Genomic DNA, 72089 nt, shown 5'->3' on the forward strand with positions numbered 1-72089 from the left:
AAAGTTTTTTTTTTAATTTCATCTTGAATCCTTATCACTGACGACTGCCGCACATCTCCGTACTAACATCAAAGTCCATCGAAAAACTGTCTGTATCGCCTGCATGTGTATCTAGTTAAACTGAGATTTTAAGACCCTTAAAATAAATTAGGATCAAACTCCATTTACAACAAGGTTAAATCGTCCACCTTATCAATTAAGACTGACTTCAAGTCTGTTATATCTACCCCATTGTCAAAACTAATCTGACTAGATCTTACGTTGTCCGTGGAAATATATATACTGCGGATGTATACTCCCCGTCGAGGCCTCATCTACAGAGAGAACAAACGAACTCTGTGCTAATCCCGGGCAAAGATTTTGATTGGCTAAAAATCTGTTTCTAAAATTACATCAGAAAAATATTGTAGTTTTTTATGGAAAATGAGAGGTAAAAAAATTTTATTTATTCACTGCAATATTTAAACACTGGGATTGAATTTTCAAACCCACTCATTTTTTAATTTTGCTCTCTGGCCGGGATTAGCACATACCATTTCATGGTTGAGTTCGACTTTTCCACTCGCCGAGCACAGTTTTGACGTTGTTTGCGGAGATAAAAGAAGATAAAGACAAGCATGCCATATATGGTTGTGTAAATAAATTATCGTAGAAGACATAGGTATAAACATTTTGCCAGTGCATGTCCTCTGAAATTGTAAATGAGTGCGATTCTGAGGGAAGGGGGCACTCCGTGTAATTCGGATTTGGATACCTTGTGTTATTATTATACTATGGGTTAAAAAATTTATTACAGAAACAAGTGCCTGTGTCGTATATGCTGTTATACATTGCATTCGAGAATCTTTCATTCATATAGACCGGAATAACTAATGAAAGCTACACAAATTCCTGTCCCCGAGCCGATGAAGTCATGTATAATCGTGATGATACAAGAGATCAGTATATGAATATTCTGTCTTTGTGCATTGTTTTGATTAGTTAGTGGATGACAATCTTTTTGACACCCCCAGAATTAAACAAATATACAAGCAGGCCAAATGTCCACATTGATCAATACACAGTGTATACACCGTCGACAACCTGCATGCCCTCAACATCAACACGTTGTGCCCTCCTTAACGGGAAAAGTTGCATGCTGGGTTGACCGCAATCGTGCTACAAACACATAAATTTATTAATATCTGTAATTATATAATTTGCATAATTTTGCTTTACATTAACTCCAAAACAAATTTTCAAAGTCAATAATTACATCACATATATCAACATCAACCAGAGCAAGTCAATAACATAAACAATTCAATGGTTAAATTGAAGATGCCTGTTTTGCCACCTAGCTGAGGTGGGCAGCTTCAATTTTACCACCAGCTCTGGACCTTTAGCCAACTCAAAACCTGTAGCACCTTATCCACTGGGAAGACAACCCTCTCATTGTTTCTAATATCACCTGTAGATTATAAATAAATTAATGTTATTCTTAATGTTATTCTGGCAAGATGCAATACATCTTGACTGTACAATTGATTTGGTTTCAGCTTTCAGTTGTCCAAAAAGCCCCCCCCCCCCTTAGTAAATTTATCAAATGCAATTTTTTGCTGCATGCGTTTTTTTTTTTTGTTTGTTTGTTTTTTTTTTGTTTGCTGATTTTGGCCTAACCTGCATCATGACTCTATTTTTTTAAAAAAAAATTCTTTCTTTATTCTCTAATATTTTTATTTTATTATATTTTTTTATTTTTTGGTAAAACCAAGTTGTATTTAATTACTAAGAAAAAAAAAAAAGAAAGCTCTCATGTAATTTAAAATGTATGTCCTCTTCACAATAGTTTTATTCACAATTAAAAAAATAATAAATTGAGATGTGTCCCTTTGAGGGGTAAACCTAAATGTCAAAAGGGTAGCGATTTTGTCAATTTTTCCCAAGTAAAATTCTAGTGATGGAAAGTAAATACCTATATTTCAGTTTATTTTGTTCACAAGGGTTTCTACTAATGTCCTTCCATTGCTTTTAAATGAAAATAGAATAAATAACATATATCTGTAATTATCAAAGACACGCTGCTGCTTTATCTCATTGTACAGTATACATACACTGTATAACATGTCAAGCATGAATTATAAAATTACATATAAAGTTTGATTAAATATGTGTATAGCAGGAATTTTTAGCGAGGTTGTAACTTTGGCTTATTGTAACAGTTTTGTAGATGCCCGCTAAAATTTTAATCGCTAAATGTGCAGCCTTGTTTATAAGCATGGAAGACAAGAAAAGTAAGTTAAATAACTCTGATAAGTCTGTTTTAAACGTTGAATCTTTCTTTTGGTATAGGTTTTTACTCAAACTCCTGTGTAAATCGGTATTCATCTGAAGCTCATCTAAAAGATGAAGTTTATCTCCTTTACAACGTCATGGAACTATATGACCGCCACAAAAGTACCACCAACATTATTGGTATACTTTTGATACTTATTGTGCTCTACGTATCGTACTAAATTGGTGTTTAAACAACTATTTCTCTCTTATATAGCCTCCTATGAGACCGGTTTTAAACACCCACGTGATAAAAGCGAGGCATTCGAATGAAAATCGTGTAATTCCCACCCAGTTATTTATTATAACACGAAGTAGAAAATGATTTCTGCCTTTTTCGAATTTGAATAATGGTCCTCATTATTAAACTCTGGTAAGACGGTTCATTGGATTGCTTGAAATAATTTCTTTGGAAAGTTATCGCCCTTATCAGTGGGATGTAAAGTTACACCTTAAGAAACAATGGAACAAACACCAAACGAATTCTGAATATAGCTATCCTTAGAAGATTCTGAACACCAATTTTCAACGTCAGGTCTTTTGAGAATCCTGAACGAAATTCCGTGCATGGCAGATGCAGATGCTTATCCCGAAGGCTTTACTCTTTTATTCTATTCAAAAATTATGTACACACTTGATTCTTGTATTTTAGTACAAGAAAGGTTCTTGACACAATTACATAAACTGTAGCATCCATTTTCCATCTTGGAAATTGCTCAAAATACAAAACCTTGTGAATTACCCTGAATCCCAGGTAAAGATAGGTACGAATCAAAATTAGAAAGGCAGTAATTATCTTCAGATGACAATCTATCATCTCCATAAATATTTAATATGAATATTTTTATATGACAAGGAAAAAATCTTTTTTTCCCAAAATCACAATAGGTTTTTGGCTATAGAAAAGAAAACTTGCGGTTGCCAACAATACCATACAAACAATTTTCTTGATAAATATTAATACATGTAGTTTCGAAAACATATCACGTAAATTTTCAACAGTCATTCTAAACATGCAGGCTTTGCCACCATGCGTTTAGTTTTTGGCGCAGGAGATGATTTTTAACCGAGTTTGAGAAATGGAAATATTTTACAGGAAACATGCTGGTTATATAAATAATTTTAGTGCTTTCTTTCTAATTAAGAACCATTTTTTTCCTTCCTTGATGAGATCGTGTTGATTTTATTTTAAAGAATTATCCTATTTCATGAATATGAATGTTTATAAGAGTCAATTGACAATTTCCTTTTTCTTAGAAACCTTCATAAATTAATAAGGGGAAACAAGAGAAAATTTCCGCACTAATTAAGTGATAACAGCAAATTTTCTTAATAGAATCTTCCGGTCCTCTATATGTTTTTTGAAAATAAATATTTTTGGTATTTTAATTTCCAAGCACTCTCGAGAAAAAAACTGGTATGTTATAGATAGCTTTCATTGGGAAAAAAATTTAAAAAATTAGTCTGGAAAAATGGATTTGAAATACAAAGAAGGTTGATTACCTTTAAATTATTTTAAATTTAAAGTTTTGATAAATGTTAAAAACATCAAACATATAATGATGTGTAGATCTTTAAGTTGACATTTTTCCAGTTTCCCATTTCGTTAACCTGTACAATGCTTAGTTAATCAATCTTTGCATAAAGAAACATACTTGTTGAATCTTAAAGTTTTTCACTCTAGAACAATATTTTCTTGAAAACCGTATTCCCTCCAAACGGTTGTACTTAATAAATAATCTAGAAGATAATTCTTTTGAACTCTTAATTCCCTTAAAGATGTAACATGAAATAAATATACAAAAGATGAATAAAGAAATTAGCAACAAATATCAAAGTCTATAGTATATAAGAAACAATTTTTTCTTGTACCCTTGTGTATAACCTTCAGAGTTTGCCTTGATGTATGATGATCATGACCAATTTATGATCTTTAGAGGACGTTGATTTTGAAAAGCCCCCATTAAATGCCGAATCAAATCAGTTTAATAATATTGACAATTACTATTTTGAAATGATTTCTTTGAAGAGCATTACTATCAATTGTTAATATTAATTAACAAAATGCCTTTTATACTAAGTACTTTATTACTATATCTCTTAGGAAAATCCTTTACCATCAGAACGTTTACAGTTTTGACGACTTTATCACTAGTTTCATTCTTCAAATAAGGCGTGGTGAAGATATATTTTAAAAATGAAAATTGACACAGAATTTTTGCAAAAATTCAATGTTTTCGAATGTGTATTATTATCTGTCTAATGAAGAAATCTGTAGGTATTTTTTGTTCATAAAAAAAATTGCATATAATATTTTGTTCGATGGTTAGCTGTGCCACATACAATATCATGACGGTAAAAAGAACCTTTTGCTACATATTAATTATATATGCAGTTTATAGTTAGTATTTTCATTTATTACAGGAAGCGTGGAAGTACAATTCTGCATTTATTTAAACTATTACTTTCAAGCGTTATTTACTTCAAGTTGTTTGTTTGTTTGTTTATTTATTTCTTAAGCCACAAGGCTTATCAGATTACATACTCATAATTACAAAATACAAAATGTACATACATGGAATATTTACATACACCTGTTTTAACATAATATTAATTGTGTACAATATTTCCAACCAAATATATGTAAAAAAAAAATCTTTAGTTTACAGTTATGAATCTCTAACTGCTTCTGCTTTCTGTAGGAATTCTCCTTTATTACTTAGTTCACTCACATTTTCAGTTGATAATAATTGTAAAAGTTTATAATTACATACTAGGTCTGTACCAATAATAATTTTTAATATATAATTTCCTGTATTCATGATAAAGTGGACATTTCAAAATAAAATGGTACTCATCTTCAACCTCTAATTGACAGAAAAAACATAATCTATTCTCTCTAGAAATACGAGTAAATCTTCCCTTCTCAATCATTAATAAATGTGTAAATGTAATATATTTTGCAATCAGTTGAATATACTTGGTTGGAATCGGTTTCATTGAGTAGGATTACATGCACAGCTTATTTGTTAGATATCTCTACACAGAACACTTTGGTGACGAAGAAAAAAAGCCCCACATTCTTGTTGAAAACAGTCAGTTAATCTTTGTTTAAAAATTTTGAAAAAACATATTTTTGTTTGTAATATTTTGACAATACCAAGCTTCTCCAAACCCTAATGAAAATAGTAAAAATTTTACATTAAGTAATCAATTATATTTTGTACAAGGACTTGTCTCAATTCTTTCAAGCATATCTTGGTAAATACTTTTCAATATACAATTTTCTGACTCCAATAATTTTAACCAAAATTTTATAATGCGAAATTTCCTTTGAATAAAAAGAGGTAAAGTTCATTATAGATCATTAACGATGAGGTATTTTTTCCTCACTTTCAATATAATTTTGAGATATTCTAAATGCATTTTCTCTATAGTATCACCTTTGTGGAATCCCCATATTTCACTTGCATAATTCAATATACTACTTACATAAGTATCAAACAAAGATAAACGAGTAACATAATTAAAATGCGCATTTTTCATTGACTTCAAAGGTTTAAACATACATTTCCTCCCTTGAGTAGCCAATTTTACCTGACATTTATAAAAATTACCTGTGTATGTCAGAGTGAAACCAAGATAAGTAAACTGATTGACAGCTTCAACTTCTTCATCATTATAATACCATTTAAAATTTTGATTCAATCGACCAGATTTCCTAAATATTATTATTTAAATTTACTTACATTTACAGATAATTTCCAATCATTACAATATGAGTAAAGCACATCAAGCATTTTTTGTAATCCCTCGGGAGAATCGGAAAATAATACCATGTCATCTGCATATAACATTAAAAACAATGACACTTCTTGGAGGTTGATATCTTGACAATTAGACATGATAAAAGCATTCTCAAAATCATTTAAATATAAAGAAAAAAGTAGAGGAGACATTGCTTCTCTCTGAAGGACTCCTTGTTCTACTCTTAAAAAAAATCACTAAAATTGTTTTTGTATATGTATTTCACACAACTCCTAACATTCTTATACAGAGACCATATACATGTACTTTTAAAATTTTCCCCTTGATCCCTAATGTTATGAGCTTTTTGAAAAGATAACTTCTATTAATACTGTCGAATGCCTTACGGTAGTCCACAAAACAATAGTAGAGTTTTTTCCCATTCGAAAGATGTTTATCAATTATACTTTGCAGTGCACAAATTGCGTCTATGGTGCCAACCCCTGGTCTGAATCCAAACTGTGCATCAGTTAAAACAGAGTTACTTTCGGACCATTTCATCAGTCTATTATTAAGTATTGTTGTAAATATTTTTTACATTCAACTCATGAGGGTAATGCCCCTATAGTTATCTGTTACATCTGGGTCTGCCTTTTTAAGGATAGGTACTGTTTCACCTTCACACCATGTATGTGAGAGGAATATTACCTGTATCAAAAATAACATTAAATATTCTTGTTAAAAATGGGCTTAGGTCTTCACACATGCATTTAAAATACTCATTTATCAAATTATCTTTTCCTGGCGATTTTCTGCTTTTTAAACAGTTTATAACATATACAACCTCTTCAACAGTTATGTTAAGATCTAGTTCATCAAATACAGCACTCATATCATATTCTGTACTCGAAAAATCAGTATATGTAACATCTTAACAGACGCCTAGGTTTCTGAAATGTTCATTAAATTCTTCTACTCTAAGATTACAATTGTTTTCTGGCCTACCTTCTTAAAAAAATTTAAAAATTCTCTTGGCGACGTGCGCCTCAGATATTCTTACTGGCTACCTTGACATCGCATAAACTCACATGTTGCCCTAAACATACATTTTTTTGTAATTGTTTTTACATTCAATCAATAATTGTCTATTAAAATGACTTCTGTATCTTTTGAATATAAAAAGTTTCTCTTTGTAAATTCTATACAAATCTCTGCATCTCTCATTAAACTGTAACGTATTTACATTAAACACAAAGGGATCGTACCTGGACAATTCCAGGGTTTGGGGTGTTCAACATTAAATGATTAATAAAGTGCCCCGCCACAGCATGATACGCCCGTCAAATATTGTTCAATTGTCATAAACAGTTTAGAGTGCAAGAAAATCATATCAACTTTGATACAAGGATTTCAATGATTTTTCCATTCCTTTTAATATTTGTTTATACATTTCCTGTGGTGTAGGCATTAATTATAACAAATATTACATTATAGATCCTCAACTGGTTGTGTTAGAGCTTGACAAATGTCCATCTGCATCCCCCCCCCCTTTTCAGATTTGTGAGACATAATGCTCTGAATTAGTTGATATTTTCAAAATATTAAATAAAAATATCATATTAAACAATATCAATTTAGTCTTAACAACTTAATCTATATCAAATTAATATTAAAAATAAAATGCTGGCCATCAAATGACATATGCTATAAACTGACCAGCAGTTCTTCTGTCTAATTCCCAAAGGATACAGATAACAGCTGCTTGATCAGAGTCATCTAACAGAAATGATTGAGACAGCTATCCTCCCTTCACTGAACTCATTAATTAATCTTTAACTGCATGGATGCATGTCCACTCATTAATCCCAATGGATGAATGGATCTATACATACTATCTGCTTTGTAGTGCAATAAAAATGCATATTTATGTCATTCTGAAATTAAATTTGGAAACAAAGATTTTTTTTTAAAAATTGTTACAAAGATTTATAAAAAGAAACAAAAAACTTGTGTAATCTTGATGCAACATTTTTAATAAGGTTCCTGCAATTTACTCCTAGATTTGTAGGGACTATCTACCATCATTAAAAACATTTTTTTAAATACTTGATTTTTTTTTAGATTTAATGTCAGACTGGTTTTAAGCTGCAATACCGAGTATAATTAGTTTAATTATATTATATAATAATTATATTAATTATATTATTTAAATTATAATTTGTTATACAATATCAAACAAGTTTTAATTACTTTTCACCAAATTCATTTTAAAAATTCGGCTAGCCAACTATTTAATCCAACACAGCTGATTCTTTTTGCCCAGTTCCCAAGAGATATAGATAACACCTGCTTGATCAGAGATGCTCTACCAGTTAGCTCCTCACACTAAACTCATTAATTTCTCTCTAATCTGACACGCAGTTTTCTGTTATCAAATTCTTCTTGACCAGTGCTTGATATTTACACCCATGGGAGAGGTGGAATTTTTCCTTGTAACATTACATTTGTTATAGATTGCTGTAAAGTATATTATGAAAAAATAGGTATTTTCTTGATTTAACATTTTTTAAATAAGGATACTGCAACACTCTTGCATTTTTTGGGATTGTGTAATCTAATAGTAAAAAACATTTTTTTTTAAATTTAATTTAAATTAAAGGTCACAGTGACCTTGAAATAGGTCGCGACACACCTTCTACCTAAGATGCATAAATTGACCAAGTTTGATGATTCTAAGTCTTATAGTTTTCTAGTTATGAGCCGGACAGGATTTTTCCATATTTGGCCATAGCATCTTAATTAAAGGTCAGAGCGACCTACATGTACTTTCAATGTGCGACACACCTTCTACCCAAGAAGTATCAGCTGACAAAATTTGATAATCCTAGTCCTAATAGTTTTAAAGTTATGAGCCGGACACGATAAAAGCTAACAGACGGACGGACGGACATGAACGCCATAACATAATACGTCCCGTCTAAAGACGGGCGTATAAAAACTGATTGGTATGATTTAAGTGGACTACCGAAATATATAAATATGTCTTAACCTTATCTAGGTAAACAATAATCAAATGGTAAATCATTATAACAATCGGAGGCAAGCAACAATAAATTAACTGGTAGTCCTAACCTAACACTAAATTAGAGCCCAGTCGTCCTCAGACTATCGCATATACTGAATAGAAGGATGCTTTATTCAGGACGGACAGTATATGTGATAGCCCTTCAACCACTACACTCACTGTAGGATGCCTTGATGCCTTATTCAGGACGGACAGCGAGAATAGCAGCCTGGACGGACTGGTCAGCCAATGCAGACGAGATCAAACAAACTATGGCTAGCCTCCAAATTGGAGGTCAACTTCGTTTGTGGCAGGCCTTAACTGGTTTGGCCTTCCAAATTCTCTCTCTAACTGTAAAACAGGCGAGGAATATTACACGTGAATACTTCATTCACCACACTCGTCTTCTAACCTTGCAGAGTCTCGGTATTTAAACACACTTGGTGTCACGTGATGTCATCAGTGACTTATTGAGAACTCTGCATGGTCGTATCTGAAAATTCCGGAATCATTACAAAACCAGTGTTTATTTCTAACAATATCCTTACGTTTTTGTTTATTACATATATTATGTTTACAATATGGCTCAAACACCTCATTCAGACAATGTGTAAAATTAGAAATTGATTCCGAGATATCTACACCATCCTCCATAGAGGATACTATACCATCAAAATCGTGTAGTACATTTTGTAAATTCTCTCTCATTTCAGATATATTATCTTGATTCCACCTATAAAAATAACCAGTACCAGTCATATACCATTGAAATCCTGAGAAATTTGGTCCAGTGGTTCTTCCATACATTTATTAAAACTAAGATATATTGGGGAGTGATCAGACCATTCATTGAAATCAAGAACTTTAAAATTGACTACATGTCCAAGCAATTCATAATCAAGTACTGCATAGTCTAATACACTACTCCCCAGGTGATCATGGTGATTGTAAAAAGTCAGTTTACCGTTAATATCCTCGGGTTTTCGACCATATCGTATTCTCAAACCAAATCATTTACACATTTCAATCATACGTTTACCAAAATTATTAGTATTACTATCTTCTGTTAAACGCACTGACATATCACTATCTGAATCATAATTAAAAATATCATCCATTGTTCTATGTAGCACATTCGAAATTTCATAAGATTCTATATAATCTAACTGAGTACCCACCCGACTATTTCAATCCCAAATAAGACCAATCGAACCCAATTCACTATAGTTTAACATATCATATTCCAGCTCCTCGAATATATTCTTATCATACTGATTATAATTTAAACATTATTTTCATGTGGAATGTACAAAAAACACTTATATACATCATTAGGGCATACAACAAGGCTTTTATCTATTTTAATCCAAACGGCAGTATCATACATGCATTTCAAAATATATACTCTTAGCTAAATGCTTTTTGGTCAGTAATTAAGATGAGACCCCCACCTTTTCCTTTACTCCTGTGAAATATTCTTATGTCAAATACTGTACTTAAAATATGCTCTTAAAAATTATAGTTTTTATCAATCCAGCATTCTGAAAGAAATACAGTATCATATTTTCGAATAACTTCAACAAAATTTTACATCATCTAACTTATTTACAACTGACCTGTTTACATTCCATGAGAAAATATTTAGACAATATGGGCACTCTTGGCCGCTTCCATATTGTTCCGTATTTGTCCTGGACTTTGCGGCCGCGCGTCCCTATCAGATCGGATCAGATGCATCTCTGGTGTTTGTGCCATCCTGCACAGCTCGGGCATAGTTCATAGGTTCTGTTTATGGCCGTAGGAACCGGGGGCACGGTTTTGCCGATATATAGAGTACTATAGAAAACATAGATACTATCTGCTTGTGCCCCCTCAATAAAAACATCTGATGACCTTTTTTTTTTTTTTTTTTTTTTGCTTGTCAAGAAATTTTTGTAGTTGATAGTGCACCCTCAACTGAAAATGTATGGCTGTGCCCCCCCCCCCCCCAACTGAAATTGCTTCATACGGGTCTGCTGTTGGGTCGCAATCAGCAGATTCATAACTGTCTGGGTCGTATAATTGACCATTCACAAACAAGCTTAACATTTGCACCATCTTCTCTAAACTGTTGTACATTGTAGAACGCACAATGGAGGGAGAATGCTGAGTTTTACCCTACAAGGATGATTGTGGTAATCAAAGCTGGTTATGGGATTGTAGTCGGCTTACATATGTAACTTACAAAAGATACCTCGTGAATTCCCAAACCAATTAAAAAACAAAAAGCTGATTGTTGACCTCTCTTACAATAATTTCACTCCGATATCTCCAAAGACATTAAATATTAAAAGGCATCCATTTAATTCTAAGCAAGGTAACAGCCCTGACTTTTAACCATAACGAGCTGATATCCGTTCGAAAAGTTTCTTTTAAGGACCCTATCTACAATGAACGAAAATGTTTTTGGACATTGAGAAAATCATATTGTATAAAGGTGTAAATATTGAGCTTATTTATATCATTTTCAACATAGGGTGCCTTGCTTTTAACCCCAGGAAAAATGTTCAAAGTCAACTAAGTTTTGATGAACAGAAATGCTGTTGTTTACCTAAGTGGGGAAAAGGCATGCAGATGAAGTGTTCAATTAATTTATCTTAGTCCATCAAAATATTTAGAAAGCTTGAATTGATTATAGATTGATCGATAAACTGTAGATGTCAATTTATCTTATTTTAGATCTAAGGGCAGATTTCTCTGACTACATTAATATACCACAGAATTAGAACTTTTAAGTGTGCAGTGTATAGAGGGATGGATCATTTATCCATATACATGAAGATATTTAAAAAATCTGAGTACTATTTTAAAATCTATGATTTTTTTAAAGCCTGGTTTCAATGGATAACATCTTCAAGCCCTCTTATAAAAAGAGTTGTAATTAAGAGCAATTAACAATTTGACACTGGTATTAATATCTATAATTCAATCACTATTGAACTCTTGTTTGCGTTAAAAAAAATTTAAAAAAAAATGTTAATGGCAAAATTGTCAAATTGAATTTAACTTGAACTAATGGTGTGTAAAATGTAGGTTGGAATCGAGAGTTAGCTTGCGTAGTTCTTTGCCACACTCTCCCCTTGGCCGTCTTTTAAAACTTTATGATGAACTAGAGATATGGTATGTTCGAATACATAACAGGGTGTTGTGAATTCTCAGATTCAGATCGCTGGAACCAAGCAATTTTATTCAATGATAATAAAACTCTACTGAGAGTAAATGGGGGCCCTATCGATGTCAAAAAAACGAATGGGCAATATTTCTTCTAAGATACGTGAGTTTTTCCAAAAAGAAAAAAAAAAGTGTACATGTATTTAAGGCGAGTTATTTTCTCGCATGATTCTGGGGACATCAAATGAACATTTAACAAACGAATTACAGACAAAGTTCAGCAATGTCCCTTCTCATCTCTCCCTTCGACCAACTTTTTATAGATCTGAAGTCATTTTTTTACGCTGATATTTTTAATTTTAATGTGTATCATGGTCTTGAATATAGAATATCCGTGTTTTGTTGAAATCGTAACAACCCTTCTCAAAATTGCTATTTTTGCAACCATGGCAACATTGTTTATTGAAATAAATACTAAAATATAGAACTGTGTGTCTTAATGTACTCTACACGTGTACCAAATTTTATTGAAATCAGGCAAAACATGTAGGACAGTCATTCTATACAGTAAAATGGACCAATTCAGAGTATAAAACATGAAAAAAATAATTGTTTCAAATAGCAAAATGAACATCATAATTCTCTAAAGGACATATCAGTGAACTTGAAAACAAAGAGTTGTCCACAAATCTGGCATCGTTAACATTTTACAACAATTTCAAGATACCATTGATCATGTTGATTTTAAGGTAATGTAACGGAAGTTAATGCTTGAAATTTTTTAAATAAAGCTGAATTTGACCAATTTTTCGTTTCTGATGTTCAATATAGAACGCTAAAGTATGATTCATGAAATATCGCATGAATCCGAATTTAAATTAAATTATCGTTACGGAAGATAATTCCCAGCAATTAAAGTTAAAATTCTCTTCAATAGTTAAAATCAAAGTGTGTTTTAGGATATTAAACAAACGTATGAAGCATTTCGCTCCCAAAATAATAAAAAAAAAATATACCAAAAATGCAAAAACTTTCCTGAATTACCGTTACGGAAGTTAAATTTTTAAGAGAGACAACTGTTTTTGTCTAATTCATTTTGTTATGTCGAAAATGTAATCGTCTAAAATAGCTGACTCGCAATAAGAATCGATGATATAAGGTTCCGTGGTCACTTTCAAATAAGTTTCAGTTCTTTTTGAAATCTGCATTCTATGCGTGAAAGTTAAAACAAAATTGTTACGGAAGTTAAGCGACATGCTTATGATTTCGCATAAAAGGAGATCCATGCATTTCTTTGCGAGAAGTGGTTTGATTTCTTTTTATGTAGGATAAAAGACATTTTTTAACATTCATTGCAATCTATTCGGAACGATTTTACGGCTGAAAATTTCATCTTGAAATTTGTAAATAAATGAAGCGACATTAAGATTTGTAGTGGAATACGTTTTTCAACATTACATTATGTTCATATCAAAACTTTAACTGCATATATATCGGTAAATATATACAAAACCATGTGTGTATGTTCAGTCTTAGAGTTGAAATCGACCTTTAAATTCATAGTTAAGATATTACAACGGTAAATTTGTAAGCGACATAGAAAATTCTTAATTGGTCATGTTTTTTGTAGAATGACTGAGGAGTGAAAGCGATTTAAGTATAAACTCTTTCTACATGTATCAAATAAAATTGACCAGTATAACTAAAAACTGATTGACTACATGCTTTGTTTTAATAGTATCACTAAATCCTCTTTTATAGAAGTGTTATTTGTAAATTTGTTTGTATTTCTGGAAAGAAAAAAAAAGAGAGGAAAAAACACATATTTTGGCAATTATGGGTCTCATTCGTTGCCATGGCAACCGCGACGTCATTTTACTCTGCATAATTAAATACCTTAAGATTTTACGTTTCAGAAAATATATAGGTTGCTTTAGTAAAAGTGACTAGAAAATGTCTAAATATCTATTTGAAATCTTTTAGTCAGATTTGCAGAAAAAATGCAGTCTCTAGTAGTTAAAGGGTTAAACAAGTGGACGATTTGTGTGTATTCCAAATTTCATTTTGCAATCTTTAAGATTTTTCTTTCGAAGTAAATTCATTGTCTACCCTTAGAAAACTGAGAATTTAATTATGACCGTTAATGGATAATGCATTTACAAATTATCCTGATAGCGAATTATTATCAACCCTTTTATCTCTAGAAATATTGTTTGACGCCTTTAGATTCAAAGAATCTTTCAAACATTTGAAAGAATTAATGGAATTGAAATTATTCTAGACTTCCCATTTCCATATTCACAACTGTTACAATAGTTTTAGTGGATTATCAGAATCTCAAATTCAATATTTGACAATGTATTACAAAAGACACGTGCTTTGCGACATTAGTGAGGATATTTTCTGTTTCCATACTTACATGTACAAGGTGTAGAAATGTACTTTGTGGAGTTGTTTGACATGAAGGTATTCATGAGAAGCTTAAAATCGAACAATGGATAAAATTTTGGCGAGTGATTTTTTTTCCGGGCTTCCATTTAAATTCTTTCTATATATTTGAACCAAACTCGACATACATTTTCATCTGTGTCAAGAATGTGTTTCTTATTAATAACCGCATTTCAAGCTTTAGTAAATCCGCATAGAATTAATATGGGAAGTTTAATGTCGCCAGAAATAAAAAAAAAATGTTGCCCATGTACATGTATAGGTACATGTATAAACTTGCAAAAGTTCCCAAAACTGGAATTTCTCGATGTTAGTTTCAACAAAAACATTTACATAGGAGTAATAGGTTTATATAACACGTCACTTCAAATGCAATATCTTTCCATACAATATAGATTAAAAATAAGTGTTACGTTAACACTTTCTGTTTCGAATGAGTTGCAAGTTATACATTATAACAATAACTATATCCACAATATTAAAATTAAAGAGGGCTTTATCATTCTCAAACAATTTTCCTATAAGTCAAGATGCACTTTACATTTTGGGGTTTGATACATCCAATTTAGGAGTTCTTAATTGGTATCACCGACAACATATATCCCCTCATGTATTCGAAAGAGCAACAAAACTAAAGAGAAATATTCAGGAAATATAAGATTAAATTTCGATTGGTTAAAAAGCATATTCTATACTCTTGAAAAACTTGAGGAATTAGACCTGCAAAGGAGTTATTTACACTATACCTTTCACTAACTTTATTAAAATATCAAACATCTGTATTGTCTCTAAACGTATAGGTGGTAACTTTTTTCATCCTTCCCTGAGTTACCCTGAAATATGTACAAGTACAAAATTAAAAATTGCTGAACATCAGTTATAACAAAATTGCATCTCTAACAGAGGCAAATTTAATCATCCTTAAACGTCAAAAAAGTGTAGAGATTCTATTTCAGGAAAATCGTCTAACTTTTTATTGTCTAAATGTTCATTCACTCAGAAGGATGGAGGAGATCTAAATGAAACTAATACTAGATGCAGTAAAAAGAAAGTATCAATGTTAGGACTACTACAGGAAATTGATTTGTAGAATTTGAAACAAAGTTGTCAGTCAGAAACATTATCGGGTTAGCCCTTTCTTTTTCTGTGTAAGTAATTTTACATAGCATTTTACATGCTGAATATATCAATCCAAAGAAAAACAAGATGTGTTTGTGAAACACTGATGCCCCCGTATGGCAGCTTATGGCGAATTTTAAAGTTTCTTAAATGCAAGTCAAACTCCAGGTCAAGAAATCAAAAATGTTGGTACCCAAAGAAAGGTCTTGTCTCTAGAAATATACCTGTGAAATATGAAAGACCTAGTACCAACCGTTGAAAAGTTATGGCGGAGGTTAAAGTTTTCTTAAAGTAAGTAAAACGGCAAGGTCAAGGTCAAATGGTACCCAAGGGAAGATCTTGTCAAAGTGATACACATGATCATGAAACGTGAAAGCCCTAGAAATAACGTTCAAATATTATGGCCAATGTTAAAAATTTTTAAAAGTAGGTAAAACTCCAAGGTCAAGGTCAATGCCAAAATTGTTGGTATCCAAAGGAAGGTCTTGTCACAAGGAATATACATGTGAAGTATGAAAGCCCTAACATCAACTGTTCAAAAGTTATGCCCAAGGTTAAAGTTTTTCAAAAGTAGGTCAAACTTTAAGGTCAAGGTCAAAGGGTGAGAGTTGTTGTTATTTAAAGGAAGGTCTTGCCACAAGGAATGCATATGTGAAGTACAGGGTGTTTCATAATATGTGTGACATTTTGAATCTTTAATTTCACAAACACAAGAAAAAGATATAGACAAGTGTTTTTATCTACTTGATGCATGTATCTATAAGATTCATTGTGTACAATTACCAACTAAAATATTCCACACTGGACAAAATCTCAAACATTAATGAAAATTAGTGAAATTTCTAAATTACGTCATTTTTGTTACGTTGAATTTCACAGCGTCAAAAGCCCACGTACATTACGTTCTTAATGATCTCCACTATTTCAACTACAAATGAAAGTTGCTTCTCAAAATTTGTATAACTCTGTCACATATTTTTTGCTTAGACACTTTTCATTTCTTTAGAGCTCATTCAGTATCTGTGGTCTAGGATTGTAGACCCTGTTCCTAAACAACCCCTACAGAAAAAAAAAACCGCAAAGATTGAGATTGGCGAAAGCAGAGGCCAAACTCTTTTCTTGGGGAATTGCATTATTGAAAAATTGTACTCTGATAACTTCATATCATATTTCAAAATTCAATATGATAGCCCTAACACCAACTGTTCAAAAGTTATAGCCAATGTTAAAGTTTTTCAAAAGTAGGTCAAACTTCAAGGTCAAAGGGTCAGAGTTGTTGGTATTTAAAGGAAGGTCTTGTCACAAGGGATGCATATATGTGAAGTATGAAAGCCCTAACACCAACTGTTCAAAAGTTATGGCCAAGGTTAAAGTTTTTCAAAAGTAAGTCAAACTTCAAGGTCAGGGTCAAAGGGTCAGAGTTGTTGGTATTTAAAGGAAGGTCTTGTCACAAGGAATACATATGTCAAGTATGAAAGCCCTAACTCCAACTGTTAAAAAAATATGGCCAAGTTTTTCAAAAGTAAGTCAAACTTCAAGGTCAAGGTCAAAGGGTCAAAGTTGTTGGTATCGAAAGGAAGGTCTTCTCACAAGAAATACATATGCGAAGTATAAAAACCCTAGCACTAACTCTTCAAAAGTTATGGCCAAATTTTTTTTCAAAATTGAAGTAGGTCAAACTCCAAGTTCAAGGTCAAAGCTGTTGGTATCCCAAGGAAGGCCTTGTCACAAAGAATACACATGTGAATTTGAAACCCCAAGCACCAACAGTTCAGAAGTTATGGCCAAGGTTAAAGTCTCATGAAATTTTGTAAAAGTGGGTCAAACTCCAAGGTCAAGGTCAGAAGGTCAAATATGATGGTACCCAAAGAAAGGTCTTGTCACAAGGAATACACATGTGAAATATGAAAGTCATAGCTCCAAGCAATCAAAAGTTATGGGCAAGGTTAGTGTTGACAACAGACAGACAGGACAAAAACAATATATCCCCGGGATCTTTCGATCCGGGTGCATAAAAAACAAAACAAAACAAAACAAAAAAAAAAAACTCACTGAACAATGCAGCCTCCCACCAGCAATTCGGAAATTTAATCGATACCGGTCCGTAATTTGTAGTTTTCAAACATCGAGTTGACGCAGATTGAATGCCTTGTTTGGCTTCGGACTTCGAAAACGGAAAATTTACGTACATGTAAGTTTTTCTTACTTAAGCAGTGTAGCAGTATATCATTTCTCTACCGGTTATAAGCTTCCAGTTTCAAAGGTGCAGTTGATGAAACTATAGATGAAATTCATCCGTGACATTAATATGACAGAATATTTGGAGGTAATTCGAGATGGTTTACGTGAAACATGATTAAACAAAATGCTTTTAAGAATGAAATGTTTAAATGGTGTATTACTGCTACGTTGAAAACAAAGAACGTTCTGAAATTAACTTCTGTACAACTTTTTTCCAGAGTTAGATTGCAGAGGAGACAAGCAAAATTACTGTACAAGTTTTATATGTGTTGGTGAATCCAGGAAGGATCTATAATTGATGTATTTTCAATAATAATATAAAAAAGAATAGAAACCAGTATGTTACCAGAAAGGAAAACAAAAGTAGATCAGCTGATCCGAATCATGGACCATGAGGGACCTGGAGGGGCATATGAGCAGGAGTACTGTATCTGTCGTTCCAAAGACTGTAGTCGATTTATGATGTATGTATAGGGATATTGGGTTAAATGATTAATAGCTTAGTTTTTAAATTGCAGTATAGATTTATGATAGCCGGACCTCTAAAATTGGTAGACCCGGGCGTCGGGCGATGGTAATTGCACACCCCTGCTTTTAATAATCATTAAAACAATCTTATTTCTTTTGCTTCCTTCACCAACAGTGGTTGTGATAACTGTGAGGAATGGTACCATGGAGATTGCATTGGAGTCACCCAGAAAGATGCAGAGCTTATTAAACACTTCTATTGTACTTCTTGCAGAGGTGAGAGGTCACTTTTGATTTTCATATAAATCTGGAAAGATTGCTGGCTTGTTCCCCCTTGTAAACCCTTTAATTGAGCCACTGGAAATTCATCAATCTGAACTCAAAATTTAAATTTATATGTTCAGGTACATGTATTATTGTATGTATTTGATTTTTCTGAAGTGAAACATGTTTCAGTTATCACACTCATGAAGAAAGGGATAAAGAACACATCCATCATTTGTCAGCTTGTTTTTTGTGCATTATGTAGTCCTTTAACCTATAATTCAAAGGTTCTTACATGTAATTCAAAGTATCTAATAAATGAAATTGTATGCATGACCATACATGTACAGGCCTTTCAAAATGTGCTGGTACCCGGTACTTTTATCCAACTGAAATAATGTTTGTACTGGCCAAAATATTTGTTAGTCGAGAAAAAATTGATAAAAATAAACATATTTAATTAAAATCGTTTCCACAAGGTACCTCCCATTTTTATAAAAGTACCACCTGTTTCCAATCTCTTTGAAAACCCTGTATGTACATTGAAAATAGTATTGATGTTTACATGTTATAATTTAAGAACAAGATCCAAGCTTGGAAATCAAATACAAACACAAGAAAAGTTCCAAGGAGAAACACTCCTCCCACAAACATTCATCTCATTCTGACAGAGAATTCCGAAGCAGAGATGTAAGCTTTTTTTATATTAATTTTTGAAGAAGCAAGGTTTTTATTAATTAAAGTTACTTTTAGGTAGCACAATATGATACACGTGTACTTTAAAATAATGCTGAATTTTAGGAATAGGATGAATGACCCTCTTGAAAGGACAGTAATTCTAAAATTGATAAATTGATTACTGTATGTGTGTTTTCCTCTAATCCTTTTCCTTCAACAATATTATAAATTATACTTGTTTGTTAAATTATACTTTTTTTGTATATACTAAATTTTCTTCAATTTCAATTATTTTATATTTACAGATTTTTATTTTTACAGACTTTTTTTCTGTGGATAGGGTTCTTTTTCCTAAATGTACAATATCTCCTTCAAAGTTTGGCACATAATTATTAAAGATACTGTTAACAATTAGAATGTATTTATTGTTGCTGTTTTTTTTTTTTTGGATATTTATCCAAAAAATATGAATGCACAGGAGAGAAAAAAAAAATCATTTTTCTTTCATTTTTTACTAGGATTCTAGTAGTAAGAAGAAGTCGTCGCGACGTTGTGGGGAGTGTACAGCCTGCCACAGAACAGAGGACTGTGCGCGATGTGACTATTGTAAGGTATGTGTATAACCAGTTTGTAATGGTAGTTGTAAAGTGTCCTATATTAAGGTAAACATATGTTGTATTTTATAATTTACATGAATTTGATAGGAAACTTTCTACAAATAAGATTCTGTGTTCTAAGATTGGATATAATTTAAAAAAATATATATATTATATATATATTGGCGAAACGATTTCAATGCACCTGTACATAAAAATTATGTATGTACATACAAAATTTTGTGTTCAAAATCAGAGTCACTCAATGGGAATCCATGTAGATCTAAAGTGATCGAGATCCATATATCTATCAAAGTACAAGAAAGAAAGTACATTATTAGTCCCCTACCGGTGAAACCGGAGGGGACTATAGGTTTCCTCTGAGTCTGTCCGTCCGTCTGTCTGTCTGTCTGTCTGTCCGTCTGTCCCTCTGTCTGTCTGTCAGTCTGTCCCACTTGGTTTTCCGCACTTTTCTTCTAAACGCTTACAGATATTGAGCTGATTTTTGGTATGTAAGTGTATCTTGATGAGTTGCAGATCAAGTTTGCATTTCGTTCCGCTTCATTGATGTTTGACGGGATTACGGCCTTTTCAATTTTTAAGGGTTTTCCGCAATTTTCTTCTAAACGCTTTCAGATATTGAGCTGATTTTTAGTATGTGACTTTACCTTGATTAGTTACAGATCAAGTTTGCATTTCGTCCCGCTTCATTGATTTTTGATGGAATTATGGCATTTTCAATTTTTAACGGGAACCAGATTACACTTGCCGGTAGGGGACTAGTATTGCTAATGCAATACTCTCAGAATGCTTGTTATTACATAATCTTCAATGATTGTATTTAAATGCCTAAATTGTCAAAATGATTTTTGGATGAACACCTGTACATGTACCATATGCATGATATGAAACAGTTATACTCATCAGAAATTGCTAGTTGTCCTTGTCAAACTTGGATCTTTAAAAGGCTTTGTTAATGCACTGTTCATGTTCTCACGAATTATTCTGGGTATCTGAATTTTGACAGGACATGAAGAAGTTTGGAGGTCCAAACAAGATCCGTCAGAAATGCAGACTACGACAGTGCCTCAATTTTGTATGTCCTTAGTACTTGTTCAACCTTAATGATAAGAGTATATGTATTATTTGACATTATAATCACAGCAGTTATAATTAATTACCGTACATTTTAGCTATTAATTTCAGAAGAAAATGTATGCAAACTCAAATTTCGTTATGAAATACATGTATTTAAAACACTCCCATGAATATGTTTCATTAAGTGTGTATTAATGTTCTATAATTCGATAACTAAGAAGTTGTAGCATTACTGTTATGAAATAAAAGTCTTTGAGAAGGGAAAAATTATTTTTCCAGGGTTTGAATATGATGAATAAAAAATCCATAGAAAAGCAAGAGTGTGTTTTGACCACAGAAACCGAGTCTATCAGAACAGAATATTACAGGTAAGAATTTTACAAATGCTCAACTGAAAATTTCAGCATCCATAACTTTGTGTTTTGGCATATTTCACACACATTTATTGATAATACTAAGTTATTTAACAGTATATGATTGTATTATGAATAGCATCCTACTTCTTAGTTTTTATTTTTATGCCCTGCCATGATTTTGGCTGGGGATATAGTGTTTGTCCATCTTCCATCCTTCCATCTGTCCATCTGTCACACTTTGCATTAAGCTTAGTTTCAAAGAAACTGTTAAAGATATAATGTTAACCAAAATTCATACACTATACATCTTGGTGAGTACTTTTCTGACCTTGACCTTCCCTGTGACCTTGACCTTTCAGTACCTATTTAGTATTTGGTTCAGTTTTAAAGCAATTATTAAGGATATTTTTATAAAAAACTCTTACAATTATGTGTGATAGTGGAAGCTACATGTAACCGTTTCATAATTTTCAGAACTTTACAGTTCCTATTACCTTGACCCCATTTATAATTCCTTATTTTATTTTTAACTTGGTTTCAAAGAAACAGTTTTCGATATTTTAAACTAATTAACTGTGTCATAAAATACATATTTTTTTTTTTACTTTGACCTTCCCTATGACCATGTTATCTCTGACTGGGTAAGGAATGATGGTACATACATGTATCTTCTTATATTGCAATACAAATGTATCTTGGGCAGGGCATTCATGTCCAATGGACATATTTCTAGCTAATTATTGTAATGAGGTTGTTTAAATGTTTTGTGAATATTGTAGAATCATAGAGTGGTCAGTAGACATGCAAGCTTCAATTTGAAATAGATTTTAAGAGTTTTGTTGCTGGTTCATTTGAAATTTTTAAATTTTCATTCTGCATGCATTAAATTAAGTTTAAAAAGATTATATTCATTCTGGTTGTATATGTACATATATATCAATCAGTTCAAATTCCTGATAGATTCTTTGTATTGACATGAATTATTTTTTTTTTAAGTTATACCAATAATTTCTGCTTTTTTTAAATTATTTTTTTTTTACCAAACCTTAAGACCACATTCTGCTAAAACTATGATATCTGGCATTTGTATGACTTTATTATAGATTTTTTTTTTCTATGGTTGAGGTGACAGGTATTGATTGATCCATATTTTTTCTTCATTTTTTGTTTGGAAATGTATAAGCCCAAATAATATCTTAATTAATTATCATTTTACTTTAAAATATGAGAAGGAAAAAAAAACCATGTACATAAAGCATGATTGTTATGGCTTTGGGGTACAGTCTAAACAGATTTTTTCTTTCATGAAATTGTTGTCTTGAAACTCCAAGAATTATATTTGCTGACTTGTACAACATATACCCAGCAAGTTGCATGATTTTGTACATGTATACTGTAAATCATGTTTAATTTGCAAGTACGGTACTTTATTTTGGCTCAATTAAGCAAGGCAGACTACTTGTGAAAATTAAATTCTTGGTTATAATTTTATCAGTAGAGATTAAGAAGAACAATGTTCACTTATATAAATACAATAAAACCATCTCATGAAAATAAGATGTTGCAAATAATTGGTGATATACAGTACTACTCAAATTTTAAAGTAATATGGTTTAATGGTTATTTTTTTACTGTATGATATACCAGGTGTACATACATGTACCTGTAAATTGAAAATTTTGTGAACTGCGTTAACTTTTTTGCAGGATTTTTTTTTTTTTTTAATAAATTTAAATGTGCCTGTATATCAAAATATCACATATAGCACAAGGGTGTTGATTAACAAAGATTTTATGAATCTTTATATTTCAAAAAAAGACTTGAAATGACCAAACATGACACTCTTTTGATGAAAAGGTGAAACATTCGGATTGACCACATTTTGTGTCTCATGAAACCAGTCCTATATTCTATTGATACAAGAATTAATTTCTGTAAACATAGTTCTGCCCATATTTATACATGCAAAATCACAGACCATATCCCTTTCAGATGTTATACAGATTGAAATCAATTGAGCTACATGTACAGTGTTGTTGTCTTGAGAAATTCATATTGCCATTTAAACATGTTTGCAAAAGAGATTAATGTTATAGTTTTAAGATTATAAAGAGCCGTGAGTCCTTATTTTGTGATGATTATGTACTTCCAGTGGTGTTCGTGATGATGACGATGACTTTATGGATGTTGATGATGATCCCGATTATGGCTCAGAAAACATTGAAAAATCACCAAAGGTAAAAACTGACAACTGTTTATCATTAGAATCAATCACAACTCAGCAATTCCAAAAAGGGTGTAGATTTAGAATAATTGCTTGCAATGAACTTATGTTTTGGCACTTTGTCATTCTAAATAAGAAAATATACTTCAACAAAGCAGAATATATTAGGCAAAAAAATTGCTGTGACAATGTCCTCCTCAATATATCTAATTCCTGGACTTTTTTAATGTCAAAGCCATGGAAAAAAAGGTGTTTGAAATGAAATTTTGAAATCTTTGGATCCTAAAGAGTAAAATACTGTAAAATTACTTGGTTTTTTTGTGGAGTCAAATTTCATGGTTTAAGGAAAACACATTGCTTCAAGCACAGGAGTTCGCGTACCTATCAATTTAACCGAAATTTTCAGTAAATAAAAAAAATACGAAATTATTACAGGTATTACGTATTTTTTTTATTTCCTGAAAATTTCGGTTAAATTGATAGGTACGCGAACTCCTGTGCTTCAAGGGACTTTGATTTTGTGGTTGAAGAGGTGATGGTAGAAAACATGAAACTGTAGTTTTAAATATTAAGATTTCTTGGAGGATATGAAAGTGTGGGCTCTTCATACATGTACCACAAAAACAGGGAAAATTTGTCCTCCAGTGTAATTAGTGATTTCACAGTAAGGGTATTTAGTGGGGTTTGAATTTAACTACTTCAGCTCATAAATGTATGGTATATGTGGAATTTAATTAGTGTCTAAGTCTGATTTCTGGATCATTTTGCAGGGTAAGAGAGGGAGGAAGAAAAGTATGTCGGAGAGTGGGTCAGCTAAAAAGAAGTACAAGAAAAGAGGACGCAAGCACTCACCAGACAAAAAAACAAAGGTATAGGGTCTTACTTTGTATAGATAAGGCTAGAAAATAAAAATCTGTTGTCAATGTATATGTTATTCATAACTGGATGAATATAAGTCTGTGGTTATCTTGTACTTTATGATTATTTATTAATAGAAAGCCAAAGAGAATGCTTCCGTTGAATCCAAGAGAAAGAGGTTGGAGATAGAAGATGTTCGTGAGAGCGAGGTTGATGAGCCAAAACAATGCTTTGGGCCTGGTTGTATTGAAGCAGCCAGACCAAATTCCAAGTATTGTTCAGATGATTGTGGTCTTAAATTGGCCAAAAGGTATGGTAATTTCATTTTTTAATGCCATATGTATATACAAGTATATGGGACATGTACGATACAAATCAGACTGATGGAAAAGGGACATATAGCAAGGAAAAAGAATTATTCTTTTTAAGTGACATAAATATGTAATTTTACAGACAAGTTTCATAATTTTCTCTGTTTATTTATAAGTATTAAAGTGTATTAAGTGTGCATTAAGGTTCTTTGATATCATTCGCTGCACTGCTGTAGCTGAATGCAGTGAGAAAACTTGTTGATGGTCAACTGATTATTCAGATTAAGTTTTTCAGATACATGTTCCAGTGTGTTATCGCATGGAATTTTAAAGCAGGTTGACCTGGTTCTGTAGGACACTTTTTGTTCAGCTAATCCGAAGTTACATGTATGTACATTGCAGTCGGATTTACGAGCTCTTGCCTCCTAAGATTTCACAATGGCAGAGCAGTCCTTGTGTGACAGAGGAGAACAATAAGAAGATGCTGGAGAAGATAAGACGCGAGCAGCTCGAATGTAGACAGAAACTGGCCGAGCTTGATCTCAGACATCAGGAGCTGGACGGCATCGTTGACCGTGCCAAAAATGTCACTATCGCCCCAGAACAAGATGTGAGGCCATTTTTTTTTTTTTTATACATTATTGACAATACAAATTCAGTAGTGGCATTATTTTTTGACAAATAGTGACTTTGTATCAGACTTGGTAACTTGTGCATGTATGAAAAAAAGGAGGAGGGGGGGGTCCTTGTTTTTTGTTTTTCAATCTGTTTATCATTTAGTGTACATGTATGAGTGACAGAAGTGTAATATTGCTACATGCCTCTTATCTGATGTTTTATATTATATATTAGTTATATTATTATTATATTATACTAGTAAAAGTATATTACCATTTAAAACATGCAATTATTTGCAGGAGAAGGATAATGAGGATGATCTGGAGTTAAGTTTGTACTGTGTTACATGTGGTGCTGAGTTAAATCAGAAAGGAGCATTACGTCATATGGAAAAATGCTTCTCCAAGGTTTGTTAAAAGCATATTAAGTCTGCAGTTACCCTTGAAATGATATGCATTCCAATTTAAAAATACCACATCAAAGCATAAATCTACAGTAGTTCCCATACCGAAATAAGTTATAACTAAGTTATAACTTTTCTGTAACTTTTTTGTACCTCAAGAAAAAGTTACATTTTAGTTATAACTTTTCTGTACCTAAAATGGACTTAGCCATTTTTAGATGTAACTAAAATATAACTTTTCTGGACTTTGTCATTTTACTGTATAACTTTTTTGTACCTTTTTGAACTTAGCCATTTTCTGGTGTAACTAAAAGATAACTTTTCTGGACTTTGTCATTTTACTGTATAACTTTTTTGTACCTTTTTGGTCTTAGCCATTTTCAGACGTAACTAAAACATAACTTTTCAGGACTTTGTCATTTTTCTGTGTAACTTTTTTGTACCTAATTTGGACTTAGTCATTTTGCAGAATGGCTACTAAGTTAAACTGAATATTTTTTTTTTTTTTTTTTTTTTTTTTTTACCATACACCTAAATTAAATTTTTTTTATATAACTGTTGAAATTTAATCATATAAAGTAATAAATAAGCATAATTATATTAGTATAGTAATACAGTTTTACATACCTGTAATATCTACAGAGGATATGAATAAAAAGGTGGGGATGATTAAGGGCTACATAAAGGTACCACTGTTTATATGCAGAATTTTCTTTATCTAAAAATTATTCATATAATGAATTGCATTATATACTGCTATTACTTACACAGACATTTATTTTTCTGTTTTGTTGTGAGTTGAGATTTTTTTTTTTTTTTTAAAGAAAAAGGGGGGCTTCTTAGACATCTTTACTACCAATGTTTTTCTCATCCATTACAGTCCACAGCCACATCCACTGTTAAGTTCAACAGAAGAGATGTGAAGTTGAGACTTGTAGTAAATTACATCTGAAGTTGGGAATAAATCTCTCTCTAAATCTCTCTCTCTCTCTCTCTCATTAATAAATGTTGTTTAATTAGTATTTGTCTCGTAAGTACTAGTTTCATCTAAAGTTGGGAATAATCTCTCTCTCTCTCTCAGAAAATACGTATTATATAGATTTCATGTTTTGTAAATTATATGCATGTACATCTTAAGGTGGAATAATTTCCCTAATTCTGGAGAAATATAAATGTTCAAGAGATATAAACAGTGGTCAAATGTTATAATCTCATGAAGTCATTTAATATTTTGCACAGATTTTTCTTCGTGTGCAAAACAGTGTTAATTTCCCCATTGTTTTCTCGTGACACAGGTGTTTGTACTAGATGACCTTTTTGGCCTACACTTCGTAAATTTCAGCTTGTGTATTACGCAATGGTACAATTTTACAAGGGTTGTTTGAAATCTAAAGTAAATCAATCATAATAAGGGTGGCTAGAAAGATAAACAACAACATACAGTGTGTGTATGTTCATTTATTAACAGATATTACGATGTTGGGAATAAAGACTGCCAGTTATATTAAGATTTTAGCAGAAGACTAGGACATGTGGATTTTATTATTTGCCTGATTAAATAACCCAGTTTTACTAGTTATTTTCATAAATAAATAAAACATTAAATTCAAAATGGCGGCAACGACACAAATATGGCGGCCCCGACGTCCGTTTTGTCCGTTTTGTTGGAACTCTGTTTCAAAATTTTAACACCAACTGGCTTTTTAATATTTAAGATAAGTTTCAAAATACACAATTATGTTTATTTGGATTTAAAATAAATTAATTATGAATTATTTATTTATTTATTTTCAATCACGTGACTTATTCTAAGTCTCTGATTGGTCAACAACAGAGCGCGGATTTTTTCATGGACGATTTGAATGTTGGTGTGCTGAAAGTGTTGATAGAAAAACGATGACAAAATCATTCGGTAAGGCAATATTTATGTTAATATTTTGATGTTTTTGGTAGGAAATGTTTATTACCTCTAGATGGGCATTCAAAAAAGAAGAAATATGTAGAATGAACAAAATTCTAGGCATGTGAATCTCAGATTTCTTGTTTGTTTTGATTGGTATGTCAATGACAAAGACTGAAGTGAAGAAATTGAAAAAAAAAAAATTTTCAGCATTTAGTATAGGAACAAAAAATGTTATTCTTTGTCATATTTAATTCTTTAAATATTCCTATAGATCAGTTTAATTATTAAATGACCTATATTGTGTAATTGTTTAACAGATTCTCTGAACTGTTTTAATATTGTACATATTGTAGCCTTTAAACACCACATGATCATAACATGATATAGTGTACTGAAATGAGTAAAATAAAATTTCTAATTTTTATTTAATTTCAGCAGTATACTGGTACATTATTTCTTTCCATGAGCATCTCATGTCTGTGCCAAGCTGGAGTGAAATCCTTCAAAAATATCACCTGTTTTAGGTAAGTAAATAATCAAATCTTATTTTTATTTCAAATTCGATAAATCTAAAGCTAATTCCTATAAAGCTGTCAGGTTCTATATTGTTCTTTATGTTTAAAATTTTTTTAATGCATGTTTATGTGATGAGCTTTGAGGTTGAATTTTCTCAATTACACAACAGAACTCTAATTTTTGTTTTCCAAGTTATAGATGCATATGCCTTGAATTTGAATGAATTGATATTAAAGAGTGGTTCCAATCTGATATGCTTTGAGTGCAGAAAACACTTCAACTTTTTTTTAAAAGAAAAAATTAAAATATTTAAAGTTTGAACCTTTTTAATTTTTGCAGAATTGAAGAAAAATGAAGAGAAGGTTGAAATTGCAAGCATATTTCAAATGAAGACTCGGACGACTACCAGTGCAGGCCACTGAGGGGCGCAGACTGTCTGCCGGCCGGCCAAGTCCCTCGACCAGCTCGGCCAAATACCAGTGCAGCCTGTCGAGGGGGACATACTGCTGGCCGGCCAAGTCCCATGACCACTTCAGCCTACTACCAGTACAACCTGTCAAGGGGCGCAGACCGCTGGCCGGATGGCCAAGTCCCTCGACCAGTTCAGCCAACTACTGGTGCAGCCCGTCTTTAAATAATCCAGATAAAAATCACAACTGTACATCCACAAGGATACCTGTGCAAGGACTTGGGTGGTATGCAGCTTAGAACTGTGACCGAAATCACTGCTTAGAACCTTCTTTTTTTTTTTTTTGAAGTACAGCTAGATCATGGCGCTAACATGAAAAACTAGAGAGTTAAAATCTAGGCAGTGATGCCTATTTATAAAAGTTCACAAGAGTAGAATGCAGTTTACTAGGTAATTTTACAAAAACTCTTATGACTATATGCTAAAAAAATGTATTTTAAGAAAACAACCATTCTGAGAAATTTCAATCTGTTATGATGGCTTGATGAAAAATAAGGTAGACTTTAAAACATGAATGTGCATTCATTCAGTTGTATTTGACAATGAACCAAGCTCTCTTAATCATGTTTATAAAATAAAATTGTAAGTGCTTTAATTTTTTTTAAATAATCTTTTTTGTAAAAATTTTAATAATCTTTTTGTAAAAATTTTAATGAGTAGCTTTTTTAAAGCCTATAATTGAGTAATTCCACCACAGGTTAACATGAAGTGTATAATTTTATTGTAACTTTTATTAGGTATAACTTTTTGTAGTTATAACTTTTTTTTAGGTATAACTTTTCTGTAACTTTTTCATAACTTTTTCATAGTTATAACTTTTCTGTAACTTTTTCATAATCTTTAAAGTTATAACTTTTCATGGGTATAACTTTTTTTAGTTATAACTTTTTCATAACTTTTTATTAAGTATAACTTTTTTATAACTTTTGAAATAACTTTTTCCGGGTATAACTTTTTTGTAACTTTTTCCACCGTTTATTTGGGTATAACTAAAGTATAACTTTGTAACTTTTTTATAACTTTTTGTGTAACTTTTAATAATTATAACTTTTTGTAGTTATAACTTTTTTGTAACTTTTTGCATTTGCTGTATTTATGTTGAAATAAAAAATGAAAACTTATACAAAAGTTATAACTTTTTTGTAACTAAGTTATAACTAAATTATACCTCACTTAAAACAGGCGGTTCCAAACTCCGATAACTTAGTTATAACTTTTTTGTACCTTTTTTTAGTTACAAAAGTTATAACTAAGTTATAATTTATTTCGGTATGGGTTATTTTATTAGAAATGACTGTAAATAAAAACTTTCAACTTTATCAGAAAGGAGAATTCTTTTAATATAGTGATATTTATTAGATTTACATATAAGTGTACTCTGAACAGACTGAGAACAGTATCATTTCATTTGGCTATGAAGTGAGAGAGGTCTTAAAACCATTTAGTATATATATATATGTGTGTGTTAACAGTTTGAAGCCCAGACCTCTTTCGGCTCTATCTACAAGACAAGGATTGAAGGGAACTCTATGTTCTGCGATTACTATAACACACAGCAGAAAGTGTATTGTAAACGACTCAAAGTCCTGTGTCCAGAACACACCAAGGAACCAAAGGTTGTGCAATGCTTCTCTGGAATTTTTTAATGTATAACTAATAGATAATAGATTATTAGTAAGAATACTCAGTAGGAGAATTGAAATTTGATACCTAACTCTCGAGATAGTAGATAGAAAATATAGCAACTTTCCCTCAAATCAGTAAAAATACAGTTAAAACACATTAAACTTGTATAAATTCTCCAGCCTTCTTTCGTGTTAAATGTTATTAAGCCCCTCCTCCCCACCATCAAGGTTGTTTAAACTCTAAATCGTGATGAATGACGAACATTTTTCATGCAAATTATAATAAATGTTTAAGTCATTAATTTAAAGTATAAATAGTTAACTGAAGAGGCATTTTACTTAAGGTCGGACCAGAAGAGGTGTGTGGATGCCCTCTAGTGGTGGATGTTTTCATTGAAACTGGGGAAATCTGTAGAGCCCCAAAGAAGAAGTGCAATAAACATTACTGCTGGGAGAAATTACGCCGAGCCGAAATCGACATGGAGCGTGTTAGACAGGTTGGAAAATTTATGAACGTTTTACAGTGTATAATTAGAAATCAAATGAACTTCAACGGTTATCTCAATAAATAGAGTTAAAGGAAGTACATGTACATACATGCCGGTACAATGTTCATTACAATTCAGCGTATGTCCACTTTTGCAAAGATGGTTTCCTTACAAGTATCATTTTGAACAAAGTACTCTTTACTTTTTAGTGGCTGAAACTAGATGACCTCTTTGAGCAGGAGAGGAATATTCGTGTTTCCATGGCAAACCGTGTGGGAGTCCTAGGACTGATGCTCCACCAAACGGTGGATCATGATCCGTTAAATCCGATTCGACCTCCAAACATGGAGTAAATCCAAAAAAACCTTAGGATTCCAGCAATGTGTTCTCATTTTCTGTTATTGATAGGGCTGATAATGAAATTCTTTATACGGTGCCAACAAATTGGGATCATTTAAACTTAAAATGACAGTGACTTGTAAGTAAATTATTAAGTAGTGGATCCCATGCTAGAAGTTCCACTTTTTAATCCAATATACATTTGTACATGCACCTCATATGTACATGTATGTAAACTAATGCATTAATGTTGTATATATCCGTTTGATTTTTTTTTACCCTGTACGCTTTTCCATTATTAAAGTGTATTTATTCTGTGTATAAATGATTTGTTGTTTATTCAGTGAGATCATTCCAACATTTTCAATTTCACAAGCTACATACTGTATTAAAAATTGCATATTTTCCTGGGGTCAAATTTCCAAGGTTTGAGGAAAAATTATGGGTTCGTGAGGATTTGATTTTGAGAATGAAGAATTTAAAGAGTAGATATGTACATGTACATGTATATAGCATTTTGCATTTTGTGGTGGACATGAATTCAGGGGTTTCTTCATACCTCGAAAACAACAACAACAAATAACTTCCTTTCACAATAATGTTCTTGTCTAATTTTGTGTAGTGCTGAGTTTGAAACAACTGTCATGAACACTAATTCAATGTTGCTTCTGATCAAGAATCTATTGATAGGAGAGGTTATTTGGACATTATTTAGACAAGATTAAATGTTTCAGTCTACTGCAGAGAAATTTCTCACTGGAATACATTTGTACATTGTAGTCTTAATGAAATAAAATTTACTTATTACTTACTCAGTGCAGAGATACTGTACAGCCATATCTAAGTTACAATGCAAAAGACCCATTTATAAATTTTATGCTTGTACAAATATACATGTACAACTTTATTCGGTGAAAAATAAATACCGTAAAATCACTAAGTTTCAGGGAGTTTTTTCGTTGTTTTTGAGGTTTCAAAAAACCCCTGAATTCATGTCCAAAATGAAATGTAAAATACAATATACATGTATATAACATGTACATGTACAAAACTACTCAACACTTCCCCACCAAAAAATCAAGTCCCCTTAAACCAATATTTTTTTCTTCAAACCTCAAAAATTTGACCCCAAGAAAATGTGACTCCACAGTACCTAAAGTACAGATGGCTATTGAGCAAGATATTCTTGATCACACTTCATGGTTAGTTGAGCAAGGATTTGATTGGGGTTTATTTGAAGACCCAATGCAAAAAATTTCCAAATTTTCTTATCTAACCTTTTTTGCCTTTTGAGAAGTACTGATTACATCACAAAGCTTTAGTTTACTGAAGTGACCAGTGTTCACAGAATCTCTCTGAAGAACTTTCTTTAAACCTGCTGAAGTTCAGATTTTTCTGGCATCAGAATTACAGTTGAACTTCGGTATCTCCAACACTGATATCTCGAATATCATGGATATGTCGAAGTGATTTGGAAGTCCCATCCCCTTATTCTTTAAGTATTTTACCCTGGATATCTTGAATCCTCGGATATCTCAAAGTTTTTTCTGGGTCTCCTTGAGTTCGAGATAACGAGGTTTGACTGTACAAGTAAACATTTTTGGTTGTTCACGTGGCTGACAAGTACAACAAATTCTTTATGTTGAAGATACAAAGTGTTAGAAAATACACATCATTGTATCAGTAGAAGTAATCTGAATCTGCACTCTACAGTAAAGAGGATATCATTTTGAAACACAAAGTATTTATGTTTAAAGGTTTATTTCAATAAATGCTAAACTTATTAAATATCCTAGCTGTTTGACGACCAAGACACTTTCTAAGTTCACTGGGTGTTAACCATGCATAGTCTAAAACTTGTTCACTAGGAATCACAGAGCCACCTCTGTATTCTGCCTTGTGTATGAAAATCTGTAAAAAAAAAAAAGAATTAAAAAGTTAAGTTATTTACATTTATATATTACATACACATGATAAAGTCGTTCTTATAACTGGAGAACACTTAAGAATGCAAGAAATTAACAAGGATGTTTTAATTCACATGTATAATTATTAACAACACTGTAAATTAAATCATCAAGGAATGAATTTAATAGCTACCCAAGTTATACTTGTATAACCTGGGGCTGGGGCAGTTTACGCTTTATAAACCGCAAAGCGATTTATAAAAAAGCGTAAACTGTTTCAACCCAGGTTATACAAGTATAACTTGGGTAGCTATTAAATTCATCACTTTTAATTTATTTTTCCATCATTAAGTGTAGAAAATATGACAATTTTTCCTTCAAAAATGCCTTCAAATTGTACATATTTTAAATCTAAAGTCAAGCGGATTGATATGTTTTGAGTGATGCAATTAAGTCATTGTGACTTAGGCAACACAGGTTATACAATATAAACTGTTTTTTTTTATCCAATCAAATGATGCGTTACAACCAAAATTAAATTATTGTGCAATTATGCAACAATTTTCAATTGATCAATGTCAATGGTCCACAGAGATAAATATTCACAAGCTAGAGTTGCTTGCATATTTCTTCCACACATATAAGAATTGATTTACAGTACCCATTTAAAAGGTACACAGTACAGTTTGGTACACAAATACGGGTTTTTATGTAGAGGAGCCACCCCTTCTCACCTTTGAACCCTTTAATTTAGTTTCTTCCTGCACCTCTTTCCTGTATTCCTTGATTTGGTAACCACTCGGGGCATTTCCAAATAACATGTATTTTAGATCTGTTCCACACGTGTCTGCTACGGCTTTTTCTGCAACCTACATGTACAGGTATGACACATATATAAGCTTTATTACTTGTTCTTTTGGTAAAAGCTACATTTATTAAAATTAATTCTGTGATTTTTAATCTGGACGAAAATTTTTTTTTATTTCATGTCTCTCTGAGTGTTACCCAATTGTTATCTTGGCCATAACTACAAGAGTATAAATCTGTTCTTTGGAGGAGGGGTAAAATACAATTTTTGTGCCAAATTTGTATTCCAATCTGGTTCTTTGTACCATGTTTGACCTGTATGTACCTGTCTCATGGACATTCCCTGTGCATGCTGCATCACTGGTAGGTACCAAAATTCTTTTCCCCCTATATTCTGTTTGACGACCAGCACTAATGTCTGATCAAGTTTTCTGTCCACGGTCTTCACATCGCCTGTCTTGTCTGCCTCTAGGTAATGGAAGAATCACATATATATCAATAGTAAAAAAATGGAAGTTAATTTTTCTACTAAGAGCTGTTTATAATTAAATAATAATTTGAGCACTTATTTTGTTCCTCCAAATTTCCAAAAATGTAAGAAAAATGTATGGGTTTTTTTGTTATTAATAAAAATCAACATGCCCAATTGCATAAAAATTAAGAGCAAACTAAAATCATTTTTCAATTTCAGTTACATTTTACAATGCAGCCTTTATTCAACTCAAGATAAAGATATTTTATATCATTTAAACTGTAAATACTGCAATTTTCTGATGGAATAGAGGTGATATTTTTTCACTTGTGAAAAAAAAAGAAGAAAAAAATCCTATCCCACTGATGACATTAATTCCATATCCAACTACAAAACATTGAATATCCTCTACAGTATATATTCCAAAAAGCTCTTCATTTATTAAAAAGAAAACTTGCTGTATTTTTACGATTGGCTGGGCAGATTAATTGATTCAACCCATTTAGGCATCTGGCAAATTTAATATTAAGTATGCACTACTTTGTTTGCCACAGTCAACCATAAGGGGGCAGAATCACAGAACTTTAGATCGCTTTAATCCGATTTACAAAAAAATTGAGGTGTAAAAAAAAAGATATTTTTTCACACCCCAAATTTTTTCTATGTCGGAATAAAGCACTGAATACTTGAGTTCTCATAAAAATTGCTCATTCTCATTAAGGATTACTATGACTGTTTTCAAATCACCTGTCTCACGATCTGCTGGTTTAAATGATGTGAAGTCTTTATTCCATATATTCTCTTTATCCTGCATGGTTATGATTGGGATATTTCTTAGGTGAAGTGGTGTGTCTAATACATTCTTTCTCTGCTCAGCTAACCGGTGTCTGAAATAAAATCAATTTTGAATTCTGAATAGAAATGCTGATGGTTAAAATTGAAAAATATTTGTATTTCTGATCATGATGAATTTAACTTTGTTAACTTAAAGATGTTAACTTTAAAAAATATTAACATTATTAAAACTCTTATGTTTTTTGCATTTATCACGTTAAATGTTTCTTTTTCCTAAATACTTGGAAAATATTCATGAGAACTACCATGTGACAATTCTTTTAGCTTAAATACAAAAAATTTCAACTATCGTAAACAGATATTGTTCAACTTCAAGCATATTCCTCCAAAATGATCTGAAAATATACATTCAGCTTATAAACAAACCAACTAACATGAGGATTAAATAAACCATTCTACTCCCTACCTGCAGTAATGTAGCCCTGATCCCCAAATTTTTTGTAATTTTTTTCCCCTGAAATATCAGATAAAAAATTGGAGAGGGCTACATTATTGCAGCCCCCCCCCATCCCGCCCCCTTTGCACTCAACATGCCCAAAGAATTTCTTACTCTTCCTCTGTCTTGGCATTTTCATAATCTGAAAGTAGACTCTGTTCCATTTCTAGCTGTTGTCTGTACTCCTTGTATTCCCTCTCAATCTTCTTCATGGGCGGGGTAATGACAGGTATGCGTTCTATGTACATAGCCCCCATCAGATTCCATCTCTCTGGATCCTCACTTAGATTGACAGCTACTTTTTGATTGTAAAATCTGCTTTGTTGAGCTGTGGCAAATGAGATATATATATAATTTTATTTTTAAAATAATAATAACTTTCATCACCATGATAAAACATAGGTAATCAAAGATTACGAAGTTCACCTAGACGAATGTTATCTATAAGTAAGGCAAATTTCTTATCATATTTTTTTTTCTAATATCCATGCAAGTTTGGTTTGAGCAGGACTTATAGTTACTTGGAAATAGACATGTTCAAAAAACAATGTTTTGGAAAATGTAAGTCAGATTCAGAATCCAAAGAAAGTCTGGAAGTGTCCATCCCTAGATACATCATCCATGCTACATGTAATTTGGTTAAAAATATGGCTAAAATTCACTCATGTGGAAAATCTAGGTCAGATCCAGCATCCAAAGCAGGTTGGTTAGTGTACATCCCTAGATGCATCATCCATGCAAGTTTGGTCCAGGTAGGGCTTATGGTTACTTGGGAATGGGACTGCTCCAAAATCTAAACATTGTCTCACATGTGGAAAATCTAGCTCAGATCCAGCATCCGAAGTAAGTGTGTAGTGTCCATCCCTGGATGCATCATCCATGCAAGTTTGCTCTAGGTAGGGCTTACAGTTACTTGAGAATGGACCTGCTCCAAAAACTTTAACCTGGTCACTCATCTGGAAAATCTAGGTCAGATCCAGCATCCAAAGCAAGTTTGGTAGTGTTCATCCCTAACTTATGCAAGTGCAAGTTTAGTCCAGGTAGGGCTTATAGTTACTTGGGAATGGACCTGCTCCAAAAACTTTAACCTGGTCACTCATATGGAAAATCTAGGTCAGATCCAGCATCCGAAGAAAGTGTGGTAGTGTCCATCCCTAGATGCATCATTCATCCATGCACGTTTGGTCCAGATAGGGCTTATAGTTACTTGGGAATGGGACTTGCTCCTAAAACTTTAACGGGGACACCGACGCTAACGCTGACGCCGGGGGTTATAGCATAAGCTCATCTCGACTTCATCGAGGTCAGCTAAAAAGTAACTAATACCATTTCAAAAAAAATAAATAAATAAAATAAAAAATATATCAAAGTCGTGATTTTTTTCCCATTTTCTTGCTACCTGGTCTATTTAGAACTTGATTTTATGCTAATAAAACTGTATATAATTTACTTTGGTTGCCTATTTGGGTATGGTATTTGAACGATAAATTTCGAATTATTGTCTGACGTCATGGTGTCAGACAGTACTAGTTTTAGCCAAGGCTTGTTGGTCAAGTCGTTCAATAAAATTCTTGCGATAATTCTATCTTGGAAACTTCATTTTTTCTTAGCACAGGGATTAATGAAAACATGCTAAACACACAAACAAGCCAAATCATTGGACCTAATTATTATCACATTATATATTACACGTTACATAACATTTGTCCATTCTCTTATGCACCATTTATCATTCATGTAAACCCAGCAAAACAACAGAAATGAAGCTGGTCAGGTCAACACTTATCGAATATCCTTATCAAATTATCTAATAGATGTTTATTTTCAATGCATACAAAGTCTTTCTCCCTTTACACATGTTCCTAACTTTGCAGACATTTGATTTATTCATAGTTAAAAAAATATTTAAGTGAAAGATAGATGATTCACATTTTTTGCTGATATTCAAAGATATTAGCCAGTTTATTACTTTAAAAAAAAAAAATCGTACATGTAATCATCCAAAACTGTTCACTAATTAATGTTTAGATTTTTATGTGTTGGAACTGTAGTTTCACAGGGGAGGGGGCTAGATAGAATGTTCTATCATTAAAATGATAAATGTCCTACGGACCCGGTTTAACTCTAACTGTGGTGAGGACCTGTCACGAGACACAGTTAGATTTTTCTAACTAGGGAGGGGGCGAACAACCAAAAATTTTAGTGGGGCACTATCAAGGAAAAATTCCTTGTCAAGCAAAAACAATTATCATACGCTATTATTTACATTATTTAGGAGACACAAGTATAAAGTAGCAATGTTTTCTATAGCATATTATATATCGACAAAATATTGGGGGGTCCCCGAGTCCTCCTCTCCTCGGTTCCCACGGCTATGAAAAAAAGTAAGTCAGTATATATAGAATAATTTATTTATTGTTGATGCCACTGGATTGAACTTTTCTTGTTTCTTAGCAAATTAATTTATTTCTAGACTCAGAGTTTTGTTGAACTCGCTGGATTCAACTTTCTAAATTTTTCTTATAACAATAAATTTGCTCACGTCAGACAAGCTTTTTAAGAAAGCTAATACTTGTGTTATAGAATAGAATAGGATGTAGATCCAGATCGTCGATTTACCCAAAAGGACACAAAAGGAACCCAAAAGGACTAGAAATTAAGGGGATAACTGGATATTCAATGAACACTATCATACTTTATTGAAAATAAAACAGTAGTTTTTTTTTGGGGGGGGGGGATGTGTGTTTGGGTGGGGGATTAAATTGGGGCCCAAATGGGTACAAATATATAACATATAAAATTTGGTACAGATAGAGTAATAAACAATAGACAACATACATGTATGTATATAAACTTTCGCAAAATACTTTTAAAAAGGCAAATTCATAAATCATCCTGGTGCCATCTCTCAGTAAGAATATTTCACAGCAAGACCGAATTTGTGCTACGAGGAAATTCGAAATTCTCAATGCGCTATCAGTTTGCTGTCGATTCGAGTCTTGTAAGAGACAATGAACAGATCTACTTACTTTCACTTCTTTTTAGTAATCTTGGTACTCTGAAAATTAAATTGCATGTTCTTCTAGCAGACCAAGACATTTTTTCAAGTGCAAGATCTTATGAGTTCATGTTATTTTCATTCCATTCGGCACACCTCGGCCGATTCGTACCTCATCTAACACCGAGGTTTGCCGAATGATTTTCATTCATAAACATATTTGAAATTGTCTCCCTTGATAGAACTCTTTTCAGTGGCTTTGGGTAAATCCAGTACACAGGTACTTGTTCCGGTAATAATTTTTTTTAACCCATATTACTATATGGTTTAAAAAAAATTATTATCCAGACAGGTGCCTATGGGAAAGAGAGAAGAGAGAATACACAAATCTTAAACATTAAAATAAAGCATTAGGTATTTTTAAAATTCTATAATAAATTGAAGTCGTGGTGATTATTTTATTCCATAGCAAATTTGCCATTTGTATATATCACCGACGTTTAACCGTTCATTAAAGGGGATAGATATATACAGTCCAGCCGTCCTTTTATCGAATATTTCCTGCACAAATCTTAAACAATTGATATAAAGCATCATACATTATTTTTAAGAGTCTATAATAAATTGAAGTTGTGGTGATTATTTTAAATTCCATAGCAAATTTGCCATATGCCATATTAAATGTTGTGCAAGATCAATATAAATTGCTGGATTTTTACGTATCAGTCATTGTGGGATTGTTGTCAAATCACTGCTGAAAATAATGATATATATATTTTTTGTTGAGAAAAATATATTCCGTATACATGTATTAAACTGAAGGTCTTAACATGCTTAAGAAAGTACATAGATCTACATGTATACCCCAAACGACCATCATTATTATACCTGTATAATGTACTACATGTATAAGTATCCATAAATTAACGAATATTTCAGAAGGAAATACGTATTCATAATTGTCAATAATTATGTCAAAATGCTAAATTATTACATGTACATGTTAATTGATATTTTTGCATAGAAAAAAAAAAAATAAATAAAAACTCTTGTATGATACTTCTCTCTCTCTCTCTCTCTCTCTCTCTCTCTCTCTAATTAAGGAAACGTTCAGTGGCTGCATACATGTATTTCACTCAATTGTTCTTTAATATTCATCACTTTATCATAAAGCTTTGTCGTTAGGCTGCTATTAACGTCTTTTTCTAGTAAAATACGAAACAGATATGTTAGACTCTGTGGTATCTTTTATTTCAAGCTCACTGGGATACATCGAGTCGACATATGAATGGAGATAACTATTGTTAATTGATAATACCCCGTCGATATATCGAAATGTCGAGTTGAAGGTCACAGCAAGTGCTTTGTTTTTCTCATGTAGAAGTTTTTGAATAAATTCTGCTTCATATGAATACAAAAAGGTCTGCTAATAACGGGGCGCAATTGGTACCCATAGCAATTCCATCAGATTGTTGGAAGACCTGATCTCCAAAAACTACAAAGATATTGTCAATCGGAAACTCAAGCCTCTTTTTAATATCAACTTCAGAGTACTTGTGTGTACAATTGGAATGATTTTTAACAAAATAATTTTGCAAATGACCGATGACAAGGTAAGTATATATACGAGTTCCATTTTTATTTAAAAAGCAGCTGTCTATAATATCAAAAAGTCTGGATTTCAATTTACCGTGGGGAATGGTTGTATAAAATGTTGAAATGCGTACGTTTTGATATTATTGATTTTAGTAAAATTTTGTGATGTCAAATCTCACAAATACTGAATTCAAAATATTAGCCATTGTACATGTATTAGCTAACGGACTTCATAAGATAAAAGAGCTATTAAATAGTAAACAGCAATCTGCATACATAAAGGGAAGATATATAGGAGAAAATGCAAGAACAATTTTTTGATATATTTGAATATTGTGAAAATAAAAATTAAAATATAGAATTTTACTTTTCTTAGATTTTCAAAAAGCTTTTGATTCAGTTGGATGGAATTTCATCTTTGACAGGTTTTAACTTTGGAGAATTTTTTCTGCAATGGATCTCGATAATGTATAAAGAATCAATTATTAAACTAATAAATAATGGATGGATTTCAAACACATGTAATATAGAGAGGGATAAAAGACAAGGGTGCCCTATTTCTTCGATGATATTCCTTTTTGTTGCAGAAATCTTGTCAATAAGGATAATGTCTGACGATGACATTCTTGGATTTATAGCTCCAAAGATATCAAAGGATATAAAAATGATACAACACTCTGATGATGCAACATTAGTACTGATGCTAACGATGAAAGCGATGCTAACGATGAAAAATCATTAGGACTAGCAATAACTTGCATAAAAAACTTTGGAAATATTTCTGGATTGATTCTTAACATTAACAAAACGAATTGCATGCTTACTGGGGGAATCTGAAGGATACGGCTCATAATTTACACGGAATAAAGGTCAATAAAGAATGAAATATAGTCTTAGGAATTTATGTATAGGTCATGATATAGATGTATATGTCTAGAAAAATACTGGGAAACAAAATTAAAATGCTTGGGAGACTTTTAATCATAAAAAATGAACTAAAAATAAAAACCTGCATTATTAGCAGTCTTGATATATCAAAAATAAAATATACAACCATTCACTCTTACCATATCCAAGTGCTAATATCGAAGAAAATATAAATAAAATTAGCTTCAATTTTATCTGGAACAAAAGAGATAGAATAAAAAGGAAAACTTTAATTGGGTACACTCAACAGATTGGGATAGAAGTTTTGAATATTGAGTCCAAAGCGGAAGCAATTAAATGTTCATGGATTTCAAAATAAATATCTAACTAACAGCACATTTAAAAAAAAATTGAATTAAAACAACTTGATATTATGTACATGGTGCCCACTAATAAATTAGCAATACGTAACCAATATAGTATACTTAAGCCTCTTCCAATATGTTATAGAGAAATTTTTGAAGCATTTAGTGAATCTAAGAGCTCAATGGAAATAGGTAAAATGATTACATATGACTATTTGACAATGAGGAAAGATTTTCAATTACAACTAAGCACTATTTTTCAAAAACTGGTATGATGCTGGAATCATATATATGTAAAAGAAATTAAGCCACTAAAATACTTTTCAAAGATGCTTGTTAAAAATAACATATTTTGGGAATACTTTATATTAAAAAAAAAGATTTTCATAAATATAAAAAATCAGTTTATCAAATAAAATACGCGAATATCAGAAATGGTCTATAAGGTTTATATTTTCTTTTTTATGACAACTATTATTACTGCATTAAAGAAAAAAGTGTAAATTAAAAAAAAAAAGACATACTATATTAACAAGTTGACATAAGATTACATTATTCAAGCACCATGTTTTCAAAAATATATTTTTCAAAAATTGTCAAAGTTTTTGGCAAGAAATTCTAACTAAAGAATACTTAACAATTAGCTTAATAACAGAATTTATTTAAGCAAATGGAAAGGCATATCTAATGTATGTCGTTATTGTAAAAAATGTTGAAACAATCATGCACCTATTATATGAATGAATTAGATGAATAACATGAATATTATATGAACGCAAAAATATATAAAAGAATAAGGAGTGTTGAATATATAGGAAATATTAAAATTCAATATATCATGGAAAGCAGTTGTATGATTCTATAATGAAGCCAATGAAAAAAACAATTTTGTTAACCAATCTTTTATCATTAATTTTGTAGCCCTTCTATCTATAAATGCAGAATGTTGCGTAGAATAGAGGAAACAGCTGAATCATTAGAAGGAATTATATGTAATGTTAAAAAGTCCTTAAACACATTTTATTATGCTCTTAAAAGATCAATTGAAAATTGAATATATTTTTTTTTGTAAAAATGTCGAAGTAATATTGTAATTTTAATTATCCATTTTTTTGTAATATAAATTATACAAACTCTACTTTATCCCATTGCTTTCTTTGTAATTGGTACTTTTACTTTCTTTTTCTCCAGTAAATATGTGTCATTGTTTTTCGCATAATTGCATGGATTGTTTTCACTGTAATTGTTTTTCTCCGGTGTACATTTGTGATAAAACTTGAATGTATATAAGTTAAAAGATTTGTATGATACAGGGAAATAAATATTTTTTCGTATTATATGTACTTATTATTATATATACTAATAGCCACTAGTAAGAAGGCCCAGTCCTCTTACAGGGCTGCCTAATGAGTCAACTATAAACTTTTGTGGGATGATATGGACTCATTATGGCAGTATGGCATAATTATGTAATAGCTCATGTATTAAAGCAAACTGAAAAAAAGAATCATTGTATCTAATCATTTGATATTACGTATCTTCCCCTGAAAATCGTATCATTATATATATATCATGATAAACATATCAAAATCATACTTCAAGACAACCCAGTAAGAGAATACACTCGTACAGAAAAAAAAAATCAAAAGTAAAACGATTTAAAGAACAGCATTTATGTAGATATCGGACATGAAGGATGGTGTACCTGGTTGTTATTTTCTTGATTCTCTCATGATTTGTATATGCATTAAATGCTAGCTCTAATAAGGATGTTTGTTTCAAGAGAATCTGTACTACCCAGCTTGAAAAACATTTTTTGCAGATTCATTAAATTCTATAGCGTTTGAAGGAAATTCTGATTTCGAGAGAAAGCCGTTCTAATACAGATAGGATTATAATATACAATGAAAGGAAAGGACATTTCGGTTGGGCTTGAATCAAAAAACAAATAGGTATTTAGTAACAATTAAAAGGTAAAATTGCATCTTAATTTGCACAAAAATAAAAAATATATACAATGTATTTAAAAAAACCCAATACAAATGTAAACCATACAAGATATACACAGCATTAACTATGCACATCAAAGCCGCAACAAGAGAGCTGACAAGTTTTACTGTTCTCTTTGATTAATATGAAACCTAGACATAATAATTTGGATTTAGACATAAAAAAAAATAAAACAATATGATCTGTATAACAAATCTGCAGTCGAACCTCGTTATCTTTAACTCCATGTGACAGAGTGAAAACTTCGAGATATCCGAGGTTTCGAGAATTTGGGGGTAAAATACATAAAGAATAAGTGCATGGTTGGGACTTCCAGGTCAGTTTGTCATATCCATAGTATTCGAGATATCAGTGATCGAGATACCGAAGTTTAACTGTATTTAAAAACTTTTTCATCCCTGATCATTAAATTTAATTTTCCCCCCGATTCGATATATGTAAGAAACATTTCCTCTCACGAGGAAGTTACGTATAATGGAGACATGGAAATACCAACAAAAAAATGTTATATTCAGGAAACTTATAGAGGAAAGTTCCTTTAAGTATGTATACTATAACCCATTAGTTAGTATGACAAGTTTCTCCTGTTTCCCATTATTGATATGAGAAGACATTTCGAAAAGGAAAAAGGACAATAAACTTTAAAAACATTCAAATTTACTTTTTTCTTTTAATTCAATACGAATTTATCAAGGAAGAAGGAGTCGCTGCTATAAGAAATATAAATTACGTTCTTCTAAATATGTTTTTCTTTATAATTTTTCACATTCGAGATTTTATTACATTTCTTTCAAATTGAATTTAACTTGAATTTTTTCCTGCTTAAACGTAATCAACCTTACTTAATAATTCCTTTAGTGTACACAAAGAAATATCCAGTAAAAAATGATTCGATGGGTTGATATTCGAATGTTAATAAAATATTTATTGCTATGGTTATTATTTAAATTATAAATTTATTAATTATTCGTTTTCCCAGGATACACACAAAAGAGGTAAATATCATGAGCTAAATTGAAAAAAAAATGTAAGAATTATCCCATTTATTTACTAGCGGTCAATTTTTATCAGCCAATATCTTTCGCTTCTTTCTAAATATATACTCACTTCCTATGATACCGGTGGTTCTCTGTTGCCGGTGTATTTCTATTTTTTATCTGTCGCATGCAAAAATAAATGACACCTGGTGGCCGACTATTTTTAGAGATGAGAAATGCTACCATGCCGTCAATAAATATCTAATTTATTTACGAAATATTACGTCGTTTGGTAAGTAATCAGCTATTTTTCACAAGACCAATAGTGTCTGTGTTATTTTGCACCATACCAGACACCGATAAAGTGTTTTTAACAACTAAATTGTAAACCCTTTCCCAAGACAGTCTTCAGCTTTGTTGTCGTCTGATGTATTACAGTAAGTGGGCAATCAATATCAGGGATCAACAAACAAGGGGGCCTTTAAGTGTGGAGGACAATGAAAGTGAAACTGAATCTTTTGAAGCTGATGAGCTGTGTTATGTGTGCGACCTAGCAATGAGAACCTATAAGAAGTTGAGGGAATGTGTCAATTTGACTCTAGTTGATTGGGCCATGTGTGCTACTTGCAGTCACTGGACTCAATTGAAGCTTTATAGTGATGTAAAAGAAAGGTTAAAGTTAATGATGTTTTAATTGTCCGCACTGTAATAAGTAAATTGGAACTTGAAGAATATTCATTCATTACTGATTATAGATGAACTTATTCCAGCTAAATAATTTAGAAGGAAATGATTTCTAGTAGTATTATGTCTTTCCATATTTGATATAGCATTTTTTCGTTTTTAGAAAAAAAAGGCATATTTTGTTCGATTTATGACTATTTTAGCTCGCCATACATTTGCATCGGTACCAGAGTAACGTCCCTCGAATACACAAACGCTAGAATCGGTTATATTTGTGTCTTTCTTACGGTATAATATGTAATTAGTTTAATTACAACATCATAAAAAGGCAATTTATGTATTTTTTATTGACATAACATGATAAATGATTATATAAAACTTTTTTGCCCGATTACTTGACTTTCAAAGTTAAAGCTGAACACGACTCGTAAATAGGCAATGTACGCCATTTTTGATATTACTATCTAGGATAACAACACCGGGGTATACTCTTTGCATTCGTTACACCTGACTGCTTTATTGTCACAGGTATCGGCGTGGAATGGCGACCCGTGTTCGTGCTCGTTATCTTGCACTAGCTTTGTTTACATTTTATTGCAGTAATGTGTATTTGTGTTTGTTTGTATACTGCACTGACCTGTGCAACTGTTGTAAGTTGCTAATTGGTATCTTATTCTCCTGCATAAGAAGAAGTACTCAGTTATTTTTTGTCGCTACCGGGTGCTGTATAAGCATACGTCCGTCTACATCGGGGACGATTGATTACACTGAACATTGACTTAAGTGAGCGGCTTTATATAGGGGCCCTCAGATATAGCGAGAGACCAATCGAATATGGCGGACACATTCCTTTTACTAATCGTGTTCAGCTTTAAGTACACCGCTACCATAGGTCTCCGGCGTACATATGTAAATATATGTACTAGATTATTTCATTTCAAGTTGTGTATTTCAGAAGAATAACTATGACTCCGAAATCAAATGTTTGGCGATACCTTGAAAAGGATAGTTCTTGATAGTTCTCAGCGTTGTATATAAAGAGGGTTTTTTCTGAGATTTTGAATTTGCTTACCAGGTACAAATCCAAATTCATTGATTATATCGGGTATTCTTCAGTTTTAAATATCATTACTGTTATCATTATAATTATCGGATAATTAGTTAATTAAAAAAAATGTCTTTTAAGGTATTTGTTTATATTTTCGAAACATTGCATCAAAGATTATGGCTATTTTTCTACGTCTAAATCTGAACAGTATGCAGCAATTTTGCCCATAGAAAGACAATTAGTTCATGAGTTAGAGCTTAAAAATAGTATTTTTGGTCATGGGCAAACTTTACTTGTAGAGTTCCTGTACACAAAGAAAAGTCTACGCTCAATTTGCTTCCAAACACCGTCCCAAAACCTGTTATGAGGGTAGGATGATGTTATTAGGGTGGGATGATGCCTTTTTGAATTAAATAGAAACTTATTTATTACATCGAATATTCGAATAAATTCTAACATTCGAATGTTAATTATTGACAAAGAAGATAGGCGTACTTGGCGTGCGATCTGCAGGAATCATGTATACGAAACATTTATAGTTTAAATGTCCACGATTTGGTAGGTTGACCATTAGTGGACAGACCTTACAAAGTTACGCACATAGGAAAATGTTTAGATTTGCATTGAAATAGCTTGAAAAATTGAAATATTTTAGTCCACTTATCTTAATAGTAACGATAACACAGTACACTTCATATACATGTATATAATAAACACCTAACAAGATAATAGGGTAAGATATATGAGATGAAGTTTCGGGTTTCGCTCCATTTGGTGCAACTGAGCCAAAATTTATCTCTTTTAAAACTTTTATATACCAGTAAATAAAATTTAACTGATAAACGACTTGATTGTATATAAAAATTTTAAAAAATATAAAATGCTCGATCCAAACGAGGATCGAACCAAAAACTTCTCCACTACTATGTGCGTTGGACTGTTAACGCTTACGACTGAGCTATCATCGCTACACAAACATTCTGGAAATTAGAATGACAAAAAAGCAACGCATTTACACATTGGTATATATTTTTTTTTTGCAAAAAGTTCATTTTTATAGTCTCTGGGTCTTCTCTCCATTTTTTACAAATGTTTGTTCGTTTCTTTGAATACAAATGCACACAATTGTCTTTTTAAAATCGTGGAGAGATGACCCAGAGATAGCAATTTTTAGAAAAAAGTCTTTTTTGTCCAGTGTTAGTCTTTTTTTTTTTCTGGTTGATTTTCTGGATATCTGCTGGGATTCTAGTTAACGAATATAACTAATTATTTTTTTCAATGCTCTGATTTAAAGAACATTTTTTATGATTAAACATAACTGGATTGAACAGCAGGCACTGCCTATATAAGTCCCCTCCACAATACAGGTTAAGTCATACATGTTACAAGTAAATATTAACTACATAACATTGAAAAAATATATACATGTGTATATTCTAAAGAGATTTATATAAAAAAAAGACAAAATAAGTAGGGGGAAAAATATAAATGAACTGATGATACTATATAAGTTTGCATTTAACATATATGACTGATAATTATGATAATACAAGTATAAATGTGAAAGTTAATAAGAACACATAAATAGATGTTGGTTCTGTGGTTTGATGAAATTAAAAAAAAGAAGAAGAAACAATATCATGCAAATCTCTTTGTAGATGCAATAAATTCTTGAACAATTTTAAATAGGGCAATATTCTGGTAAGTAAGATTATTGTCTCCATTCAAAATAAGTTGTAAGGATATAGGGATAGATAATTGCAAAGTATTAAAGTTTTGCATAAGGTTTTACCTTTGTACACAATATTTTGGACATTTCATAAAAAAAGTGAAATGATGTTTCAGAGCTATATCCTCCCATGTCACAATTTTGATGATGATTAAATAAATCAGCATTTAAATTACTAGCATTATTTCGCAATTGACAATGTAATAAATTCATTTTACGACTTCCATAGTTGTAATATTTCTTAGGTTTTAAGCAGTATGTATTCTTTATGGCAGTCTTGAATGATGAAAGTGTAGAAAGGTTTCGAATATTAAAGGGTAAATCATTCCAAAGTCTTATAGTTAAAGGAAGGAAACTTTTCATAAATGAAGTCGTTTTGGCTTGAGGAATATGAAATGTAAGATTGTCCTGATTCCTTAAATGATAAGAATTATGTGGTAAAATATGCATTGTTGTAATAAATCTTGCAAATACTGGGGTGCTAATCCATACACTATTTTATAAAATAACACTAGTTTATGTATTTTTCTTCTTATTTCAAGTGTATCCCAGCCATTCAATGCTCTACAGCAACACTTGATGAATTTACATGTATTTTTTTGTGTGAGACCTTAAATCGTATAAAACTTAACCTATAGTCAAAAGTAAATTAGTTCATTATTTCATTATAATTAATATTAGGTACTGAGTTTAGATGTGAATCTTTATGTTTCTCTATTTCCTTTGTTTTTATGAATTCTTAACTTTTTTCTTTGTTCAGAGGAAGGGTCAGGGCGTCCCGAAAATTTGACAATTTTTAATTGTTTGTGTCGTTGATCACTTTTAGTGCTATATATATATATATATATATATATATATATATATATATATATATATATATATATATATATATATATATATATATATATATATATATATATATATATATATATAGAGAGAGAGAGAGAGAGAGAGAGAGAGAGAGTTGTATTATCTATTTGTCGGTCTAGTGCGATTCTCATCCATAGCATACTCAGGTGAAGAAAAAGAAAAAAAATACAATTAAACTATATAGAAGAAAATTATATGTGAATTTGTAGCATTTCACACGTGTAAAATACATGTTAATTTCCTCTTCCCAGAAAAATAATATTCTTTTAATACTTTTTGGTTGCACTTTTTTTGACCGAAAAAGTATGAAAAAAAGATAAAATGCTTTTCTTCTGCATCATCTTTACAGAAACTTATGAGAACATAACTTTGAAAATTAATGTCTCCTTTTTTACATGGAAACATTAAAAGATTAAAGAATATTTTATTATAATCTACATAAATGTCAAATAGTAGTTAGAAAAAAAAAATGTTGAATCGTTACGTTTGGAGATAAGAAATGCCTTTTTATATTTATAAACTGGATCTAACCTATCACCTTTGGATGGGTTAATAGAGGCAACATATTTTGAATTTTGATCACATAGCATTACATGTATCTTGTAGAGTTGAAAAATCCTGTGTCAGATTCAATTGTCATTTGGCTTTATTATCGTGTTCATATTTATGGCATTAATATTGATAATAAAGAGAGATATTTTCATTGTAAGTAATCAATGTATTACAAAGAGCACACACGTCACTATTTATTTAAATTAGTATTAAAAAGTATATGAGATATTTTCTCCAAGGTCTTCTTGAACGTAAATATGTCTTTTTTTTTAATACGGACAAGACATTAAATTTAAATAATCAGGGAAAATAATGATAGAATTTCCTGTTACATATGGATGTTTATATATAGACTTATGAAGACAAGTTTTCTTTTTTATTTCTGAGGTGATAGGACACCCAAAGTAATAGAATTCAATGTTGAAAAATATCTAGTTTAAAGAATATATGTTCATTTGGATGAAATTAACAATCACACAAAATAGCTTTCTGGATATCAAACAATCTTCAAAAGGTATGGATGACTACATTATGCATGGAAGTAATATATTGAAAACAGCAAACTCTTCTGAGATAATAATTTCAAAAATATATAATGTTCAACAGAATGTTCAATTCTCTAGAAAATTATTTCGGAATATTTATTGGAAATTTTAAACTTTCCGCGACTTATTAGCTTAAACAGGTTGGTGGAAAACGTAAATTCCGCTATAATAGTGATATATCAATATTATAGTGAAATTCCGCTATAATATTAGCCGTATTTACCCTCGATTTCATCAAATAACATGCTTGCTGTTTAAAGCGCAAGTCATGGTGGGAATAAAAATGGACACTAATTGGCACCCTTACACGTTATGAATTTTATTTAATTTCTGCCGATGCGTTTAATAATGCGAACACACTTTTTAAAACGGAAGTTACATTTTTAACATAGCAACCAGTGATTTCGGTAGTATTCAAGAAAGACTGAATCTCAATTTCTCTCACACGTGTGTACAAATTAATGCTTGTAATAACTTTCAACCAGAATTGAAAGAGGTTTGTCCAATTTACAGAAGAAAGGATGATTTGTGTCTGCATGGTAACGGGTATGGAGGCCCGTTGTGACGAATGAAAAAAAAAAAACTCATTACATGTATACTTTATTCTGTTGGAACCGATTTTGTATAGTTCAGTTGCAATAAATCGTTATACGTAGCATAAAAGTACTTAATGATTAGTTTATTCATAATACGTTTTCATCCAACAAAAATTTCACGAAATGTAGCTGCACTTTCCAAAAATAAAAGTACCGTTTAGAATTAGTGATAAAAGACACCACGGAGTATAACAACTCTACTCTATATTAGGATATTGGAGAAAGCGATCGATGGCAAACCAACAACAAACTTTATGATAAACCTGATGACCTCAACTTTTCCTCTATCGTCAACTTCCCTTAGTTATATTAGGAATGACTCTAATTCTTGGCCAAATTATTCGAGTATAACCTGGTTTGGGTCAGTTTACGCTTTATAATCCGCGAAGCGGATTATAAAACAGCGTAAACTGACCCAAACCAGGTTATACTCGAATAATTTGGCCAAGAATTAGAGTCATTCCTTATAATTTAATTTTAAAATCATTAAATAACTATGGGTTTAAAATTTCGTTACTTTTTATTAGTTCAAATTTGCCGCTCAATAATACAACCATAGTAACGGATGTAACGGAAGTGATGGGAATCGAGGGGAGGTAAAAACTGATACATAGGCATAGCAGCCATGTTGTTTGGTTACATGTGGTAAGATCGAATTATTGTTTGAAATTAAAGGTACATTTATTAAATCTGGAATTTTCCATGAATCCCGAGGACTGGAAATGAGAGGATTGTATGGATACAGGTGATTCAGCTGGTTGTCAGGGGGGTGTGTCCCCATACCAAACCAGGTTATACAGAAATAATTTGTGTTCCTTTTTGGATATTAACCAATCAGAGGCTAGTATACAAACGAAATTAAATTATATAGGAATATACCATTTTTACCTGCGTATGGGGTTGATGTCTCACAGTTGATTCAATAATCTCCATACGAACAATTTTAAAACGAAGCAGGCTTCTGACATTGCAAATTATAAATGAATTATGAATTAAGGGTATTCTAAAATCTCGTTTGAAGTCAACACTTCGCAAATTCCATGGTCAATACTATGACCTCATATGCAAATACAATCTGTCAAGTTGGATCGAATGTTGACTGACGTCGTTCATGCGAAATGTTAACCAATTATTTTCTTCTTGAATTGACTATAGATTTTTTCCGAACACGACAAACAGCACAAGGCGGTCGACAAGGGGGGGGGGGTGGGGTTGCTTACTCCTCCATGGCTGCTGATTTCAGAGGTTCGTGTTTGCTCTGCTCAAAATTTATATTGTATCAATGACCTTTTGAGCTCGATTACTGTACTTTATCTTCATAATTCATTGAAAATAATTATTCAAATTTTCAAATTACGAAGTTTTTCTCCTTTTATTTCATTTTTTGAAATAATCTAATTCTTGTATAGTTTTAATTAAGATTTCATAGCCTTTTTTCAGTACAGAATGTAGTACAATATAAAATTTCAAGCAATTTAGACAATTAATAAATCGTGCAATTTATACATGTAAAATGTCACTTCTACAAGTTATTCCATGCAAGAAAAAATGTGTCTTTTCCGAACTAGATTTATCATTTGAACTTCTGATTTCATCATCAAAAAAAAAAAAAAAAAAAAAAAAAAAAAAAAAAAAAAAAAAAAAAAAGAATCATTATACTTGGAATTACCTGTAGATATGACATCTTATAGATTGTTTACGATTTATATCAAATTATCAATCGGTTCCACCAGAATAAAGTATACATGTAATGAGGTTTTTTTTTTTCATTAGTCACAACGGGCCTCCATACCCGTTACCATGCAGACAAAAATCATGTAAATTGGACAAACCTCTTTCAATTCTGGTTGAAAGTTATTACAAACATTAATTTGTGCACACGTGTGAGAGAAATTGAGATTCAGTCTTTCATGAATACTACCGAAATCACTGGTTGCTATGTTAAAAATGTAACTTCCGTTTTAAAAAGTGCGTTCGCATTATTAAACGCATCGGCAGAAAATTAAATAAAATTCATAACATGTAAGGGTGCCAATTAGTTTCCATTTTTATACCTACCATGACTTGCGCTTTAAACAGCAAGCATGTTATTTGATGAAATCGAGGGTAAATACGGCTGAAAATATAGCGGAATTTCGCTATAATAGTGATATACCACTATTATAGCGGAATTTACGTTTCCCCCCAACCTGTTAAAAGTTGATATCAGTAGTAGAAGTTGCTGCAATTTTGTTACGCCAGTTTTAACATTTCTGAAAGCGTATAGACAGATATATACAGTTATGAATGCATAAATTGATAATAAATTATAAATAAACAATATTAAAGATTCTATTAAATCTAATTTTACGCGCTCCCGTATTTTGTTGTCACTGTGTCTTAGCCAGTGTGTCTTACAGCGACATAACAAAATATGGGAGCGTAAAGGATCCAATTTTAATTAGAATGAGAAACGATCAGCATAATTTTACTAGAGGATATGTTGACAGAACTGTCACTTTCGCTGTGGGTACCGTACACAGTAGTTCACTGTTGTAATTTTGATACCTTTGATGAACGTGATAAAAGAATGGAAATCGAAAATAGACGTTTGAATTCTGTGAAAAATAAAATGTGATGTATCTAACTTGCATGTATATGCAAGAAATGTTTTCAAACTTGTAGGCCTAACATTTTAAAAAGATCATTTGCAGTTAAATAGTTTTAGAATAGATATAAACAGACACTGCAAACGAAACGGTATTTAATTTGTTAATACTTTCAAGCTTTCAGAAGTTTTTAATATGCATAAACATATGCTGTATTGAATAATACAAGTTTAAATCATGATTCTGGGTTTTATATTATATTGAGATTTTCTTTATAAAACCATATTTTCCACTTTTGATTTGTTGGTTCGTGATTTTTTTTTCAGTACTTTGAGCATAGTGAGGTTCTCTTTATAAACTTTTTTTCTTTGGTCATCTTGTTGTGGTCATGATGAATATTTTGATAAGAAATTCCTGAGATTTCCCCCATTTCTAACAAGGGTTTAAAAGTCAATTTTTGTGTTGCAGTTATCATATTTTAAGCTCCACGTCGTATGTATGACAATTTTTATCGAATAATTGAAAATAAAAAAAAATCAAACACCTTTTCCAATTTAATTTTTATTTTTTTAGTCGACTGCATAAAATATGGAATTTTATTTTTATTTATCCCCCTCCCCCGACCCAATTTTTTCAAAAAAATCTCGTAAATCATTTAATAAAAAAATGTTAGCCTAAGGTTTCGGAATTTTCATTTTCACCCTGGAGGTCAAATGGGGTCGAAAAATGGCGTTTTTTTTTTTATTGCAAAAAGCCCCTGGTTCCCTGAACTCCTCTTACATTTCACACAGTAGCCTAATCATCTTTTGGAAGATGGTTGGTGGTGTCATATAGATGTAAAAATGATCATGGTAAAACTAGTACTAGTACTAGTAGGGTGACGCAAGCCCAATGTGATTTAGAAATTTTCAAAAAGAGACTTTTAAAGTATCTGTATATAGATCAGGAAGATAATTTGTATACACCAAAATTGTTGACTTCACGTTTATAATTGCATAAAATATATGTTTCCATTATTTACATACCATTAAAATAAAATTTTAAGAATCATCTAGTTTTTCTTTTTTTTTTTTTTGGTTTTTGTTTGTTTGTTTGTTTGTTATATTATATATATATATATATATATATATATATATATATATATATATATATATATATATATATATATATATATATATATATATATATATATATATATATATATATATGTATTCAAAGGTACATCTATAGGCTTTATGTATTAAAACATTATGTGAAAAATGTAATTGTTTTAGACTGATTAAAAATTAAAACAATTTATTGAATGGTTTCTTTACTTTATTTGGTGTACAGTGAGTTGCTTTAAAAAGTACCTGTCAAAACTACAGTTTGTGGCAAAGGCCAGTTGATTCCATTCAAAGCAGCGATGATATCTGGCACACCAAACAACAGGTAGCAAAGATGTTACTAAATATTTGTAAGCAGACATAAGAAACATCTACAAGAACCATCCTTTAAGGGCAGCAGACATAATCGTTTTGGATGTGAACAATTTCCCAAGTCGTGACATTATGTCTGTGTCTGGGCATAAGTCAGAATCTTCTCTAAAAAGCTACACGGGAAAAGGTGGCATTAAGTGCAAGCATGATGAGTCAAGCTCTCTCAGCCCCATTGATGGCGTCGTCAGAAACCAATTCAAAATTGTTGAATATACCACAAATTGTAATAAAATATAAGACCTTTTCCCAGTTCAAATAGAAGCTTTATTTGACACATTATTTTCAAAACGAAAAAGAATAGGAAAATATGGGTGAATTAAAAAAAATGACCAAACCCATATTTTTTAAACTGCACTAAAAGTACAGGCAATGGGAACAAATTTCTATGTCTCAGCATATGTCTTTAGATAGTGTCTAAATACCTGCCAAATATCTCATGGATATCTCAATTCACTAAAAAGTTATGCCCAAAAATGATGCTAAAAATATCAGGAGTGCAACACCTTTTTTGACATTTTGAAAATTCAATATTTTTTGAAGATCTCTGAAAAAAATAATATTGGTTTATGCTAGAAATAAAGACTTTCCTGATAATATTCAAAGTATTGAACTTTAAATGTAGACTGTAGCAACTTTGTTTGACCAAGTTGTGGTCATGGCTGATGTTGAAAAAATGTTATACCATGTCAGGAGTGCAACAGAAAAAATGTTACCAAAAACATTGATTTTAAAAATCTGAAAGACAATTAAATCAAAAAAGAATTTTCAAAGTGTAAAGCAATAACTGATATACAATTTCAAACTTAAAAATGTTATATAAATGTTATATAAATCACAAGCAGCATTAATGAGAGTCAAGTATCTGCGTATACCCAATAATGTCAGGAGTGCAACATTTGATGTTTTGTTCCCCAGCATGAAAAAAAAAAAAAAAAAACTTTTATCAGTATATGATTCTCTCGTTTTTATTTTGGAAAATAAAGACACAGAGAACATTTTTACCAAATAGAATTATTAATTACAGGGTCTATTTGTGTTTCAGATCTATATTTCTATGGTCATGAGTGCAACACATTCTTTTAAAGATTCAAGTTATATGATGAAAAGACTTCTACTCATGCTAAGAAATATGCTTTAATTAATAATGATTTATTTGAATAATTTAGTACTAAATTATTGACAGTTTTATCATTAAAATGCTTCTTTTTTTTTCTTCTCAATTTTATTCAATTGGATGTGTTTGTATCTTTTCTTTGATTTTTTTTTAAGAATGTGAAAAATATACACACTGAAAAATTGTTAAAAGTTTAAACTCAACTTCACTGAAACAACAGAACATGTTCTGATATAATTTTCGCTTCGCAATTTTATTTTAAAGACTCCCATGCCTTGGTCAGGAGTGCAACAGATATGTTAGAATTATTACTGATCAAATATGAAGAAAAAAGTGATGAGTAGAATGTTTCTGGTTGACCTCAGTTGCTTATAGTATTTGTTCTGCGAAGGAAAATATACCACAACGTAAATTTTATCTTCTAAATATATATTTTAGCTAGGTTTTTGACATAAATAGGGAATAATTCAAGACATAAAGCCAAGTTTAAATACCTTCATGTGTTTTCATTATGAAGTATTGGACTATAAGTATTGCACAATTTCGCTATCACTTGGTGTTGCCAACACTTTATAAATTTTCGTGTTCTGTGGTTTTAATTATTAATTTTACCGCAGTCAGGAGTGCAACAAAACTGTTCTACGATTATCAATAATCTCCATCTATCTTTACTAAAAAATGAATTGAAAATAAACGTTTGATACTAATTTATGTTCAAACATTATGTCTATCAACTAAATAGAGACATTTACAATCAATTCAGAGAATAGTTTTCATCACTTAACACATATTTTAGAATACAGTGTATATATATTACACATTGCAAATAACCATGTTTTGGAGTCTTGAAAATATGAAAAACTTGACGTCAATGATAAAAAAATATCAAAATGACGAACTGATTTACAAACTAAGAATGGGTTATTATGTGTTATAATTTTTAAAACAATGTTAAATAAAATTAGATATCAGATGTCAGGAGTGCAACACAATAATGTAACATAGGGTCACTTCAAAATCTAGTATATTTTGTCAGAAAACTTGAATGTCAAAGTTCTCTTTTAGCATAAATTTAAAGAACAGACTTAAATGTACAACAAATGATTCAGGGGGATTTTATTATTTCATGTTTCTTTCATATTAAAACTTTCAAACCAGAATTGAAAAAAATTATGAAAAATAACAATCAAAAAGCCAACTATTTCCCACATATACAAGAGAAGAAACTCAATTAAGGTTTAGATCTAATCATTTATATCCCTGATCCATTTTGAAGCATAAAAACTATAATTTCTTTTGATTATGTATTTTAGAAAATCTTTTAGGATATAGTGATATTTTCTTTTTTCAATTAAAGTTTTACAAATAAAAATTCTGAAACTTTCTAATCAAATTGTCTATTCTATTTCAACTTCAGGAATTTTAACTAGAATGCATGTATAATATGATGATATAAGTGAACAATATGTTATGGGTAGATGAATTTAAAAAAAAAATCAATTTGGTGGTCATTTTTTTAAAATTCACCCATATGTCTTAGCTTCATCTGTGAATGTTTCAAGCTGTAGTCAAGTACCAATTTCACTGAAAAAGTTACATGTACACCCTATTGTAGATTTGTACCATATAACACAGACTGTGTGGTTAATTTCACCATAAACAGCAAATAAGTATTTAAATGATGCAGTGTTTCAATAGTTTGTTCCAGTTTATTAGATTCAATAAATTTCTGAAAAATTATATACTTTATTTCATTTAAGATTCTTCAGGATCATAAGACTATTATGGACCTTTTAGAAGGGAGACATAACAAATTATCAGGTGTAAATCAAATACGGTATCAATTTTGATGCACCAGATGCGCATATCGACAAATTATGTCTCTTCAGTGATGCTCATGCCGAAACTTTGGAAAATTCGAAATATTTGAATAGAAAAAAAAATTGAAGAGCTGAAAAAGGGGTGCCAAAGACGAGCCAAATACATCGAAGAATCAAAGCTATGCATGAGGGAGATAATCCTTAGTTTTGAAATAAATGCCCTCGAGTGACAACTCTACTCAGACCTAATAATCTGTGATGTCTCCCTTTTAAACAGTCCGTACTTGTATATTGTAATGACAAGTTTCTTCGTCTTCGCCGCGTATCCTCCCTATCGTTGCTGTTAATTTTACCCTGTTTGCTAATTTTGCAGATTTTCTATGACATTTCAAACATAAGGTTTGGTATCCAATCTCATATCACCAAATCAGTGATTTGGTCGTCCATATCGCAGAAAAGCTATAGTATCGCGTATATTTTTTCAGTAAGATTTACGTAAACAGCTGATCAACAGGTAAATAGCTGATCAGCCATTGTCGCCTTTGACGTCACAAGATCGTGTGATCGCTATCTACTTAACGTATTTTAATTCAGGGGTTTTCATTTGACTCAATCTGATTAATTACCGCGTTGTATCCGCAGTAAAACACGATTTTTATAAACTGTGATCATAAGGAATATAATAAGCTTTTAATTGAGAATTCAACTTTAGCTATCTGTTGTAAACCATCGATAATTCTATTAATTTTTTGTTAGGGTAATCATGTTAAAATAAACAGTGGGTAGGATAGACGGGAGTTCAACATTACCGCTTCATTGCAAATTAACATTCAAACGCATTACCGGTACTTTTCATCTAAACTTCGGGTACATATTACCGATACGTCTTATCAATAAAACGATTGGCGATTACAACTCATCAGGGCAACAAACGAAATCTGCTTGCGATGGCACAGAATATGAATATGTTCTATATGATTCACTCAAAATGTAGTCAAAGTGGAAGTACAATTAAGTATGAGGTCTATCAAATATTAAGATAAATAAAGCCTTTAATCGAAATATGATAAGACTTTTCGAAAATATAAAGTGTGGAGATGTGTATAAAAACCTGCAAAAATATGTGTCTTTTAAATATTAAATGGATTTCAAATAATAACCCATCCTGTTCTAAGTATTATTTTCACCTCCCCATGTTGAGAAGGGGAAACAGGTCTTAAGTATGTACGGGCATTGACTAACAGAAGTGACACTGTAACGTATGTTATTTTGTAGCGTTAATAACTATGTAGCGGTGACGACCTTTTTTGAACATTTAGCTGAGTAAAAGTATGATTTATGGAGAACAAAAAATAAGGTTGATTTGATAGGATAATTCCATTGTAAATATGTATTTTTGCAATAATGTAGCCTGCACAAACTGTTTTATAGATTTCTATAACATGCTTTTTTGAGTCCTAAAAACCTTCTAAATGCTAATTGCATATGCATAAACACTACAACCTCATAATATTATGTCAAAATACCGAAAATAGTCCGTCAATATATAAAATTTAAAAATTTGTGGTTGGGTAGTTTACGAAATATTGAAAAAGATAGCTTTTTCTCTAGGGCGACCCTCGTATGTATGTTTGTTTCTTTCTATACTGGGACTCGTGTCTTTTTCAGAAAAAAATCAGCATATTTAAATGGAAAGCTCTGTTTTCTTGATTGTGGGTTAATATAGAGGAATACAAGAGTCTCGAGCTGGCTAGAAGTGCGATCTCACGAGGCTAGTATCTCAGAGTAGATGTTCCTATAAAATGAACCCTCTCTGGACTCCAGGACCATGAATTTGACATAAAACAGAGGTCAAGAAATGTTTTTTTCCATTGACTGAGCTTTTTAAAGATAATTGACAATCTGGAAAGAGGGAGAGCTCTCAACGAGATTGATGATTATTATTCCCTTAAAAATATTGTAAAGTTCAAAGGGGCATTTTTGCAGCTCTGCCTTGTATGCAGAAATTGTGCACATCCCAATTAAATAAAAGTTTGATTTCTTGTGGTTAATCATTTTCATTTAGCAAAACACTATATAACAACAAAATACCTCTATCTACAGTACCAACCAGACCCAACCTGACACAAAGCAGTCCCAGAGCAGTCCCGGGGACTGCTTTCTGGTACTGCTAAAGCAGTCCCACAGCGGTCCCAGAGCAGTCCCAGATCAGTCCCACAGCGGTCCCAGAAAGCAGTCCCAGCAGTCCCAGAAAGCAGTCCCAGCAGTCCCAGTAGGCGGGGTTAATTAATTTAATGGGTGGAGCTTACTCAGAATGAGATTACCAATTAACAATGTAATTATATAAAAGGCAGTTGAAATTGATGAGCAATTCTTTCTGAGTAGTATCAACAAATTTACAATTCTTACGCGACAGTCATTTCTGAACTGTTAAGAAAATCACAGTATGCGTATAGAAACAAATAATAATTATTGAACGAAGAAGATGTTCACACCTATTAATAACATGAATATTTAAACACAATTATTTGGTATATTAATTTTTAACCAAAATAAACCAATTTCTTTATTTTTTGTGATTGATATTGGTTTTCACATTTATTTTTTTATAAAGAAAATTAAACTTGAATTGTTTATTTTCTACCAGAATTAGCTTTAAACAGATAATAATTATTATAAAGCAAGGCCAATTCCCATACTCTATTCTGAATACATTTTTCTTATAAGTATTGGAGCTTTTGAAAAATTCTTTGTTAAACATAGGCCGAGATAATTTTTTTTTTCAAACACCTGTATTGAAGTTTAATTTAAGGGATAAAAATCATTCCCTGACTTCCCTTTTTAACTACTTTTGTTTTCTTAAAATTAATTCTAGACTACAATTGTGTAAATTTACAGCCCTATGAAGACATTTAGTAATAACATGTATAACTATCTCTATTTATTTAATTTTTGTAAGAAATTAACACTTGTTTTTTTTAATTTGTTTTTATTTTAAACACTTTTCTGCAGAAAGTGAACAAATCAACAACAGGGAGCTGCAAATTCAGAATACACAAGGGACGGAGCTATCATGTCACTCAGAACCTTTCTCACGCATGAGTGAACAAAGCAATCCCAGGGACTGCTGGGACTGCTGGGTCTGCTTTCTCGAGCAGTCCCACAGCAGTCCCATAGCAGTCCCACAGCGGTCCCAGAGCAGTCCCACAGCGGTCCCAAAGCAGTCCCGGGGACTGCTTTCTGGGACTTCTTTGGTGTCAGGTTGGGTCTGGTTGGTACTATACGTTGAATTTTGCCTTCAACTTTTTAAAATATTAGAATAAACACAACGCTAGGCATAGTCTTTCGCCGCACAGCAAGAATGTATTGATGTTGTGATGTGATTTCTCTTCGAAACTCTTTTGCAGTTCATCCATGAATCTATTTAAATTTCATATTTAAAGCATAGCGTCGGATTCAGAGGAGGTGACGTGAAAGGCTCATTCTCGTCGCACTTACTTTTCTTCTTCCTTGCATCTGCCCATCTTATGACTTCCATGTACAATCATTTGGTATTTAATGCAACTTTTGTATTTTTATAATGTTAATTATTTCACTTAGTAGTAGTAAATTTTTGAACGTCTAGTCTGTGGTAAAGTCAAGGTACCAAACTTTTCAGCATTTCAACTGAGGTAGAAGAAAGTCATTGGGCAAAAAGTCAATCTTAAATCACTTACTATTAATTCTGACAATCATAAGATCTATGCAAAAGGACTGATTTAGAGATAAGTTGAAATTTGAACACAGTTCAAATAATTTTTAAAATTCATTTGCAACTCAAGAAAAAAGGCTTTATAGCAAAATTGCAGAAAAGATTATGAAAAAGAACCATGTGAGAGGTTAAACAGATTTGTGGATAAACTGAAAATGTTTGTCGCCTTAGGGTTAAGCTGTTGGGGTAAGGAAAAGAATGAGTATTTGGGATAGGACGAGAGTTAGGGTTAGGGATAAAGTAACGTCATAACAACGTCAGAACACTTTTGGGACGCGGCGATAGACATTACCTAATGTTGGGTACATCTTAATTATATAAAAAGAATTTTACATATAAACTTTACGAAATTTAAAGCAAAAATCAAAATAGATTGGGTTATCAGTATGAAAATTATTGCTGATAACATTCGATTATTTAAGATTTTATAACAGTAGTGGTATTAATTTTGGACCAACCCTCGTATCTTTCCCTTGAAGTGTGTTCAAAGCTTTGACATTTATAACGACATAAAAGGCACGGTAGGGCCAAAAGTTTAAAGAAATTTTTTTTTATTTGACAACACAAACACTGAACACAGTACAAGTGCAACGTCAATCATAAACGATAGTCGAAAGTCACACTCACGTTGAACAGTAATTTAATTAAATTGTTTGAATCATGATTTCTTATTCATCCGAAAAAAATATTTTCTAGTTTCAGTTAACAGGAAAAGGCAAAGCTTTCCCACTGAGAATTTAACATGCCATCCTTTAATATGCGTAAAGAGGATGATTTATATATTTAGCACCCTTTCCCTAATTCTATGAAAATTAGATCTACTTCCTATCTATACTTAGAGGAATTAGAGGAACAGACTCGCTTGTGAAAGTTTATACTACTCACTAACTGCAAGTGTACTCAATTAAGATAAGTTCGAATTATCTATAGTTCTGCGGTATTCCTTACTTTTCTATTAATTAACTACTTTAGTGCTAGATAGAGAAATACCAACATCTTAACGAACAAACGTAACAATACGATTCAAGAAAAAAGAATCGTTCATTGCATAATTGACTTCCCCGATGTTATGGAGATTTCAATAGATAACATCACCACAAGATACTTCAAAATTATTTCTCGTCGTAGTCGCTACCGTGACGCTTCATTGCTATTCAGTTTGATATTTCAAGGACAGAAGGGTTTCTATTAAGGGCTATAAAGATGTAGTGTTAGATTGAAGTCATTGATCCTGTCCGACGAAAAGAAGGGGAAGGGAGAGAACAAAAATAAACTTACAAAATCGATTTCCATTTCATGCTATTGTCATTACTTTATAGATTTAAATATAAAAATAAGTTATTATAAATAATAATTTTTCAGTTGGTTGTATGCAAATTGCAAAATCTATATTTTCGTACAGATAAATTAGTTGGCGATACATTAAAAGAGTGCTATGAAAAGTAATAAACCCTAAAAGTTGAACATCATATGTATACAAAACAGGTCTACTAGACCCCCTTTCCTGTCCAATTCGTGAAAAAATGACGCGGTGAAGAAGTACTAGATTCGTGGACCAAACTATCTAGATATATAAGATGTTCCCAAATAATTGTGAAGTCACTGCAAACTTGAGCTGACATAACGGGGAAAGTGTCACAACTTCTTCATTCCTTTAGTATGACCCGTAGAAATTTTTACGGTGATATTGAATTAAGAAGTCTGGATTGTTGTTTTAGGCTTCAACGTGCTGTTATGATGGTGAACATTTGCAATATAATATCGATATTCCTGTTTCCTGTCTTTTATACAGCGTATTTAAACAATAACGAAAATTAGAATGTAAAATGCTCCCCATTACACGTCCATATACAGAGTTAGAATTTATAAATCGTGTATGTATAATTATATTAGACTGCCACAAGTGATAAATAAGGATAAATTGAAGATACGCAGGTAGGTTAAGGCTTCCCGTAGAAAATGACAGTGCACTCTGTGCCTTTACATCTCTGAACTACGAAAATGTGACATCATAATGGAAAATGACGTCAGGTCACTGCAAACTTGAGGTGTTATGACGGGGAGAGTGTCATGAACTTTACTCTTTATTTCAAACTGCATGTAAAATGCTAGATAGCTATTGAAAAATCCACGGGTCATTAAAGGTTTTTTAAGTCTTATATGTCCGAATATTTTTAAAATACACCGCTTACCTACCCTTGATTGAAATTCATCATGTTCAAAATGCTAATGAAAAATATACTTTTGAAATGTACTCTATTTATACCCGTGGTTGGAGGTAGAATTTGTTTTGTATGTATAAAAGAGCCTGGCGCAGGTGATTAATGAGGATTAATCTGAGAATTTTTGTGGAAATCTGTAAGAAGAGGTTGTTCTCTAACTGAATCTTGCTTGGGAAAAATGTGTGTTGGCTTTGTTTTAATACAGATTACGATATTGTGTGGAAAATACCCTCAATTTTGTAGGTAAGTTGAATTTCTCAGGAAATATTTTGTACCCAAGTAATACTATGACTTTTCCCAAGCACATTTCGGATACACAAGGATACAATGAGTTTATTTATATAACAAAATGTTAATAATTATTGTGTTAATCAGCTGCGCCGAAGCGATTTATATGAAACACTTCACAAAATTATAAATGACCGTCACGTGATCAACAAAGTCATGTGATATTATAACAAATATGCTAATATATAGCCGAGAAAACCCTTTATATGAATTGGAAGTACTAAAGTTCAATACTTATAAATTAAAACCAAAACCGACCTCGCAATGACATATTATGTTTTGAGCGCATTTTAAAGCTTCGGGAAGCCTTAACATAGCTGCGTATTTTGTGTGCATCTATGAGATTTACGTCCTCTCACTGAATTATGCTGGGGGATTTTATATAAGAAAACCTATTTTGTACAAAATTGCGACAAAAATTTGAAATATGCCCTCAAGTGTGTGGGTAAGTTGAAGTTCTCATGAAATAATAATTTTATGTTAGAAAAATTCAGACTTGCCCCCAGCACTTCATATATACCATAGAATACGATGAATTAACATGTAACAAAATGTTCACAAAAATTTTGTTTATCACTTCTGCTGGTGCGATTTTTGTGAAACATTTAAGAAAAATTATGTGTCCGTTGCGTGATGAACAAAGTCACAAAAATGCTCTTAAAACGCTCTTCGCATATTGGATGTACATGTATACACAGTCTACACATTGAAATCAAAACCTAGCTCGAAGTAAAAGATTATATTTCTATCCATATTAAGCCTTGGGACAGCCTTAACATAGGTGCGTTGAAATTTATCACAAAATATGCCAAAGTGACTTTTCCTTCAAGGAAACATGGCTACTGATTAGAAGAGTCATATAAAATATATATAGGAAAGTGGCCTGTCATTGAGAAGTGATCCCCCCATATTTTTTGTTTTGTTTGATTGTTCATTTTTTCTTATTTTACTGTTTGTTTTGTGGATTGTTTGTTTTTGCGTTTTGTTTATTACTTTTTTTTCTTTTCAAAACAAAACAAAACAAAAAAGAAAGAAACAAACAAACAAAAAACGAAAAATAAAAATTCTATGGTTTCGGTTTATCTTGAACTACGCCCCTTTTCTGAAATTTCTGGATCCGCCACTTATTTGAAAGGCCAAATTTCAATATGATGGAATAACATAAGTTCTCAAAATGCATTTTATTTGATAAATTGACCCTCCCCCCCCCCCCAACCCACCCAAATTGCACGCTCTTAAGAAAAAAACAACCAAATTTTCTAAAATAGTGTCAACCCCCTTTGGCGAGTTTAGTTTGTTGTTACAATGTAGGCAAGTCTCCCGACTAGGACTTGTTAGTTAGGATATTTTTTTGTAAATTAAGGTAGACTTTCCTCTTCCCCCTCTTTCTCTCTCCACAACCAAATTTGGCAAGAGACTAAGCACCTCGCCCCCAGAGAATTTTCGTCTGTACACGGTTGTACAAGATGTAAATTCAGTTTTTGTTCATGGTAAAAGTAACTTTTTGTCCAAATGAAATGTTGTTAAAATCACAGACGTAATAAGACAAATGGATTCTATATATAGTCCGTCTTAGGCATTACATGGTTTTATTTATTTATATTTTTTTGTTCGTCTGCATTTAACTACATTTAAAACTCTTGAATCGATTACAAAAAATCAGAATTACGGAGTGACTACATGTATCCGTTCTATAATTAACATAAACTTCTTTCAAAAAAGAACTATCCCCGATAAGGGAATACTGTCGAGGCACAGGAAGTTAGGGTGAGTTACGTTCATTCGTAAGATGTTGTTATTTCTCTAATATGACCTTGAGATCTATCGGTATCAGCGTGGAAATGTCATCTATTCGTACAATTATGTTAAAATGTAACAATCAAATATACTGTATATATGCACCATTAAAACATTATTGATAAATCAAAGTTGAAACCATGTTGAAATTTTGCTAATAAACATTATACCCTTTGATCAAGATCTCAATGTTGAAATAAAGTTTTGCTCCGAACGGGAAAATTGATCTTGCAATGTAAATTTTAACATGATCAATAACGAACATGGTAAACGCAAAGAATGGATAATTTTCCTCCCTTCAAACATTCGAGAAGATAATGCTAATACATGTACATAAGTAGTTCCTCGCCTATATAATATATGTGAGATTGATAACAGTTATCTCTTTCATTACCTTCTTTGTTAAAATAAATAAATAATAAAAAAAAGAAACCTTATAACAGTTTTTACACATTTATCAGCATTTATTTTTCTAGATTTCCATATTGTATTTGATACAAGACGACAGATAAATTCACTTTAAGAACGAAGGGATTTTACCTTGTTGTCACCGTGATGGCACACAGTACAATCCTCAATTGTCTTTTCGCAGTTTACGTTTTGCGTAAGTTTTATTTCTTGCTTGTTGCTGGTTTGCCTTTTTAAAAATGACAACTTATATAATTATTCAAACACTGTGTTCATGTTAAAACATTATCTTATGATTAACATTCACTTTATGTATCTCCATTTCATGTTAGTTATATATGACGTGTATGCTTGAAAAAATAATCAAATTCTGATTTAGATTTAGAGATCTCAGAACAAAATAGGCCTAAGATGTGTACCTTCAAGCCTTACATAGATGAATGTGGGAATCGTGGATGGAAGTGGAATTGCAGAAATCGTAACATTCAATCAATTCCTCGAGATATTCCAGATAGATTTCGACATAACTCATTGGCATTGGACCTTTCTGGAAATAATTTCAACACGATATCTTCTGAAACATTTTCTGAAGTCAATTTCGAATTGTTACAAAATATTAAAGCTCTCATTCTACGGTATAATGATCTTAAACTCGTAAAAAAATTCGCTTTTAGCTTATTAAGGAATTTGTGTGTTCTTGATCTTTCCAGCTGCAATCTAGGTAAACTGTCTCTGGCCAACCAATCATTTTCTAATCTTACTAAGTTGAAAGTTTTGCGCATAAATCATAATGAGTTTTCACATCTGGGATATCCAGATGTCGAGATTTCCAGACTTTTAAGATTGCAAAAATTGGCAATAGGAGTCTTCGAAGGCTTTCATTTTAGCGATCAATTTCAAAAGTTAACGGAATTGAAAATTATATACTTTGTTACGGAAAACTCAAAATTTCACATAACAAATACAACTTTTTCTGGTTTGTCTAACTCACCAATATTTTACCTGAGACTGGAATTCACTAAGATGGTCTTTTGTGACGTAAGTGATGAAGTTTTTTGCTCATTTCCTTTTTTGAAAGGTGTGACTATTAAGTTTGGTGGATTGTGTGATTTGAACGTTGCATTACGATCACTAAAGTGTCTTCAGAATCGAACAATGGATTACATTGATGCTAGTGAAAATAAACAAACTTATGTTGAAAGAACAGTTTTTCTAAGCAAGGAAAATTGTAAATATTTGTTCAGTATATGCACGAAGAAAGTCACTCTTAATAAAAATAGGATAGCTGGAATTTTGGACAACCCTCTATACACACGAATGGGTCAATGCATAGAGTACCTTGACATATCTGTAAATAGAATTGCGACAATTAAGCCTGTTTTTGTGCTTGATTTTCTCACCCAATATCCCAGATTGCATGTTCTAAAAGTCAGCTTTATTGATTTTCAAGCTATTGTTCGTACGATGATTAATAATAGTGATTCATATCGTTTTCCTTTCAAAAAGAGACCGATCGTTATTTTAAATCTGTCCAAACAATTAATATTGTTAGAAGCTACTCAGAATCACATGCCCTCTGTGGGGCTGTCATCCGTTGAATTTTCTTTATCTGGTGAACGTATAACAGAATTGGATATAGCAGACACAAATCTCCCATGCGATTATGTAGCCCAAATGCAGACACCTTCTTTAAAATTTCTTGACATGTCTGACAACTTGTGTAGCAAAATGAACGATCAAGTATTACGATTTGCCACACAACTAGAGACATTTTTTGCAAGAGATGTACGTCTTGGCGTTACCGATAATTTTAAAATTGAAAAACTTTTCCATGGCCTTAAAAGATTGAAAAATGTTGATCTGAGTAATAATTATTTATCATATTTGCCGCATACTATGTTTGAAGATCAAAAGCTTTCCCTTACATATTTGAATCTCGACGGAAATGAATTGTCAGAAATCCCTTTCTCACATTTAGAAAAGCTTCACGACCTATTCATGCGCTCAAATAAAATTTCATTCTTAGCCAAATCTGACATCGACAAATTATTAACGATGCATAAGGACTCAAAATTACATATCAAAGGAAATCCACTAAGCTGTGAGTGTGCACACATTTCTTCTCTCAAATGGATGAGAGAACATAAACACAGATTTGGAGATTTGGAAGCCACCCTGTGCGTAAGCAAAACAGTGACAATGTTAGAATTTTTACGGGAAGAAACATTCATCGTATTTGAAAAAAAATGCCAAACAAACTTATGGTTGACATGTTCTTCGATTTTGTTTGTATTTTTACTAACCACTGTATTGACAGCGGCATTTGTGAAAAAATATCGTGTCCATGTTGATTATGTCATTCTGCGCCTGCGTAGTCGATGGAAAGGTGTCAGTCATGTAGTAAATAATAAAACATTCCCATTTGATGCTTTTGTGTCATACGCAGAAGAGGACTATAAATTAGCCTGCATAACTCTGTATCGAGAGTTGATCCGTTTAGGCTTTCAAATTAGCCTGCCAGATAAAGACTTTATACCTGGTTTATCAAAAGCTGAGCAACTCCTGCAGTGTATTGATGATAGTCGGAAAGTTATAATTGTCGTTACAAAAAAATTTCTTGAGAGTGGGTGGGATTCCTACGCCGTGCAGATGGTGGTGACACATGCCTTTCATAATCACAGGCAAAAATCCATAATAGTGATCATTAAAGACGGCATTCCTGTGGAGAGAATGCCAAAAGACCTGAGATACATATGGTGGTCAATCATAAGTATTCAATGGCCAGAATCTGAAGAAAATATGATGACATTTTGGGAAGAATTGTCTAATGCTTTGCGCTCGGATTAAATAGGAAAATTGCTTTTTTTGTTAAACGTCAAAGTTTATATATTTGATTGTACCCCCCCCCCTCCCCACATATATATATATATATATATATATATATATATATATATATATATATATATATATATATATATATATATATATATATATATAGTGAAGATTTTATTTCCTTCATACTAAAATCCCATTCAGCTAAATTATTAGAAATGCTGATCCCGTTGCACAGGTATGTTACAAATAGTACTGTAGTTGCTGCACACTTGATGGGTTCACGTGTTTTTACAAAGACTTTTTTTTAGCAATGATTGAATTTATTTTCAGTGACGTGAGGTAATGAAATACATTGTTCTATAATCATTTGTACTATCACCTGTATTCATTGTAACCCTGGTGCACAGAATGATTTTTGTGGGATGAACCATTTTTACAATCTTTACTAGCGTCATGAGTCCTAAATGATTTTAAAATTATTTGTATCTACTTATTTAAAATTTGTTTGATATTGAAATTTATTAGTAATATATCAACTGATAAAGTTGAAATCAAACTAGCACTATTGCCACCGATCTGAAGTAACGACCATTAATGAAATAATTATTTCAGTACTGGCAGAGAAAGTATTTCAAAACAACACCATTTTGTAACCACTGTTGAAATAACACCCAGATGTACAAGGATTAAATGTTCATTACGTTTATTATCAATTTAACAAATGAATGTATTTATTATTGATATGGAAAAGGTATTTTTTCCTTTCTGATGTAGAAATACTAAATACAAGTACCGACGAATATATATTCGCCTAAAAGTCATTGTCAGTTCCCTTAACAGTTTGTTGTATTTTTCTAGATTAGTTTGTAGGAATTTTCCATTGATTCCCTTTTATGTCGGTGCGATTTTTTTTCCGAAAATCTGTTGCAAACTTTAGATTAATATTCGTTTAACATATATTTACATTTGTTTCAAAGTATTAGGGGTGAGACTGTGACATCGATTGTTGATTTATTATTAACAATTTAAACATGTGCTTTATGCTTATTGTAACATTAAATCTTCCTTTCCTGCACTAGCTTAAAAAAATCTTTATAGACGATTACCGATGGAGTTGTTACAAAATTACTATATCAATTTTTCTCCTCCAGAGAAATACTGCATTTTCTAGGGCTTGCTTATAAGTTGGACATAGAGTTTTGAACAAAGATCAATCTACTAAAATCCGACTTACAGGCAAGTATCTACGAAACCTAAAATTCAAACAAAGTATGCCAGCTTTATGTGCAAGCTTTAATTAAGTATGTTGTCTAAGTTTCATCCTTGCTCTGAATTTGGAAAAGTAAAGCTTTATATATATATATATATATATATATATATATATATATATATATATATATATATATATATATATATATATATATATATATATATTGAAACGCATACACCTGCTGAAACCTGTAGTATTATAATGACCCACTATTTTATGAGTAAAGGTTGCAGACGTTTCAAAGTTTGTGAGCCCTCCTGTACCTGTCAGAAATCAAGTAATGACAAAGATGATTAAAAATATCTATGAATTTATTAAGATAAAAAAAAAACACAAAGTCAAACGCGCTCTTTAATGTAGTTCAGGTCTCAAGGTGTTGATGTTTTCTCGGGGTGATCCCTGGCTATTCATAAGAAGGTGTAGAAGTTCTGAGAAGGTGATAATCTCTGTTGATAACTAGAAGGTACACTTGGTACAAAGAAGGTGTAGAAGGTGACCTATCAACTGAAGGTGTACACAACTATGGTACTTAACCAAGGTACATATAGTGTAGATAATATACAGGCTATATAATTGCAGTTATAATTCTAGTAGAAGGTGATAAAAGGTGATGGAAGGTGTTGAACTCTCTCTAGTTGCACCTTCTAGGGAAGGTGAGTAAGGGATGCTGAATATGATACAGAAGGTGGTGATGGTGTTCCTACTAAACATCAATAGATCATGAATGGAATGTATGTTCAAATCTATGTAACTAATAGAGAAGGTGCAAAATATTCACCTTCGGAGCCCGATGGTCTGGCTGGAAAAGCTGCTGCTGGCTCATTTTGCTATGTGACCGAAGTGATGATTTCAGGTCGGGATCGGCCTTATATAGTGTTTATCACGTGACCATTCATTATGGTAGACAGACACCTCGGCCCAACGACACCTCGGCCCGTCACGTTTGACACCTCGGCCCTGACAGGTCGGCCCAAAATTATTGACACCTCGGCCCATACTGAAGACACCTCGGCCCAAAGAATTTTTTTTCAGAATTATTATCTGTATTCACTTTGGTAATATAAATATATGTATGTTTATAATGACGATATGTATACGATAAACAGGGGCAAATAATTTCAAAATAGATTAATGACATATAGATCTATGTCAGCTGCTGTATCTATTGAGTGGGAGATAGAAGGTCTATTTATTTATTTTGTTGCTTATGAAATGCAACTTTATTCATTTCATAATGATAAGAATTCTTTTACTTAAAAATCGCTTTGTAGTAGGGGCGTATTGTACACATATTAACCTCACAGATAGAAATTACGTTAACCTGATAGATCTTCGTTGCGTAATATTAGAGCATAATGGATATATTTCCCTAAACCAACCAAGGTAGATATGTGGTTTGTACCCAACAATTGGATTAATTTAGCCTGCTCGTAATTAACTCCTAATTGTCACCACCCCATATGACACGCGCTTGAGACGCCAAAGGATGTGCCGTGTCTTCTTGTTTGTTAAACGATTAGCACTTTGGGATGGACATTTTTTTTTAATTACCGTCAATATTTACTCTCGGAAGATTATTCATTTATTTTCTTTTTTATTTCATGGATATATAATAATATAATCCGTCGTATTTAGTCCCTATAATGATAAAATACTTCAGAATGTATTAAATAAATATGTTTCAAATAATACATTTTTGTTTGTGCCGAGGTGTCTTTTTCGTGAGCCGAGGTGTCTCAAATCTTGGGCCGACCCGTTGGGGCCGAGGTGTCAATGGGCCGAGATGTCGTTGGGCCGAGGTGTCGTTGGGCCGAGGTGTCTGACATTCTTCATTATTATTCATGAAGGAACATGGCCGTCTGCGAATGAAAACATTGCTGAATTCTCCCTAGAGATGACGACCGATAC

General features: G+C 31.8%; 3 protein-coding genes and 1 long non-coding RNA gene across 4 annotated transcripts; 3 read left to right on the plus strand and 1 right to left on the minus strand.

The window, feature by feature from the left end:
* The first annotated feature begins 18070 nt into the window (after positions 1–18070).
* On the plus strand, positions 18071–31583 carry LOC133195935 (CXXC-type zinc finger protein 1-like). Its single transcript, XM_061331918.1, has 15 exons — positions 18071–18167; positions 18301–18546; positions 18726–18826; positions 19395–19504; positions 20011–20103; positions 21116–21184; positions 21466–21554; positions 23695–23779; positions 24537–24635; positions 24762–24934; positions 25338–25545; positions 25853–25960; positions 30317–30460; positions 30814–30966; positions 31167–31583. The coding sequence occupies exons 2-15, from the start codon at positions 18422–18424 to the stop codon at positions 31308–31310; spliced, it is 1701 nt and encodes a 566-aa protein (XP_061187902.1). The 5' UTR covers positions 18071–18167; positions 18301–18421; the 3' UTR covers positions 31311–31583.
* Positions 27846–29622, plus strand: LOC133194826 (uncharacterized). The gene is made up of 3 exons (XR_009722186.1): positions 27846–27868; positions 28295–28383; positions 28715–29622. It is a non-coding gene; the product is annotated as an uncharacterized LOC133194826 (long non-coding RNA).
* A 1457-nt stretch (positions 31584–33040) lies between the features above and the next one.
* On the minus strand, positions 33041–38902 carry LOC133194827 (large ribosomal subunit protein mL46-like). Its single transcript, XM_061330733.1, has 6 exons — positions 38803–38902; positions 35888–36101; positions 35230–35369; positions 34336–34478; positions 33938–34072; positions 33041–33207 (listed from the first exon to the last, which is right to left on the minus strand). Exons 1-6 carry the CDS (start codon positions 38870–38872, stop codon positions 33061–33063), a joined length of 849 nt encoding a protein of 282 aa, XP_061186717.1. The 5' UTR covers positions 38873–38902; the 3' UTR covers positions 33041–33060.
* A 25396-nt stretch (positions 38903–64298) lies between these two features.
* On the plus strand, positions 64299–68923 carry LOC133195316 (toll-like receptor 4). Its single transcript, XM_061331167.1, has 4 exons — positions 64299–64316; positions 65235–65361; positions 66456–66564; positions 68383–68923. Exons 1-4 carry the CDS (start codon positions 64299–64301, stop codon positions 68921–68923), a joined length of 795 nt encoding a protein of 264 aa, XP_061187151.1.
* Positions 68924–72089: the final 3166 nt, after the last annotated feature.

The sequence above is a fragment of the Saccostrea echinata genome, unplaced genomic scaffold, assembly GCF_033153115.1.
Source record: "Saccostrea echinata isolate AGI-Se365-2 ecotype Australia unplaced genomic scaffold, CSIRO_AGI_Sech_v1 ptg000029l, whole genome shotgun sequence".
Taxonomy (NCBI): domain Eukaryota; kingdom Metazoa; phylum Mollusca; class Bivalvia; order Ostreida; family Ostreidae; genus Saccostrea; species Saccostrea echinata.

What these genes read in the sequence shown, in the direction of transcription:
- LOC133194827 (XM_061330733.1), bottom strand. Translation starts at nt 38,872, where the DNA reads ATGTCTTGGTCTGCTAGAAGAACATGCAATTTAATTTTCAGAGTACCA. An exon ending in ATTACTAAAAAGAAGTGAAA is followed by an intron (nt 36,102 to 38,802) that starts GTAAGTAGATCT and finishes CATTTGCCACAG; the next exon opens with CTCAACAAAGCAGATTTTAC. An exon ending in AATGCCAAGACAGAGGAAGA is followed by an intron (nt 35,370 to 35,887) that starts GTAAGAAATTCT and finishes ATTTTATTTCAG; the next exon opens with ACACCGGTTAGCTGAGCAGA.
- LOC133195316 (XM_061331167.1), top strand. An exon ending in AAATTCAGTTTTTGTTCATG is followed by an intron (nt 65,362 to 66,455) that starts GTAAAAGTAACT and finishes ATTCTGATTTAG; the next exon opens with ATTTAGAGATCTCAGAACAA. An exon ending in TGCAGAAATCGTAACATTCA is followed by an intron (nt 66,565 to 68,382) that starts ATCAATTCCTCG and finishes TTTACTAACCAC; the next exon opens with TGTATTGACAGCGGCATTTG.
- LOC133195935 (XM_061331918.1), top strand. Translation starts at nt 18,422, where the DNA reads ATGTTACCAGAAAGGAAAACAAAAGTAGATCAGCTGATCCGAATCATG. An exon ending in CTATTGTACTTCTTGCAGAG is followed by an intron (nt 18,827 to 19,394) that starts GTGAGAGGTCAC and finishes TTATAATTTAAG; the next exon opens with AACAAGATCCAAGCTTGGAA. An exon ending in TACGACAGTGCCTCAATTTT is followed by an intron (nt 21,185 to 21,465) that starts GTATGTCCTTAG and finishes TTATTTTTCCAG; the next exon opens with GGTTTGAATATGATGAATAA.